The sequence below is a fragment of the Triturus cristatus genome, chromosome 10 (genome assembly GCF_964204655.1).
Source record: "Triturus cristatus chromosome 10, aTriCri1.1, whole genome shotgun sequence".
NCBI lineage: Eukaryota > Metazoa > Chordata > Amphibia > Caudata > Salamandridae > Triturus > Triturus cristatus.
Window position 1 is genome coordinate 736,499,618 of NC_140593.1, and position 72,089 is coordinate 736,571,706.

Below are 72,089 nucleotides of genomic sequence, written 5' to 3' on the forward strand. Positions count from 1 at the left end.
GGGAAATCAGGACGACACACGCAAGGAGCAGCTGGACGCGACGAACAGACATGGACCCGAACCTACGTGCCATCCCTGCCCTCCTAGCAGTCCACCTGGCGTACAGGAACCGACGCAGACGCCGCAGAAGGTCAGCACAACAACCAGGGGCAAAGGGGGGGCAGGGGCAGGACACACAACACCAACACATGGTCCCAAATCATACATGGGCTGGACATACCTGACCATCAGGGCCTGGTCACCTCCAGGGGGTGGGGGCGTGGCCAGCAACGCATGCGTCCGCCACAGCGGAAGTGGATGGCACGCGAACCGGTACGTACCCTACCCAGGCCGCAAGAGCGTGGGTACGGAACGTACCACGCGTCCCCCAACGTCACTACAACAATGGCGGTACGACCCGTACACACGTCAGAAATGCCTGGGTACGGCTCGTACCAGCATTGCTGGGGTCATGTAGGGGTACGCGTGGTACGACCCGTAGCCACGCCCCCAAGGACTGTGTACGGTGCGGACCCCACGGCACCGAAACAATGGGGGGACGCACCGTACCCACCCACCAAAGGCATGGGTACGGGCCGTACCCAGGCATGCAGAGCGTGGGTACAGGTATGTACGGACCGTACCCCCACCACAGCAGTGTATGTACGCCCCGAACCCCCACCCGTGTATGTACGCCCAGAACCCCCACCCCAGCATTGTATGTACGCCCCGAACCCCCACCCGTGTATGTATGCCCCGAACCCCCACCCCAGCATTGGATGTACGCCCCGAACCCCCACCCGTGTATGTACGCCCCGAACCCTCACCCGTGTATGTACGCCCCGAACCCCCACCCCAGCATTGTATGTACGCCCCGAACCCCCACCCGTGTATGTACGCACCCAACCCCCACCCCAGCATTGTATGTATGCCCCGAACCCCCACCCGTGTACGTACGCACCCAACCACCACCCCAGCATTGTATGTACGCCCGAACCCCCACCCGTGTATGTACGCACCCAACCACCACCCCAGCAGTGTATGTACGCCCCAAACCCCCACCCGTGTATGTACGCCTCGAACCCCCACCCCAGCATTGTATGTACGCCCCGAACCCCCACCCGTGTATGTACGCACCCAACCACCACCCGTGTATGTACGCCCCGAACCCCCACCCGTGTATGTACGCCCCGAACCCCCACCCCAGCATTGTATGTATGCCCCGAACCCCCACCCGTGTATGTACGCACCCAACCACCACCCGTGTATGTACGCCCCGAACCCCCACCCGTGTATGTACGCCCCGAACCCCCACTCCAGCATTGTATGTACGCCCCGAATCCCCACCCGTGTATGTACGCACCGAACCCCCACCCGTGTATGTACGGACCGTACCCACACCCGTGTATGTACGCCCCGAACCCCCACCCCAGCATTGTATGTACGCCCCGAACCCCCACCCGTGTATGTACGCCCCGAACCCCCACCCGTGTATATACGCCCCGAACCCCCACCCCAGCATTGTATGTACGCCCCGAACCCCCACCCGTGTATGTACGCACCGAACCCCCACCCGTGTATGTACGCCCCGAACCCCCACCCCAGCATTGTATGTATGCCCCGAACCCCCACCCGTGTATGTACGCACCCAACCACCACCCGTGTATGTACGGACCGTACCCACACCCGTGGAAGTACGGCCCGTACCCCCACCCCAGCAGTGTATGTACGCCCCGAACCCCCACCCGTGTATGTACGCACCCAACCACCACCCCAGCAGTGTATGTACGACACGTACCCCCACCCGCGTATGCAAGGAGCGAACCCACACCCGTGTATGTCATGAGCGTACATATTGTGAAATAGGAGAGGTGGGTGCAGAGTCCCCCCAGCAGTGCCCAGACACAGGAGGGGTGGGTGCATATCACTCCCAGCAGTGCCCAGACACAGGAGGGGTGGGTGCAGAGTCCCCCAGCAGTGCCCAGAGACAGGAGGGGTGGGTGCCTAACACTCCCAGCAGTGCCCTGAGACAGGAGGGGTGGGTGCCTAACACTCCCAGCAGTGCCCAGACACAGGAGGGGTGGGTGCCTATCACTCCCCGCAGTGCCCTGAGACAGGAGGGGTGGGTGCAGAGTCCCCCAGCAGTGCCCAGAGACAGGAGGGGTGGGTGCCTAACACTCCCAGCAGTGCCCAGAGACAGTAGGGGTGGGTGCCTATCACTCCCAGCAGTGCCCAGACACAGGAGGGGTGGGTGCAGAGTCCCCCAGCAGTGCCCAGAGACAGGAGGGGTGGGTGCCTAACACTCCCAGCAGTGCCCTGAGACAGGAGGGGTGGGTGCCTAACACTCCCAGCAGTGCCCAGACACAGGAGGGGTGGGTGCCTATCACTCCCAGCAGTGCCCAGACACAGGAGGGGTGGGTGTCTATCACTCCCAGCAGTGCCCTGAGACAGGAGGGGTGGGTGCAGAGTCCTCCCAGCAGTGCCCAGAGACAGGAGGGGTGGGTGCCTATCACTCCCAGCAGTGCCCAGACACAGGAGGGGTGGGTGCAGAGTCCCCCAGCAGTGCCCAGACACAGGAGGGGTGGGTGCCTAACACTCCCAGCAGTGCCCTGAGACAGGAGGGGTGGGTGCAGAGTCCTCCCAGCAGTGCCCTGAGACAGGAGGGGTGGGTGCCTATCACTCCCAGCAGTGCCCAGTCACAGGAGGTGTGGGTGCAGAGTCATTCCAGCAGTGCCCAGAGACAGGAGGGGTGGGTGCAGAGTCCCCCAGCAGTGCCCAGCCATATGACAATATACCCCATCAACAAGTTCAGTGACCAACAAGGGTGATACCCCAGATGCAGGTGGAGCCATCGCTGAGCCTGCATGGCCATAGTGAAAGGCAACCCTCACACATCCAGGAAATGTAGACACAGCACAGCACAGCATATGGGAGACACCCTGCAGGGAAAATGGTCGGCTCCACAGAGGATGGAACACACCTTGGGACAATGTTACCATACAGTGAGAGCAAACATGACCAAATACCATTGGCAGATACCTCTGTGATGGCACGCAGATGGCAGGGTACACCCTATGAGCAGCACACTCCAACATTTCACAGACCCCTAACACATTATCACCACCCCAACTCAGGGAGCACCAGCACCAACAGCAAGTCCAGGAAAGCATCAGTGTGCAAAACCAAAAGAAAATGCTTTATTCAGCAGGAAAATATCTCTGAGAAAATGTCCACTATGTACAAGGGCCATGGGCCAGGCCAGCAGCAAAGTCCAGGGGGGGTACACATCGGGACGTGTGTCCCCTAGCTTGCCTGCACAGTTCACATGTCCATTTCATCCACAGAAGAGGGGGCATCAGGGGGAGGGTGGAAACAGGCACCGCAGGGACAGGATGGGCAAGGGTAGGTGTTGTGGGTGCAGGGAGGGATGATTCCGCCACAGGGGGGGTGCCAGCGCCAAAGGTGGAGGACAGAATGGCGCTGCACACGTTGGCAAGGTCCCCCAGCGACTCCCCCGCACCCAATCGAACCACAGGCCCCAAGGAGGGGGGGGGGAGAGGGATGGGTCGCAGCGCCACTGGGGGAGGGTGTGGACAGGGTGGGGGACTCAACTCCCCTGACCGTGTCCTGCCTCCACCGCTTGCGGGGTGGTGTCCTCCTGGGGTGGGGGGGCACACTTGCAGTGGATGATGCTGTCACCGACTGTTGGCCAGGAGAGCTAAGGGGAGTGGATTTGGAGGGAGTGGGTTGTGTGGACTGCGGACTCCCACTGTGGCTGCGTGTTGTACGTTTCCCCCCCGACCCAGTGGGTGTGCCTTCCTCACCCTGTGTGTGCGTGACAGGAGGTGTGCGCTTCGACTTTCCTGGTAGTGTGGTGCCTGTGTCTGGTGGGGTGCGTGCACGCTGACGTCTGGATGTGCGTGGGACAGGCACGGGAGTGGGAATTGTGGATGGGGCAGGGGTAGGGGGGGTAGGCAGCGCTGCAGGAGATCCAGTCCTGCAGTCAGTGTGGAGTCTATGGACCTCAGCAACTGCCGTTGGTCAGACTGCGCAGCCGACATGCCCTCCATGTATGCCTCCATCTGGGTCAGCACCTGGGTGTGGGCATGGAGGACATTTAGCATCGCAGTCTGACCAACCTGCAACTGCCTCAGGATGTCCACAGACTCCGCACTCACCGCAGCAGTGGTGACAGGGGCAGGGGGTGCGGTGCCTGGCAGGAAGGAGACATGTGGGGACCGAGCACGGAGGGAAGGGCCACGAGCAGGTGGGAGGCCGGTGATGGAAACTGAGGTGGCGGGGGGATGTGGAGGGCTGCCATCAGCTGGGGGGGCAGACTCCGCCACCTCTGGGAGCTCAGCCTCGGACCCGTCTGCGTCATAGTCTGTGTTGGCAGTCGACAGGTCCTCTGCCTCACTCCCTTCGGCCTCCGTGCCACTCCATGTGCCAGACAGGACAGCACTGCTGGCACTGGTGCTCAATCCCTCCTCCCGGTCCGTGCTAGTGTCTCCTTCCGTGTCCCCCGGCGATGCTGTGGGCAAGGTGAAGAGACAGGAGATAATCAGACACCTGTACACATATGTCACATGACTCAAATATACATAGGTCACATTGCATAGCCTGAAAAGCAACAGGAGTAACACCTACAAAACAATGTACACATGTAGGCCATGGAACACACAGTTTGTCGACCCACCATGCCACTGGGACACAATGGAGAGCATGACACAACAGCAAATCACTGCACTTAAATTTTTACAGAGGAGCCAGCCTCTGGGGACAAATGAGCATCTGCACCACACTGCGTCGTCAAAAAGGGATGAGCAGGAATCAAATCCATTGACTCTTGCCACATGCTGCAAAGGCAATACATGAAACCATGCCAAACATGACTGGGTCAATGCACCTTGAGCGTATGTCCAGTCAAACATCACACACAGGCCACACCCAGCAAGGAGGATGAAGCTTCTGACATGTAGGCCTTGTACGCACAAACCACCCACACCTGAGACAATCTCATTGAGATGGAGAAAGTATGTATACCTCTTACTCTGGGATGAAAACACATGGCCTCCACTAATTCATGACTGTACACACACTGCTCCTGGTGCGCCTGTCCACACATCATTGACAGGCAAACATCATCAGATTGTCTTAACAACACACACAGGTAATGCCCACTGTGAGTATGCACAAGCAAAATGGGTCCCACTGTACAGTGGACACATGTAGCAACCTGTAGGTCCTAACAGTTGAGCCCAGGGTACAATGCTACCCTACCCAACCCATGGCGAAGACACATTGAATGGCCATATTGTTGGATGACGCACATGATACCTAGGAAGAGGTGCCCCAGGGCACAGTAGTGCCCACACTCCTCCATGGTCCTGGATGGACATGACTGCAAATTAAGCAACCGTCCCTGCACTTAGCAGGCCTCCCACTCAGGCACATCATGTCAGAGGGCACACAATTGGACATGCATGCTGGAAGGCTGTACATTTTGGAGACACACCCCTATGTCGTGATTCACAATCAGTGCCAAGTGACATGGACACCACAATGACTGAAATTGGCCAGGGCACACGCAAGGTCCCCAGACCTGTGACACATCACCCCCACACATGATGCTGCTAGCATTGGGCACCTGCATAAACTGTCTGCCTAAATAACCTTGTGCAAGAGTGGCTACAGACAGACCAGGGAACACATGGCAAGGAGGGGAAGGGAGGGAGTGAGAACAGCACTGGGCTACTTTGGGGAGAAGTTGACGCACTGCACAATCAAACCCTGGCAGTGTATCCATGCAACTGCGCACTTACATTGGCTGGGGACACACAACTGACACACATGTACCTACCCCCTTCCTGCTGCTGCTTCTCCTGTAGGCGCCTGTCCATATCGGGGAAGACCACCGCCAGCACACGCTTCTGGATGTGGGTCAGACGACGGCGCCCACGGTTCTTACGGCTCTCAGGTGAGTCCCCCAGCAGGACCCGTGCAATCCTCCTCGTCCAGCACCAGATGTCCTGCCAGCGTTTCATCACCTGAGACAGGCCCCGCATCCGACCCTCTGTAGCCCTCACGGCACTGACGGCTGTCCTCCAGATCTCCCCCTCGGCAATGGTGCCTACCTGTGAGGATGCAAAAGTGAGAATACATTAATCCACATGAGCAAAGACACAGAGACACACATATAGAACAATCCACTTCATGAACAGGCCATGGTATGCATGCAACTCATTGCACCTTTGTCATAGGGACATAATCCACTGTGGAAGGCCAAATGCACTACGTGCCATTGAAAGTACACGGGTGGCATGAGGGGTACCACACACTCACTGACCAGGGATCACACTGTGCCTCACAGGCTACACCAGGATTATGTACAGCACCTCAAAGCAGTCACCTGCCCCAGCACACTGATGCTACCTCAGCAGAGTACACAGACACACACAGGCACAGGACAATCACATGGCATTGCCAACTGCGGGTACACACCTCACTCTGCCCATGTGCCAGTAGACGGGGGGTGTCACAGGTGTGGGGCTGGCTCAGCACGGCATGCACACAGCACTGCTCCCTGCTCACATCGGATGGGCAGCCTATATCCATCCCTCATGCAGCTTGTGTGCAACACTCCCCAAATGCACTCACCCACATGACAGGGGACTTACACACACACCAATGTGCAGGGGACGAACACGGCCTTTGGACACTCACAGCACAGGTACACTGAACAAACACTGGGTACTGTCACCTGTCACACTGGGGGGAACACAGGATCACATCAGGACTGTGGAAACAACATCCCCAGGAGGAGTAGCCCGGCAGTATGTGGCATGCACCATGCAATCATTGTCACAGTAGGCACTATGCAAGTGAGGAGTGCACACAGGAAACACAGCATGCACTGCATGGGTGACATGAGGCCTTCCACACCCTTGGACCCACTCTAAACACCAGTGCATGTCTGTCACACATGGACACAATGCCAGAAGTCACTGTCACACAAAAGGGGCACAGTCTAAGCTAGTGGAGTCTGCACTCACCTGAACCCCTGGTCGACCATACAGGCTCTGGTACTGTGGGAGGATCACATCTATCAGGGCAAGGTTCTCCTCCTGGGTGAATGGCTGTGACCTCTCCACAGTCCTGGACATGGTGCCAGAGGAATCACTATCAGCAGCAGTGGTCATGGATGAATGGATGTGCAGGCAAGTGCTCTCTCATGGGACCTGGCTGGCTTATATCTGCCTGGCTGGCCTGTTCATGTACAGGAGTACAGATTGATTGGTCAGTCACATTTGCATCCTACGTTTCATCCAATCCCTTCAAACCTACCCCAGTGTGTGGCTTTGCATGGTTTCAGTTTTGATGATGATGTCAAGTCGACATCCACTTTGCAACAATGTAGATTCTTGCAAACTGACTTCTGCTGGGCACCTGGTGCTCAAATTCAAAAATCAAACTCGGTCTCCATGGCAACCATCATGCATTTAGGCCCTTATACTTGTCCCTCATGTGTCCCCTACATGTTTTCATACATGTACACACAGGTACGGTGCGTTCCACACCCTAGGGCACCCCAAAAGCAGTGATACGGTCTGGACAAGCGCTTGTACGGTCCGGATCACAACATGGGCGCTGGCGTATGCGTACGCCACAGTAGTACGGACCGGACAAGCGCTTGTACGGTCCGGATCACAACATGGGCGCTGGCGTCTGCGTACGCCACAGTAGTACGGACCGGACAAGCGCTTGTACGGTCCGGATCACAACATGGGCGCTGGCGTATGCGTACGCCACAGTAGTACGGACCGGACAAGCGCTTGTACGGTCCGGATCACAACATGGGCGCTGGCGTACGCGTACGCCACAGTAGTACGGACCGGACAAGCGCTTGTACGGTCCGGATCACAACATGGGTGCTGGCGTCTGCGTACGCCACAGTAGTACGGACCGGACAAGCGCTTGTACGGTCCGGATCACAACATGGGCGCTGGCGTATGCATACGCCACAGTAGTACGGACCGGACAAGCGCTTGTACGGTCCGTACTACTGTGGCGTACGCAGACGCCAGCGGCCATGTTGTGATCCGGACCGTACAAGCGCTTGTCCGGTCCGTACTACTGTGGCGTACGCAGACGCCAGCGCCCATGTTGTGATCCGGACCGTACAAGCGCTTGTCCGGTCCAACCTACTGTGGCGTACGCAGACGCCAGCGCCCATGTTGTGATCCGGACCGTACAAGCGCTTGTCCGGTCCGTACTACTGTGGCGTACGCATACGCCAGCGCCCATGTTGTGATCCGGACCGTACAAGCGCTTGTCCGGTCCGTACTACTGTGGCGTACGCATACGCCAGCGCACATGTTGGCCCAGGGACCCTATACACGCCCTCAGAGCGTATGTACGGTGCGTTCCACACCTGTCAGTGGTGACAGGCGGCACACAGACAGGAATGGAGCGTCAGATTTTGCCAAGGGTGGACACCAATGCATTGTCTGTGCAATACCACATGTGTGTGACACAGGTGTGTCAGGATGTGATGTGGCACATTACCCCTGAGGTGTGGGCAAAGCATATGTACGATGAGCTGTGTACACATGTTGTGTGTGATGGTGCGCATTGTGCCACACATACCCTCCACTCCTTTGACATGTGTGCATGTCGTACACACTAGTAGAGCCATGAGTCACTTGCATGTCCCAGTCACGGACACCCGCACCTGTCCCCTGATGCCAGGTACACGGAATATTACACATGACATGTGAATGGCTGCGTTGCACACTGCAACCATGTCATGTGTGTGGCATGTGTTTCCATGATTTTGCTGTAGGTGTGTGGTCCAATGCATCAGCAGTTGCTGCTACCAACATGTGTGTGTGTGTAGATGGCCATGGCACACTGTTCCGCACACCAGCCCACATATGCGATCTGCCATGAGGTGTGTATGTATGCAACTACACGGAGTTACAAAACAAGTACATATCCACATGCTCTCAATGCATGTATGTTCTGTCTCGACATGTACTCCTCCAAGGCAATGTGTGTGGCCTGTCCTTTTCCTATAACATGTGACCAGTGCATATCGCATACACCAACCTGTCTGTACCATACGCATCCTACTTCTGCACATGTGTGGATGTCCGTGAATCCTGTGATGCGTGTGCATGTTCACTTACACTGGCCCACAGCTAGTCTCATGCCATGTCATCGTGAGCTTGCCCCACTCCGTTAGTGGCTGTCCCTTGGTAGGAGTGTCACCTGCCTGGCGTACGTGTCCAGGAAATGTGGCACAGACCTGACTCTGAATGTGGCATTTGTGTATTGGCTGTTTAACATGTGCTCAGTGCATTGACAATGTCGTCGTACAGTGCTCACTCATCGGTGTTCCTTCCATTTCACTGCAGGGCTCCCCCTCGCCCTCGACGTATGCCAGACCTGGCTGCCCTGCATGAACGGGACTGTATACGCCGCTACAGATTCAGCCAACGGTTGATTGATGAGTTGACTGGCCGGCTGGAAGCACACCTCCTCCCGCGCCACAGGTATCCCAGTGCACTGACACCCAAGTTGAAGGTGATGGCAGCCCTACATTTCCTTGCCACGGGTACGTTCCAACATACCATTGCTGACATCGGGGGCATGTCCCAGACGATGTTCAGCCGTGTTCTGCATGATTTCTTAGAGGCTATGTTGGTTCACCTGGATGAGTACATTAAATTCCCAATTCGTGAGCAGTTGACAGGTGTCAAGCGTGAGTTCTATGCCCTGGGAGGGATGCCCCATGTCATTGGGTCCATAGATGGGACACATGTTGCGTTGGTACCACCACAGGCACAGGAGGTGGTGTATAGGAATCGCAAACATTATCACTCCATTAATGCCCTTGTGGTGTGTCTGTCCAACATGGTGATTTCACATGTCTGTGTTCGCTTTCCAGGATCAGCACACGATGCCTTCATCATGAGGCGTAGCAGGCTGCCTGAAATGATGCAGCAGCTGCGGAACGAGCGAGCATGTATTGTTGGTGGGTAGACTCTGGCAGTTCAGTGTTTGGCGTCATCTTCCAATCTCACTGCCTGTGCTGACACACTTCTGTCCATGATGTTTCCTTGTAGGGGACGCTGGCTATCCCAACATGCCATGGCTGATGACGCCTGTCCGCAACCCCAGCACGGCTGCCGAGCACCGCTACAACAACGCCCATGGGCGGACCAGGAGAGTCATTGAGAGGACGTTTGGACTTCTGAAGAGCCGATTCCGGTGCCTCCACAAGACCAGCGGAGCACTCCCATATGCCCCGGTGAAGGTGTGCAAGATCATCATCGTCTGCTGCATGCTGCACAACATGGCAGTGGAGGAAGCTGTTCCACTCATACTGGATCAAGATGACCAGGACCATCCACCCGTGGAGGATGAAGGGCTTGGTGACGGGGCAAGTGATGTGGAGGAGGAGGAGGCTGTGGAGGACATGCGGAGTCGGCTCATACGTGACTTCTTTGCTTAGTGGTGAGTTCCAGTGTCTGAGTGTGCACGCATTGGGCCGTGTGTGGCATGTGTTGCAATGTGTGTGTCCATCTGCATGTCTGCCAAGTGAGTCAGTGGTGTGTATTGAAGTGTCACTCGAGTGATGGCGCAATGGAAGGATGTTGTCCGAGAGTCATCATTGTCACCTGTCATGTTGACAAGATGATACGTGTTGAGTACATGCTTGCGGATGTGCTCCTTTGGGCTGACTCCTTGTGTGTCTCTCTTCCACAGGTCCATGGGCATGCTGTCTGCTGGTGGCATTGTTGTGCTCCTGCTACTCCTCATGAACACAGCAACATGTGCTGATTCTGCGTCACATGCACGGGCAAGTTTTGAAATCTACTTAGGGTAAGGGATGCCTCACGGCGTTTTTGGTGTGTAAATTGTTTGTAGTCTGTGTGCACTTCTCCGGTTCATGTGTGGTCAATTTGCATACATGTGGATCCTACATGGGGAACATGACATGGGGCAGGACTCACCTGGAGCCATGGTCAGACTTGGTGACTGTCATGTGTCAGGGGATTGGGGATTGTGATGAGGCCATCAATGTGTGTAACACTGGCCTCGGAAACATACAGGTTGCACCGGGTTGACATGGTGTGTGATTGCCCCATCAGGGCCTCAATGGTGTATAGCAGCCTCTCCGTGGCAGCAGGGGGTGTTTAGCTGTTATCCGTCACTTGTGTGCCAGTTCAATGGAATACCAGCATCTGTGTTGCAATGGGGGGTGCCAGTGTTGCTCCCACATGTCCATCCACATGACCTGTGTATGTGTTGACAAAGTATCATTGTCATTCCAACACACATGACTAATAAATTTGCCCCTCTGTCTCCAAGGTGCCTCTTCTCTGTCAATGGTGGCCTGTTGCCACTGTGCATGCGGCATGTCTGGCATAGTTTTCAGAGGTGGTGCATATGTGTCTATGTGTAGAGTAGCAAGATGCTAGCGGTTTGTCAGGGATTGGAATCTGTATTATGCACAAGATGCACAGTTCCATCCACCTCAAGGCAAGAGAGACCATCCCCCAGGGCAACTACAACATCCGTGTCTAATCCTACCTTGCAGTCTACGGACATGTGCCTTACAACTCCCATGATACTTGTCCATATCCGGAGAGCATCTGCACAGCTCTGCTACTGCATCGGGCAACCAGGCCACATCAACGTCCAAACGGGATGGGGGGAATGATTCACAGCCAGCTGCAGGATGACCTTCGCGATCCACGCCCACACTCATGATGCAGCCCACAACCCCAACACAACCATGTGGCACTGTGATCCAAAACTGCATTCTGGCATCTCCATGCATCCAACCTTGGCCTAGCCACCATTCTCAACATCTGCCTGACGCAAGCATGCAGGACATGGTAGGGACACATGTCTAGACATACCTGGGAGCGGCAAGCCAGGTCACTCCACATGATCCCTGACCTCTGCGCATGACTGTTGCTCCCCTAAATGTGTCTGTAGCCACAGTTGTGCGGGAAGCACTCAGCTGGTTGGGCCCAGCACAGGTGAGTATGGTACTCCATGTCTGTATCAGATGATACATTGGGACCCATGTGTGTCCTGGGCAAGACTGAGACCCCACGGTTTGGATGGTTGGAGTTAATTCTGAGATCAGGAATGCTTTGACTTTACGAGACACACATGTATTGTAATAATGCAGAATCACGGCATCATCTTGTAATTGTGATTATTTTATTTGTGGTGGGGTACGGGTTTGTGGGGATGACAAGAGGTGCACTGTGGGAGTGTAGAATCCAAAGTTCACTGGGGGAGTTGGTATCCTTGCCGTAGCAAATTATCAGAGTCCATGCCACAGTCTTCGTCAACATAGGTCAGACAGTGACCAGCAAGTCCATGTGGCAGAGAATGTCATGTGCTGCTATTGGGCCAGAGGGCCAGGTGCCAGGCCAGGTGACCTGGGAGATGGTGATGTTCTGCTGACTCTCACAGTCTTTTTCGTGGACGACCATATTCCTGCGGGGACCCTCGGAAGCAGGCCGTGACGATGTCTGTGACGCTCCGTCGGATGAATCCTCCTCCTCCTGATCCCTCCCTGTGTCTGGTAATGGCCTTCGCCTGGTGCCACAGGGAGGGTTGCCCATGTTGTCGGCAATCCGACGGAGTACACCGGTTATTTGGGTTTGCACCGCCACAAGCTCAGCCTGTCTATCCTCCATCCTTCCTTGGTGTTGCAGTTGACAGGCATGTTGCTGGGCCTGCAGGGTCTTCATCTCCTCGAGGGTCCCCTTGATGTCATTGAGGGTGGACGCAATCTGGTCCATGCCCCTGGTGTCACGCCGGTATGTATCCAGGATGTTGCTGACCTGGGACACTACCGGGTCCTGAGCTCCCTGGTCAGGTTCGCACCTCCGCCGTCCTCCACTCCCGCCACCCCTGCCCACGTGCACCTGGCCTGCCGTTGTGGGCGCATCGGGTCTCCGGGACCCCTGAGGGATGGCATCTGCGTTGCCGCCTGCCTCCTCCTGGGTGCCCGGAGGACCGTGTCCCTCCTGGGCAGACTGGCTGGGTGGTCGTGTGCGGGCAGGGCTCCTGGACGTCTCCTGGGATGTGGCAGCAATGGGGGTGGTGGTTGGCACAGTTGTACCTGACGCAGGTGCTGCAGGTGGTTGGACACCAGAGGGGCCAGGTTGGTCTGGGTCATCCACGGAGTGGTGAGAGTCGTCGCTGGCGGTGGGGTCCTCATCCCGCAGAGCCTGGTCCTGTGAGACATCCCCCCCAGTGTTGGGGGGTGATCGACGACGTTGACCTGTGTGTGAGAGAGACAATGTTAACAGTGTTACATGTGGCATCCATGTTTCATGCATTTCTGATTTGGCACTCTTCCTCTGGGTAGTTGGATGTGTCTTGCATTCCTCTCACAGTGCACTTGTGCATGGGTATGTCCCTTGGCCACAGCTGTCAGGGCTTTACGCATGTGTGACACAATCTTAGTTGATGCATCTATTTGGGTACACAGTCAGCAGTGTGGTGTGCGGGCGTAGCGAGCCATGCAGATGCGCCTTACGTGTTGCACTGTACGTGGCCAAATGGTGTTTTGCCACGGCAATTTGATGATGCAGGTAGGGGACTGAAGCATTTGTGACAGGGTTCTTACCGACACAGTGGGTGGGTATACTGGGTGTGTGGTTAGGTCTGTGCCTGCAGCACGGATGGACTCGTGCACAGATTGACACATGGACCGGTCTTCATCTACGGTAGGGGGGGTTGAGGCACTGCCAGACCTTGTCTGCATGCACACAGTCCACCGGCTGACGAGTGGACATGGCCACACCACCCAAGGGTGATTTAGTCTCCCTGTGTCTCCCTTCCTCCCTCCCTCTGTCACCCTCCTCCCTCTGTCGGTCTCCCTCTGTCACCCTACTCCCTCCCTCTGTCTGTCTGTCTCCCTGTGTCCCCCTCTGTCTCCTTCCCTCTCATTCCCCCTCTCCCTCCCTCTATTTGTCACCCTCTGTCACCTCAGGCCAGCTTCCTGGGCACACACAGTTAGCCGGTCTTTGAATGGCCATTGGCTTGTTCATGTGAGTTAGTTCCTGTTCTCCGGGCACCCATTGGGCTTTGTGTCTGAGTGTAGGCTGCTGCTGTGGCGGTGTGTGCTGAGACTCTATCAGAGCGATGCATCTTCATTGTCTGCTGTTATGTGCAAATTGTGCCTTCAGACCCATGCCATCCTGCAAGGCGGCCACCATTTGCAGGCAAGACAGTACTGTGTGGGTACACACAGTTTGTATGGCTGTGCCCTGGGCCATATGGGCTGAGGGCATTGTTGTGTGCTTGTGAGTTGCTCAATGTTAGTTTTGATGCCCACACTCCCAGCATCGGCCACATCCTGTGTTGTGTTGGTGTTTTGTGTGGCCTGTGACTTGGCATGGCCCTGATTGGTGCATGGGGCATGGAGGCGCTAGTGGCATGTGTGCGTTTGTGGAGTGTGGTTGTGTCGGGTGGTGGCTTGGGGGGGGTGGCGTGCATGATTGATTGTGTATGGCATCCCCCCCATGTGAGGTGAGTTGTTTGTGTACTCACCAGGGTCTGGGAGTCCTGGTAGTCCGTGTAGTCCCTCCACCGCCAGCGTGGACATCACCTTCTCCTCCCAGGGATGGTATTGTACCGGTCTGGGGGGCGGCCCTCCTCCATTGATGTTCCCCTGGTTGTGATTGTCAGTCATCTTCCTCTTGACCGTCCTCCGCAGATCGTACCACCTGGATTGGCACTCGTGCCTGGTCCTTCTGGTGGACCCAACAGCATTCACAGAATCGACAATCCTCTGCCACATGGCCGATTTTTCGGATATGCTGGTCTGTCTGACCAATGTTCCAAAGAGCTGTGGCTCGACTCTGAGGATTTCGTCGACAAGGATCTCCAGCTCCTCCTTTGTGAACTTTGGATTCTTGGTTGTGGACATGGCGTGGGGTGTGGGTGTGGATGGTTGTGGGGGTGTGGGTGTGGATGGTTGTGGGTGTGTGAGTGTGGTAGTGGAGGTGTGTGTGTGAATGTGATGAGGGGGTGTTTGTGTAGGTGGTTGTGTGAAGGTATGCAAGTGTGAGGTTCAAGTATGCTGGTGTGGGTCGTCTGTGGGCTCTGGCAGCAGTGGGTCTGTTGCAAAGGCTCATGGTTTGTGTGTGTGGTCCATTTTTATTGGTCCATTTGTGGGTGTGGCTGTGTTTGAATTTTGTGTGGGTGTGTTATGAGGAGTGGTCGTGTTTTGGGCCTCTGTTTGGCAGTTTGGCAGTTGCAGGTCAGTGTAGGTGATGTTTGTGGGGTTGTTGGGCATGTTTGGTGGTGTGGGGAAACTCTAATTGACTCTCCTTGTGTAAATGTGGTTTGTCCGTGTTCAGTACGTGTGTTTTTGGCGTCAGTACGGTCCGTACATGCACTGGTGGGGGTACGGTCCGTACATTCCCTGGTGGGGTGTGGGTACGGGCCGTACTTCCACGGGTGTGGGTACGGTCCGTACATACACGGGTGGGGGTTCGGTGCGTACATACACGGGTGGTGGTTCGGGGCGTACATACACGGGTGGGGGTTCGGGGCGTACCTACACTGCTGGGGTGGGGGTACGGGCCGTACTTCCACGGGTGTGGGTACGGTCCGTACATACACGGGTGGGGGTTCGGTGCGTACATACACGGGTGGGGGTTCGGGGCGTACATACACGGGTGGGGGTTCGGGGCGTACATACACTGCTGGGGTGGGGGTTGGGTGCGTACATACACGGGTGGTGGTTCGGTGCGTACATACACGGGTGGAGGTTCGGGGCGTACCTACACTGCTGGGGTGGGGGTACGGGCCGTACTTCCACGGGTGTGGGTACGGTCCGTACATACACGGGTGGTGGTTCGGTGCGTACATACACGGGTGGGGGTTCGGTGTGTACATACACGGGTGGGGGTTTGGTGCGTACATACACGGGTGGGGGTTCGGGGCGTACATACACGGGTGGGGGTTCAGGGCATACATACACGGGTGGGGGTTCGGGGCGTACATACACGGGTGGGGGTTCGGTGCGCACATACACGGGTGGGGGTTCGGGGCGTACATACACGGGTGGGGGTTCGTGGCGTACATACACGGGTGGGGGTTCGGGGCGTACATACACTGCTGGGGCGGGGGTTGGGTGCGTACATACACGGGTGGGGGTTCGGTGCGTACATACACGGGTGGGGGTTCGGGGCGTACCTACACTGCTGGGGTGGGGGTACGGGCCGTACTTCCACGGGTGTGGGTACGGTCCGTACATACACGGGTGGTGGTTCGGTGCGTACATACACAGGTGGGGGTTCGGGGCGTACATACACGGGTGGGGGTTCGGGGCGTACATACACTGCTGGGGTGGGGGTACGGGCCGTACTTCCACGGGTGTGGGTACGGTCCGTACATACACGGGTGGTGGTTCGGTGCGTACATACACGGGTGGGGGTTCGGGGCGTACATACACGGGTGGGGGTTCGGGGCGTACATACGCGGGCGGGGGGGTGGTGGGGTGTTCGGCGCGTATGCGGGCACATGTCTCCATGGTTGCTATGGGAGTTCGGTTCAGACGGTGTTTTTTGCGTACGGTTGTGAAATGGGGAGGACGGGAGGGATCGTACTTGCGCAGTCGGACTTTATTTTTCCGCACGGTGGTTTTTTCGACCGGGGACGTGTCGGTGACTTTTCCCGACCCGAGGACGTGTGGGGAAATCTTCCCAATGCGATTCGTATGGACTTTTTTCCGTTCGAATCGTACTTGGCAGTTTGTACGCTACTTTGACGATTCGGACGGAAAAAAAAACAGATACGAGTCGGACGGGGAATTTTTTACCAGGATCGGAATTGGCACCTCAGTTGTTCTTCCAAAATTGCTAAGTCCATAATATCTTCTTGAACTTGATGCATTGCTGTTTCCACCTCATTCATGGCGATTGCTGCTTCGTTTTCAACAATTGGTTGTCCTAGTGGATCTTGACTCAGTGGAGCAGAGCTTTGACTGTCTTGAGAACTGTCCCTAGCAATCTCAGCTGCAATAGTAGCTTCTTGATCAATTTCATCGTTCAACATTTTCACATAGTTTGCAAAAACAGAACATTCTATGGTATCTTTACAAGCATTGACGGAATCTTCATAGCTGTGAAAATCTCCAAGTAATTCCAATTCTGAACACCATGGTTTGAACAATTGCAAAAGTGCTAAATAGTAAAATTCCCTTTTATCAGGAGTATCACAACTCAGTTTCCTGTGATTAATTAAATTTCCTTTGTTTCACCAAACATCCTTCGGAACCAATAACTGCATATTTTCCATCATTGATGTTTTCTGTAGTATTCTGTTTAAAGGTGTAGTTTTGCAGCACTTCATAGAGACATATGTTCGCAAGATGATGACTTCTATTTGGATAATATGTGTCCAACATATTTGTTTTCAGAATATCTGTACTTTCTGGTTCATTTAATGCTAAATATTCAATTTCTTGTATAGATTTAGGAACTCGATTTTGTGTTGCAGCAAGACCTAGACTCACCCAAATGTTTCTTCTAGATTTGGAGTATAAACTTGCAGATGATAACCGATCTGAGCATTCATACGCTCCAATCTCTCGATGGGATAACATCTTCAAACTGAAACTGTATAATTTCTTACTTAGACTCTTCTCGTGAGAAATCTCTTCCCACATTTCTTTTAATTCCGTCTTTTCTGATTTTGTAATGTAGGATGTTACATACCGAGCGGCAGCAATGGAATTATCTGCTACGTACTGAATATCCATGTTAGAATTCCACATAGAGAGAATAACCGGATTGTAATCATTTATGTATTTTGATTCTTCACATCTTCTCAAATTGTAGGAACTTTTTTGAGCCTTTCTAGTGATAGTATGTCTCACTGCTGACATAAAACTGTTTACTCTTCCTTTTGATATTACAGGACGTGGAAATCCAAAACGACATTTGGTATAAAACTTTTCCTTAGACTTGTACTGTCACCGACAGTATTTTCCACATCGATGACTTTGGAATCGTAAGACTTGTTGTCTTAAATTGTTTTCTTCTGTGCTTTTGGGTATGGCACATGTGGCATATTCTTCAATGAATGACAAAACAGTATCATCAGAATCAGTTCCAAATTTGGGGGCATCTTTGATCCATATGAGCATATGTATGTGAGGAGTACCTCGAGCTTGATACTCCTTTCTCCAAAAGAAATCCACAACTTCTCCAAGAGGAGGATTCTTTTTATTACAGATAAAAGACATCATAGCTTCAAATCTATGATTGAAATACCTGCATACATTAACAGGATCCAAAGAGCACAATTCTCCAGGTGTCTTGTATTTAATATGTTTTATATTCGAATTTGCCTCTCGAAGAAATTCAAGTAAATCATCCCAAGAGTATTCAGCACAGCTTAGGGTAAGGAACCACGTAGGAGTTCCTAAGTTTCTTAGCATACATTTAAGTTCTCCATGACGACGGTACCACTACTCATTAGTGCCACGCTGACATGCCATCAGATTAATCAGCTGAGATTCTAAATGATCATCTCTCTTATGTACTTGATCAATAAATTCCTTTGCAGAAACATTTTGAAAATGCACTCCTGTTTTCAATATGTGATTCACTGCATATGAAAGTCCAGACAAGTCACTCTCAAACAAAAGAACGAACCGACCGACACGGATCCGGACCGAACACCGACCAACATGCACCAGCGCCGTACGACCTGTGCAGTACGATGCAACACGTGTGAATTACAACTGACACGTACGGAATACAAGCCGTATGACCGAGCCGTAGGGAAAATAGTGATCCGGCCGGAAAACCGTCGCGAATATCACGGACCGACACGAACCCGGAATGAAGCCGACCGACCCGTACCCGCGATGTACGATTTGCGCAGTACGATGCAATGCGTGCAAAACCAGACCAACTCACACGGAGAACAAGCCGCACGACCGACACGCAGACAACCCGGCACACAAGCAATAGAGACTGCCGCGAACGACGCGTTTCAAACACAGAAGACAGGCAGCGTGAACGAGGCGGAGAAGCCCGCACGAGACAACAGCAGTGTCCGTTTCCGTCACATGAACGTCTACTTCATGCCTACAAAACACAAAGGAAAAAAGACAAAAAAAGGACCGAACAAGCAATGACAAAGCCAATAAATACCAAAAAAAAAACATGAGACAAAGACACACCCACCACTCCAACTATATAAAGGACTACAATGACTACCATCATCCCTTGCAAACAGGAGACACAGCCAGCAGCAAACACCAGTACACAGCAACCACAGACACACTCACAACTCACCCATCACACAACTCACACACCATCAACACCTCATACAAAAGCACACACACATACACCCAGCAAAACCAACACCAACCCACCATCACATGCACCCTCACACACACATCCCTCACCACCACCACCCATCACCATGCCTCCAAAGAAGAATCCAAAGTTCACAGATAGTGAGTTAGAAGTGCTGGTAGACGAGATCATCAGAGTAGAGCCACATTTGTTTGGTACATTGGTCCAAAGGACCCCCATCTCACAGAAGACCAAGATGTGGGCGAGGATTGTGGACAAGGTGAACGCCCAAGCACCAGCAAGGCGCACAAAGGACGACATCCAGAATAGGTGGTATGACGTGCGCAGGAGGGTCAAGAAACTCATCGAAAAAGATCACGCCCTGAGTCAGTGCACCGGCGGTGGCCCTCCTGCCAAATCAGTCTACTTCAGGACATAGGATGAGAAGGTGCGGGTCATCCTACCACCAGAGAGCGTCCATGGCCTAACAGACATCCCAGAGCCTGGTGAGTACACAAACAACATACCCAAGATTGTGTGGCAAGGGGACAGTGAAACCATGCACCGCAAGCAAAGCTACTCTAACCAATAGATAATCAGTCCAAGATGTTTATGCCAGTCAGACAAACACAATACCTGCCATCTCATAGTGACTGGGAACTGTGTCATGACATGCACCAACCTACAAACAAATAGAGCAAGCCAGTGGCAATAAGCCAAATACACCCTGCCAGACAGTTTGACACCACAAACACACCACCTCAGTGCAGCTGACTGTCAGGAAGGAATAGTGGGGATGCAGGTGAAGTGAGTGTAGCCAAAAGCATGATGGGGCATGTAGTCACAGATAATGCTCCCCCTCCTGATTGGCCCATCAAGACCTCTCAGAAACATGCCTACATCACAGGGAGTGGAAAATGACTGACAAGATGGCTGGCACTGGGTCCTGCTGTTGGGAGCACAAGGCCCTGCTAGGGCTTGTGTGTAAATCAGAAGCAGGACACCACTGACTGACATCCTGAAAGACAATTTGCATGCCCTACAATGGAAGCACGTTTCATGATGGGAAGGAGGACTGACAGCCCTGACCATACTTATCAGCATGGGGAGACCCCCCCCACAAACTCCACACAACTCACCGGGTACAATGCATTGACACACATCTCATTGAAATATCAGCAAAAGATACCCCGTACTGGGTGCTGCTGTGTGAAGCCCAGGGGCTCATCAGGGGTTGATGCATATACCACATGGATGTGGAAACTGTCACCCATTGGGAAAATTTGATCAGACACATCTGAGACACAACATGCACACAGACTGTGGCTACAGGTCTCACTGTGACGTACATGCCATTACCCCCAGGACTCAGGGTGTATGTGACCCGTCCTAAACATATCCAACCTGACACTGTGGCCGTGACTCATGCCCATTACTGTCCAAATGCACATCACAGTGGTAATGTGCACAACACACAAAGGATTCTGCCCCCATGTACACGTGCACAGCCTGGGAGTGGCTGCACAAAGTGCCAGCCAAAAAACCAGATGTGGTCCCCCCAAACACCCAGGGAATGCAGCTGTACATGCCATTGGACACTGTGTTGCCAATGCTGTAGTGTGGTAGGTGTGCACAGGTGTCCCTGGCCAGTATATGTGTGTTGCATCCGTATAATAGTCACACTAATGAGGTCCGATGCAGGTGACACTGTGTACGCATTGCACGGGTCATGTCCGAGCCGTGCGTACGCTTTGTCATTGAATGCAATGAGGTCCGACGCGGGTGACAATGCGTACGCATTGCACGGGTTTTGTCCGAGCCGTGCGTACGCTTTGTCATTGAATGCAATGAGGTCCGACGCGGGTGACAATGCATACGCATTGCACGGGTCATGTCCGAGCCGTGCGTATGCTTTGTCATTGAATGCAATGAGGTCTGACGTGGGTGACAATGCGTACGCATTGCACGGGTCATGTCCGAGCCGTGCGTACGCTTTGTCATTGAATGCAATGAGGTCCGACATGGGTGACTATCATGCATACGCGTCGAACAGGCATGGTCCGAGACAGGCGTACACCTTGGCCATTGAATCGTATGGAGACGGGTGCATGTGTATATTCAAAATACGCATTGTACAGTCAGTTGAACTAGCCGGGCGCACCCATTGGCTCAGGACTGTCATGGAGACGGATGCGGATTCAAAACTTGTATGAGTTGTGCACTGGAAATTCAGTTGGATACCTACAACAATGTTGCAATTTCAAGTGTTCCATGAAGGTGAATATTTGAACGATGCAGAAGGCATGTACGAGTCGTACTTTTAAATGGATTGGCCAGATTCATAAAATGCAACCGTGTTGGACCTATCACTTGGGACACATGGCACAGTGGCTGCCTCTGCAGCACAGATATAAGGCTGGCTGGCCCCCCGGGAGCTCACTTGCCTGCACTGCATGCTACTGGACCACATCCCTGCTACCACTGCTGCTGTCTCTGCATCCTCTGGATCCTGCTAAGGCACGTACTCTGGAGAGGGCCCCAGCCTTCACTGAGGAGTAGAATCAGGCTCTGCTGGACGGGCTCTTTCCAGAGTACAGAAAGCTCTATAGGAAACCAGGGGAGCAGGTGAGTGTGCAGTTCGCTGCATTCCTAATTGTGCATGTTGTCTGACTAGCAGTACTAGCAGTGTGCACACCAGTGGCAAGCATTCACACTGACTACTTTCATCCCCCAAAGTGTGTAGGTACATGTAATGAATAGTTTTCTTTCCTGCTGCTAAAGTGCATTATTGCAAGCTTAAACTATCCAGGCATTGTTAACATGTCAGACATGCAGGTGATTTTTCCTTCCCCATGGTTGCACTACCTGTGTAATTTATTTCCCTTTGTGATGATGACATGTATATCCAAATGTGTGCTGCACAAATCTGGGGCAAGTGTGTTAATGTACTTTTCACTTTGTCCTCCTCACAGGATGATGCCCACCAGAAGCAGGAGATCTGGCTGACCATCGCCTGGGCTGTTCGTTCTGTGGGGGTCTACAAGCGCCGGATCCGCAACTGCCAGAAGAGGTGGCAGGACCTTCGGGGCTGGACCCGGAGGATAGCTAGAGTCCAGCTGAAGCTGTCACCTCCACGCAGGAGGGGTGGACACCGGACCCTGACTCCCCACATGCTCCGCATCCTGGCGGTGGTATTCCCGGACCTGGATAGGTAGCTGAAGGCCAGACAGCAGCAGGAAGGGGGTGAGTCCATGTCTGATCTGTGTACTATGTCTGACATGCAAATAGCAGTCTTTTGTCCTGGTCACACTTCCACATTACGTAGGTCTTGTAGTCCAAAACTCAGGTCCCTCAATTGTGTGATGCACCCTCCTCATCTGTTCCACAGGTGTGGCCCCTCCAGTCTGTTGCTTGTATCACTAGGGCACTGTGTCCCTGCAGTCAGCTATGCTTCAGCTACCGGTCAGCATCAGTTTCCGTGACTCTGTTGTGTGTTTCATGGGTGGGTCAATTGTTTACACAATGCCTGAGATCTGACATGTGATCTGTGTGTGCCCTTGAGATGTGTACCAATTGCTGGTCTAGCTCGCAACATGTGTCTGGGGTATTCCAAACAAACCCATTCACAGGGGACTCCAATTTCTGGGCCTCAGGAGTATGTATATCAAGTATGTCACACTTGCTTAGCCACCTGACTACTGCCCAGGGCCAAACACTGTTTCACGTAGTCCTGGCCAGTCATGCCCCCTCAAGGGCATTTAGAAACACTCTGTAATCCCACTCCTGTGTATGAAATTGCAGGTTGTGCTTAGTGACATGTGCCCTCAGGTGTCTGCCTCTGTGTCATTAGGGTGTGGCTTGTTGTTACGTACAACTGAGGTGTCCATGACTCAGAGGGTCAGCATGACATCTGCGATGTGACTGTGAGAGACAAGACCTGTGTGACATATAGGTGTGGAATCATCTGACAGCGCACAATGGTGTATGCAACTGTGTCCTTCATGCAGCTGGGTTACATGCATGGCAGACTGTGATGTGTTAATGTACAGGGATTTGTGTTTGCTGAGACTCATATGTATGATTTGCATGATGTGGGGTCTTCTGGGTCCTGGATATGTTGTTTGCATGGGATGGGCAAGTGCGCCGGTCATCTGCAGAGTTAGCTTTCCCCTGAGCTAGGATTGTGAGTCAGTGTATATTGTTGTTGTCTGGATGCCCTGCCCCTGTGACAGGAGACAGTGTTGACTGACCTTCAGGGCATCCCAGTGTCATGGCATTTAACTTGCTATGAGTGAGCCTGCATTGTGTTCAAGTGTGTACCATGCACCCCATTGTGGCATTGCCCATCAGGACATGAGTACATCATAGTGTGTGTTGCTGGCATGCATCCCAAGCATGTGAAATGAGTCTCTGCCCATCCCTTCATCCAGACACCTGTACTGAGTCAGTAGCAAGAGATGTGCTGTGTGTATAGTGACATACTCCTACATGTTCACTTGCATGTACAACTAATGTGTGGGTGGTGCATGTTGGCACATTGGGGTGTTAGCATCCAACATGCAATGGACATATGTGTGAAAGTCAAGGAGGGATATGTGTGCCATGGTTGATGTTGAGAATGACAATTGTCTTATCCTAAACAGCGTTGGCACTTTGAGCTGTGTTCAGCTGATGATGCCAGGGCTTGCCCTGTGATGTGATGTACTCACTGTGGTGTGTGCAGTCGGTGCAGGTGACTGATGTTGTTCTCTTACTTCCTATTCCTATCCAGATACATCCACGGCCACAGGAGGGGACAGCTCCACGGACCAGGTGGAGCCACAGAGCCTTACAGGTACAGAAGGAGAGGAGTCGGGTGGACCCAGTGGCACGGAGGGCGAGTGGAGCCACACAGAGGCGTTGTCAGCACCATCACCCCCAGCTGAGGGCCACAGCAGCTCTGAGGATGACTCCCTTGTGGAGGCGGGTGTCAGCAGCCTCCAAACCCCAGCTAGTGAGGCTTTCCCCGCCATCACCACCGCCACCACCACCACCACCACCCCCTCCCATCGGCTTCCATCCCAGAGGTCCCTGTGGGCTCCCGTGTTCGTGAGCATGTCTCCTTTGTGCCAGGCACCGCACCCCCTGCCCCTGTGTCCCCTGCTGCCCTGAGTGAGGAGTCTGTGGACTTGCTTCGACAGATCCATGTAGGGCAGACGTCGATGCTAAAGGTCCTCCATGCACACACAGGTCTGTTGACACAACTGGTGTCATTCATGGAGGGCAATTCCTCGGGCATGTCTGCCCTACAGAGGACCAATCAGTCTGTGGGCTCCTCGCTGACGGCAGCAGTGCCCCTCCTCCAACAGTCCTGCACCCCTCCTACACCTGCCCACCCACGATTCCTATCACCCTACCTTTCCCAAGCACAGAAACCCCCAAACCAAGGTCTAGACGTGCACACAAGCAAGCGCAGGGGACTGATTCCACACTCACAGGGGCTGGTTTGCAGACACACACACAGTCATCCACAACCACTCCGCAGTCCTCCGAGACCTCTCCCTCCCAGCCCCCTTTCCTTGCCTCACCTGTAACCCCATCCCCCCAAAAGCTCTTCCTCTGTGACCTTGGCCTCTTCCCCACCAACCCTGCAGATTCTGATTACAAGGGATAGAGGAAGTCCCCACACACAGAAGGGAGTGCCCCTCATACCCGGACACCCTCCCCCAGGTGCAGTCAGACAGAGACTCCCACCCGCAAGTCCCCCCGGCGCCAGAAGAGCAAGACCCCCCCGCCACCATGCAGCTCCAGGTAAAGTCTCCGTCCTCCATCCCCCAGGCCACCACACCAGAGGTACCCCGCCACTCCCTGCCCGGAGTTCCCCCACCCACAGATACACCATACCCAAAATGCTAAGGCCATCCCCCCTAGCACTTGCTCCTCCACACCTGGTCAGACAATTAGTGCCACTGATGTGGGGACCGTGTCCCCCCCTGCCCTGCTGACCTCACCTGTCCCCCATTCCGCTCCCATGGATGTAGGCACTGCTTTGGAGTCCACGACCACCCCGTCTGACTTGGGCACTGCAGTGGTGAGCCAATCCACTCCATCTGACCTGCCCACTGGAGTTGTGCCGTTACAACAAATAAATGATGGATGGAATGCTGACAATGCAGACATTCTCCCCCAGTCAAGAGATCTGGGTTAAATCCATCGTTCTTTTGCCCACTACACCACCCCAGTTTAGACATGGCCATATGCAAATCAGTCTTGACCCTGTGCCTCATGGGAACAGTCCAGCCCGAACTGCCAAGCCATGTCTTCCCTGGACCGGAATCAAGCATCCTAGGACCGGTTTCTGGCTATCAGCCGTCATCAGCCAGGATAGCTTGACTCCAGTGGCGTAGTGAGCACGGGTCTCACGTCTGGGAATACCCATCCCACTTAGGGCGAAAAGTGTTACAACAAACAAATGATGGACGGAATGCTGACAATGCAGACATTCTCCCCCAGTCAAGAGATCTGGGTTAAATCCATTGTTCTTTTGCCCACTACACCACCCCAGTTTAGACATGGCCATATGCAAATCAGTCTTGACCCTGTGCCTCATGGGAACAGTCCAGCCCGAACTGCCAAGCCATGTCTTCCCTGGACCGGAATCAAGCATCCTAGGACCGGTTTCTGGCTATCAGCCGTCATCAGCCAGGATAGCTTGACTCCAGTGGCGTAGTGAGCACGGGTCCCACGTCTGGGAATACCCATCCCACTTAGGGCGAAAAGCGTTACAACAAACAAATGATGGACGGAATGCTGACAATACAGACATTCTCCCCCAGTCAAGAGATCTGGGTTAAATCCATCGTTCTTTTGCCCACTACACCACCCCAGTTTAGACATGGCCATATGCAAATCAGTCTTGACCCTGTGCCTCATGGGAACAGTCCAGCCCGAACTGCCAAGCCATGTCTTCCCTGGACCGGAATCAAGCATCCTAGGACCGGTTTCTGGCTATCAGCCGTCATCAGCCAGGATAGCTTGACTCCAGTGGCGTAGTGAGCACGGGTCCCACGTCTGGGAATACCCATCCCACTTAGGGCGAAAAGCGTTACAACAAACAAATGATGGACGGAATGCTGACTATGCAGACATTCTCCCCCAGTCAAGAGATCTGGGTTAAATCCATCGTTCTTTTGCCCACTACACCACCCCAGTTTAGACATGGCCATATGCAAATCAGTCTTGACCCTGTGCCTCATGGGAACAGTCCAGCCCGAACTGCCAAGCCATGTCTTCCCTGGACCGGAATCAAGCATCCTAGGACCGGTTTCTGGCTATCTGCCGTCATCAGCCAGGATAGCTTGACTCAAGTGGCGTAGTGAGCACGGGTCCCACGTCTGGGAATACCCATCCCACTTAGGGCGAAAAGCGTTACAACAAACAAATGATGGACGGAATGCTGACAATGCAGACATTCTCCCCCAGTCAAGAAATCTGGGTTAAATCCATCGTTCTTTTGCCCACTACACCACCCCAGTTTAGACATGGCCATATGCAAATCAGTCTTGACCCTGTGCCTCATGGGAACAGTCCAGCCCGAACTGCCAAGCCATGTCTTCCCTGGACCGGAATCAAGCATCCTAGGACCGGTTTCTGGCTATCAGCCGTCATCAGCCAGGATAGCTTGACTCCAGTGGCGTAGTGAGCACGGGTCCCACGTCTGGGAATACCCATCCCACTTAGGGCGAAAAGCGTTACAACAAACAAATGATGGACGGAATGCTGACAATGCAGACATTCTCCCCCAGTCAAGAGATCTGGGTTAAATCCATCGTTCTTTTGCCCACTACACCACCCCAGTTTAGACATGGCCATATGCAAATCAGTCTTGACCCTGTGCCTCATGGGAACAGTCCAGCCCGAACTGCCAAGCCATGTCTTCCCTGGACCGGAATCAAGCATCCTAGGACCGGTTTCTGGCTATCAGCCGTCATCAGCCAGGATAGCTTGACTCAAGTGGCGTAGTGAGCACGGGTCCCACGTCTGGGAATACCCATCCCACTTAGGGCGAAAAGCGTTACAACAAACAAATGATGGACGGAATGCTGACAATGCAGACATTCTCCCCCAGTCAAGAGATCTGGGTTAAATCCATCGTTCTTTTGCCCACTACACCACCCCAGTTTAGACATGGCCATATGCAAATCAGTCTTGACCCTGTGCCTCATGGGAACAGTCCAGCCCGAACTGCCAAGCCATGTCTTCCCTGGACCGGAATCAAGCATCCTAGGACCGGTTTCTGGCTATCAGCCGTCATCAGCCAGGATAGCTTGACTCCAGTGGCGTAGTGAGCACGGGTCCCACGTCTGGGAATACCCATCCCACTTAGGGCGAAAAGCGTTACAACAAACAAATGATGGACGGAATGCTGACAATGCAGACATTCTCCCCCAGTCAAGAGATCTGGGTTAAATCCATTGTTCTTTTGCCCACTACACCACCCCAGTTTAGACATGGGCATAAGCAAATCAGTCTTGACCCTCTGCCTCATGGGAACAGTCCAGCCCGAACTGCCAAGCCATGTCTTCCCTGGACCGGAATCAAGCATCCTAGGACCGGTTTCTGGCTATCAGCCGTCATCAGCCAGGATAGCTTGACTCCAGTGGCGTAGTGAGCACGGGTCCCACATCTGGGAATACCCATCCCACTTAGGGCGAAAAGCGTTACAACAAACAAATGATGGACGGAATGCTGACAATGCAGACATTCTCCCCCAGTCAAGAGATCTGGGTTAAATCCATCGTTCTTTTGCCCACTACACCACCCCAGTTTAGACATGGCCATATGCAAATCAGTCTTGACCCTGTGCCTCATGGGAACAGTCCAGCCCGAACTGCCAAGCCATGTCTTCCCTGGACCGGAATCAAGCATCCTAGGACCGGTTTCTGGCTATCAGCCGTCATCAGCCAGGATATCTTGACTCCAGTGGCGTAGTGAGCACGGGTCCCACGTCTGGGAATACCCATCCCATTTAGGGCGAAAAGCGTTACAACAAACAAATGATGGACGGAATGCTGACAATGCAGACATTCTCCCCCAGTCAAGAGATCTGGGTTAAATCCATCGTTCTTTTGCCCACTACACCACCCCAGTTTAGACATGGCCATATGCAAATCAGTCTTGACCCTGTGCCTCATGGGAACAGTCCAGCCCGAACTGCCAAGCCATGTCTTCCCTGGACCGGAATCAAGCATCCTAGGACCGGTTTCTGGCTATCAGCCGTCATCAGCCAGGATAGCTTGACTCCAGTGGCGTAGTGAGCACGGGTCCCACGTCTGGGAATACCCATCCCACTTAGGGCGAAAAGCGTTACAACAAACAAATGATGGACGGAATGCTGACAATGCAGACATTCTCCCCCAGTCAAGAGATCTGGGTTAAATCCATCGTTCTTTTGCCCACTGGAGTTGTGCCGGCACCCCCACCATCTGACTTGTGCCCCACAGTTGTGACAGCACCCACCACTTCAGTCAGCTCCACTGCAGTTGCAAGTGTCTCGCCTGCATCCCCCACCTCTTCACTGCCTCCTTCTGCTGCGCCCTGATCCTGTCCCTGCGGTGCCTGGCCTGCCCCCATGTATGCCCCTCCGAGGGGATGACCCCGGTCCTTAGCAGTGCAGGCAAGCAACGTGTGACAGTTGTCACTCTACTTCACTCCTTAGCATTTGACATGGACTGGTCATTGGCCTTTTGTTTGCACAGACGTTTAACTTTTAAAATGCTGAATAAAGCTTTTTTCTTTCTCCCTGGGAACTAGATTTTGCTGTACATTATGTTGATGATGTTTAACATGCCCTTGCACCTGTGATGCTTTGTTTACAATGTTGAATTCTGATGTGTTGCTATGAGGTACTCCCTGTGGTTCATGAGATATGTATCCTATTCTGGTGGGTATCCATGTCATCCTTTGCAGCTACCTGGGTGTGTCAGGATCAACTATTTGTGGACATCTCTCTGTGAGCATTTCATTTGCATGATCACATCTATGGCTTGCACCCCTGCACATATGATGTGCTTCACATTGTCCAATTTGTCACTTTCACATACTTTGTGCTCATCAACACTGGACCTACATGTGTGGGCATCATTGTAATATGAGCAACTGGGGCCTCTGTGCTACTTGCTAGACATATGTTTTGGGTATGTGCAGATGACTTAGGGGAGACTCACGTACCCAGGCTGTTGTGACCAGAGCCTTCATTGTGTGGTAACTGATGGCTGACTGACCAAGTGTTCTGCAGACATGAGTGGGACTTGCGGTGAATATGTTTGGCACAGCTGGGCTCCCACAGGAGTTGGGTCCCCTCAAGTAAGTGTGTTGTCCAGTGACATGGCCTGGGCCCATGGTGTGTGTTGTATGAGCATGTGTGTGTGTCCACATCCCTGTTCATGCACAGACAGTGTTCCCTTGATATGTTCCTGTTGTTGATGCTTGCTGAGTGGTACTGGGTTCATCCCACTACTTTTCCATTGGGCTACCAGATGTGCGGGTGCATGACACACTACTGTTAATTGGTGTATCATCATTGGGATTTGTCAGTTCTGAGTGGTGATGATGTTGTCAGACACAAATGGGATACAGTCAGGGTTCCTCAAGGCACCTGTTTATTTGCTAAATCATGTAGTTGTCCCTAGGTGGTAGTTTTCAGTGATTGAAACATTTGTATGTGTGTGTGACTGCTCCCACTTGTCGGGTTCATGGCTGCAATGCTGGCAGGTGTCAGCATGTGTGCCTTGTGGTTCTCCTTGGCATCTGCATTGTCCTGGGACTGTGGCAGGGATTCTGAAGGTTACGTGAGCTTTGAGGTCATGGCCATGTACCGCATACTGTGCTGTATGTCTGTCATTACCCAGGGTTGTGAACTGTCCTTGTGTGATGTGTCTGTGCACCTTAGTTCCTCCCAACATTCCTGTGTTTGTCATGGGTGCATGTGCAATGTCACCTGTCCATGTGGGCTTCACAGATACACATTGTTGCAGTTCAGGGTGTGTGGTGTTGAGGGTGGACTGATGTGAATGTTTGCATGGGAGGTCCCCTAGCTCCCGTTTGTCCATGGATGAGGGGCCATGCTGAGTGATTTGTGTTCGTGTATGTGTGATGTACGTTTGTGGCACAGGACACATGTCTGGGTTTCCCAGTTTGTACGACATCTGCCTTTAGCATCACAGTGGAGGTGTCATGCATGCTTGTGTCCTCCCAATGTCTGTTCCCTGGGGGTAGTGGTGTTGTGTGTCAGTCTCTTGCTGTGTTAGTTGGTGTTCATTCCAGCTTGTGTCACATGTGTCTGTTGTGCTCCCTCTCATCTCCCAATGCCTGATTGCCCACTGAGGGTGTCCCAATGATGGTTTACTTTTGTATGGCACTGTGTCCACATCTGTGTCACTGTGGTTCAGCCCCCCTCATGTGTTGTGTAGTTGCCTGTGGATACTGTGACACACACACACATGCTGTGTCAGATGTGCAGTGTGAGTTTGCCTGTTGGTGTTTGTGCATCTGCGCATTGGTATTGCTGTTGTGGGCCTTTGTCTGGATGCTGTTTCTGTGATTTTGCATGCTATCCCTGTGAGTCATATCACATCATTGTGCACATTCATCCTGGTTGTTAGGTGCCATTGCTGGCATGGGATGTGAGTTTGGGATCTGACACCTACAATCTACTACACATGTTGTTATGATTGGTGTGTCTATTTTCGAGATGTGTGCATGCTTGGTGATGGTCACTTCTGCTGTTGTGTCATTGTACGCTGTATGCATTGTCAGCCCCCATGTGTGGTGCTTGTCTGCACGTGGCCGAGAGTGTGTTATGTTTTCACAGCACTGTTAGTCTCACCACATCTCTTTGTGTATGGGACACAACCACTAGTTTGCCCCAGAAGTGTTTGATATGTTGGGAGCAGGGATCATACATGCTGTTTGTTATTTGCAGCTTTGACCATGATGACACTTACCTTTTGGTCACTGTGATGAGGGGGGTTTAGTCCCCATCACCACAATGCTCAACATCTGCTGCATTTTGGAAGCCCCCACTTAACTTCTGTTCTACACAGTGAGGGGGTGTTCTTTTTACATTGCCACAGTGCTATGGTGATGCTTGCCTTGTGTATGTCACACTCATGCGTTGGTCACACATGTGCTGTTACTTACATTGTATGCTCGTAGCCATAATCACTGTTGTGGGCATTTGTCACAGACTACACACTGTTGACATGATGTTAGGGGGAATGTATTTTGCGGACATACCTGATGTTGGAGTATGCTGGATGTGTTTTGCATCACCCATCCTATGGGTGGGGGTGGCAGGGGTGATGGGCAACATTAGCCCTATGGGTGGGGGTGGCAGGGGGGCAACATCAGCCATATGGGTGGGGGTGGCAGGGGTGATGGGCAACATCAGCCCCTATGGGTGGGGGTGGCAGTAGTGATGGGCAACATAAGCCCTATGGGTGGGGGTGGCAGGGGTGATGGGCAACAGGTCCCCTGTGAGTGGGGGTGGCAGGGGTAATGGGCATCATCAGCCATATGGGTGGGGGTGGCAGGGGTGATGGGCAACATCATCCCTATGGGTGGGGGTGGCAGGGGTGATGGGCAACATAAGCCCTATGGGTGGGGGTGGTAGGGGTGATGGGCAACATCAGCCATATGGCTGGGGGTGGCAGTAGTGATGGGCAACATAAGCCCTATGGGTGGGGGTGGCAGGGGGGATGGTCAACAGGTCCCCTGTGAGTGGGGGTGGCTGTAGTGATGGGCAACATAAGCCCTATGGCTGGGGCTGGCAGTAGTGATGGGCAACATCTGCCATATGGGTGGGAGTGGCAGGGGTGATGGGCAACAGGTCCCCTATGGGTGGAGGTGGGGGTGGCTGTAGTGATGGGCAACATAAGCCCTATGGCTGGGGGTGGCAGTAGTGATGGGCAACATAGGCCCTATGGCTGGGGGTGGAAGGGGTGATGGGCAACATAAGGCCTATGGGTGGGGGTGTCAGTAGTGATGGGCAACATAAGCCCTATGGGTGTGGGTGGCAGGGATGATGGGCAACAGGTCCCCTATGGGTGGGGGTGGCTGTAGTGATGGGCAACATAAGCCCTATGGTTGGGGGTGGCAGTAGTGATGGGCAACATGAGCCCTATGGGTGGGGGTGTTAGTGGAACTGGCCATGCAACCCCTATGGTGGGCTGTTGTTAGTGGCCAGGATGTGGATCCCCTGTGTGTGTGTGCCATTTTGCGGGTACGTGTCGTTTGTTTATGTGGTAGGTGTCTGACTTACCGCCTGCGCCGTCGGTTCCTGCTCTGGTCATAGATGTAGAGTACTGGTATGACCTGCACGATGGGATTCATGATGTATTCGTGTCGTACACGCTGCTTGTTGCTCTGTCTCGTACCCGCTGCAAGCTGGTCCTTCTCGTAGCCGTGTATTGAGTTGTGGCGCGAATCGTAGCTGATATGCTTGTTTTCCGGATGCTGTGACATGCCATACGTGACGACCCGTCGGACGCGTAGGAAGTACGCATCGTATTTGTCATGCCGGAAACTGCTATGGATACTGCTTCTGGGCAACTCGGTTCATCGTTAGGAGTTACGGCTCGGACGGAGAATGGAGCTTGATTCACAGTCTACGTGTCGGTCGTGTTTTTGGCAGTTATGCGCATTGTACTTACTCTACAGGACGGACCGGCTCCGGGTACGTGTCGGTCGCACGGTAAGGCTACGGACAGATGTCCGACCGGCTATCGGAATCGGCCCCTTAGTAGGAGCACCATTAACTAGAATAACTAGTGGTTCATTTTCTACATTCTCTACACCAATAGTTTCAATATTTTTCTTTAAATCTAGAGGTAAATATACAACTCTTCCTTTTAATCCTCTCTGTAAATCTGAAGAAGGCAATTTACCTGTTTTAGGCTCCATACGAACGATAGCCTGAAACGGGTGCACACATTGAATGAGAATAGTCTCATACGTATTTAAATCTATCAGTTCTGGAGGAATATCAACCAACTCTAGATTATTATGAACAGCTCTAGCGGGCATTTTATTCTCATCTAATTTGTTTTAACAATATTTGCAAACACGCTGGTCAGAACCCAAATCAAAATAGTTCTCTACCAACAAATAAGTTGCAAATTCCTTCCACTTATCATAATTTTCTGTTTCACTTTTTAAATACAGATCAACAGTCCTAGTCTGATTTTTATAGTGAGTTCGCCGGCAACAAATACAAGAATAATTTGGCCTTTCACCTGAAACCACCTTAAACTTTGTAATTTGATCTTCAACATTTTTTGTACTACTATGTTCAACATTCTCTTCAACATTTTCTTCTATTAATGTATCAGTTTCTACACTCTCTTGTTCAGGACCAAAGTAACAAAACTCAATTTAATCACAAACCTTCTTCACATCTGATACTGATCCACGCAAAAGAGCACTGTTCAACTCATTTAACATTAGTGCTGGACTTTTTGCATAATACAATCTTCTGATTAATTTTCACATTTGAGTATGGTGTACTGCTAACATCCTGAAATGGTGAAAAACACTTTGACATACTTTCCCAGAAAGACAAGCAAGAGAATGACCTTGCAAACCAGTACTTTTTCTCACTCTGCAAGGGTCTAGTCCTTGCAATATCTTAATCCTTTGTTTAACAGATTTTTTACTATATGCTCGTAAGAAATTGCGTAAAATATCAATAGATTCTTGTCGTACACTACAAATACTATTTCAATCCCAAGTGTACACTGGGGCTTTAGAACGTCTGCCTAGAACTTCATCAGCTATCACTTCTTCTGCTTTTCTGGGAACCATTTTCTCTTTCTCAATTGGACAACCATTTCTAACCTCATAAGCTCGACCACTGGTATCAACTGCATGCAACAAATCATTGGTCTGTAAATAACTCTCTTCATAAAAGAAAGGCTCAGAACTTGAACTGTGTTTCCATTCACCAAAACAAATCACAAAAATTAGTTCTCTTACTTTTGGTCTTCATTAAATGGATTGGTTTATCTAGTGATCGAATTCTGTTTAAAACTAAAATAAATGGTTTCCTTTTTACTGCAAAAGCCTTTTCAACAATGGATTCAATATGCTTCTTCTTTTTATACAATTGTGCTCGTTTTCTATATATTATCACGTCTTTCAGCAAATTAAGAACCACTCTTTTGTAAATATTTTTTTTACGTATTTCTTTGTACTGATTTTGCCTTCTTTTACCATACTTTGAATGTTTTGCATGTACATTATCTTTTTTTCTTTTCCTGTTATTGATTTTCTTTTGTCTAGTCGAATCATTGTCAATAGTTTGCACATTCTGCACACTGTTTGGCTTTGAAAGTTTTTTTAATGAATTCCTTGGTTGTCTTACCAGAAGACTTCTTCTTTTTAGCCACATGATGTTGGTTATCCACTACTTTTTGTTTAATTTTCTTCGAATATTTTTCCTTTTTCTGTCCTTTTCTCTTTCTTGATTTTTCAGGCATGATAACTTTATTTTAATGATGGTACACAATATCTGTAATAAATAAACATAAATAAATGTAATTTAATACATTTATAAATTATACTTTTCAATTATTATACAAACACTTTCTATATAAAAACCATTTAACCACTTTGTTTTCTATTCACTAATTGAAATTATAATTCAAGGTGTATACATAACTAAATAGGTGATTACAGGTCAGCATGTGTAATGGACGAAGGTTTCTACCAGTGTTTGTGTTATGCCCTGGGACATCATATGAGTACTTACTCACTAACTGAATGATTACAGTCCTGCAAGGAGAATGCCTGGGAGAATGTATAAGTGTTTGGGTGTTGGAAGAGTGAATGGATTAGTACATGGTGCTGAATGGGTCACTGGAGGTGTGCAAGGGGAGTGACAGGGTGTTTATTGGTGTATATAGATACTGAATGGGAAATTAAAAATGTGAAAGACAAGTGTGTAGGTGGTTAGAGGGCTGCATGCATAGTGGATAGGCATTTGAAGCAGTCCATGTGCAAAGGCCTGGCTCATTGCATGAGAACTTGGGTACTGACTGATTGATTAGAGTAGTGCAAGGAAAGTGCTTGAGTGAATTTATAAGTGGTTGGGTTTTGACACAGTGAATGGATTAGTACATGGTGCTGAATGAGTCACTCGAGGAGTGCAAAGAGAGTGACAGGGTGTTTATTGGAGTGTATAGATACTGACTGGGGAATTGAAGGTGTGAAAGAGAAGTGTGTAGGTGGTTAGAGGCCTGCATGCATAGTGGATAGGTGTTTGAAGCAGTCCATGTGCACAGGCCTGGCTCACTCCATGACTACTTGGGTACTGAGTGAATGATAAGAGTAGTGCAAGCAGAGTGCCTCGGTGAATTTATAAGTGGTTGGGTTTTGGTGCAGTGAATGGATTAGTACATGGTGCTGAAAGGGTCACTGGAGGAGTGTAAGGAGAGTGACAGGGTGTTTATTGGAGTGTATAGATACTGACTGGAGAATTAAATGTGTGAAAGACAAGTGTGTAGGTGGTTATAGGACTGCATGCATAGTGGATAGACGTTTGAAGTAGTCCATGTGCTAAGGCCTGGGTCACTGCATGAGTACTAGGGTACTGACTGAATGATTAGAGTATTGCAAGGAGAGTGCCTGGGTGAATTTATAAGTGTTTGGGTTTTGGCGCAGTGAATGGATTACTAATGGTGCTGAATGGGTCACTGGGAGAGTGTAAGGGGAGTGACAAGGTGTTTGCTGGAACTGTATGAGTACTGACTGTGGTATTGAAGGTGTGAAAGACAAGTGTGTAGATGGTTGGAGCCCTGCATGCATAGTGGATAGGCATTTGAAGCAGTCCATGTGCAAAGGCCTGGCTCACTGCATGAGTACTTGGGTACTAACTGATTGATTAGAGTAGTGCAAGGAGAGTGCCTCGGTGAATGGATTAGTACATGGTCTTGAATGGGTCACTGGAGAAGTGTAAGGGGAGTGACAGGGTGTTTTTTGGAGTGTATAGATACTGACTGGGGAATTGAAGGTGTGAAAGACAAGTGTGTAGGTGGTTACAGGACAGCATGCATAGTGGATAGACGTTTGAAGCAGTCCATGTGCTAAGGCCTGGCTCACTGCATGAGTACCTGAGTACTGACTAAATCATTAGAGTACTGCAAGGAGAGTGCCTGGATGAATCTTTTAAGGGTTTGGGTTTTGGCGCAGTGAATAGATTAGTACATGGTGCTGGATGAGTCACTGGAGGTGTGCAAGGGGAGTGACAGGGTGTTTATTGGAGTTTATAGATACTGACTGAGCAATTGAAGGTGTGAAAAACAATTTTGTAGGTGGTTAGAGGCCTGCATGCATAGTGGATATGCGTTTTAATCAACCCATGTGCTAAGGCCTGGCTCACTGCATGAGTACTTGGGTACTGACTGAATGATTAGAGTATTGCAAGAAGAGTATCTGGGTGACTTTATAAGTGTTTGGGTTTTGGCGCAGTGAATGGATTACTACATGGTGCTGAATGGGTCACTGGAGGAGGGTAAGGGGAGTGACAGGGTGTTTGCTGGAAGTGTATGGATACTGACTGGGGGATTGAAGGTGTGAAAGACAAGTGTGTAGGTGGTTAGAGGACTGCATGCATAGTGGATAGTCATTTGAATCAATCCATGTGCTAAGGTCTGGCTCACTGCATGAATACTTGGGTACTGACTGAATTATTAGAGTACTGCAAGGAGAGTGCCTGTGTGAATGTATAAGTGGTTGTGTTTTAACGCAGTGAATGAATTAGTACATGGTGCTGAATGAGTCACTTGAGGTGTGTAAGGGGAGTGACAGGGTGTTTGCTGGAAGTGTATGGATACTGACTGGGGAATTGAAGGTGTGAAAGACAAGTGTGTAGGTGGTTAGAGGCTGAATGCATAGTGGATAGGCGTTTGAAGCAGCCCATGTGCTAAGGCCTATCTCACTGCATGAGTACCTGGGTACTGACTAAATCATTACAGTACTGCAAGGAGAGTGCCTGGGTGCATCTTTTAAGTGTTTGGTTTTTGGCACAGTGAATGAATTAGTACATGGTGCTGAATGGGTCAGTGAAGGAGTGCAAGTGGAGTAACAGGGAGTTTGCTGGAGTGTATAGATACTGACTTGGAAATTGAAGGTATGAAAGACAAGTGTGTAGGTGGTTAGAGAACTGCATGCATAGTGGATAGTCGTTTGAATCAATCCATGTGCTAAGGCCTGGCTCACTGCATGAGTACTTGGGTACTGACTGAATGATTAGAGTTTTTTAACCAGGTATGTGTATGCAAAGAAATGAAGTACCCAAAACCTTCTCTCAGAATGGTCCCGAAATATATACAGACTCTCAGTGTGATTCTAGACAACAAACACTACCCCTTGCATATTACGAAAACACATTTTCTTGACTGGAATGGGTAAACGGAGTACACACAATCCACATATTTTACTACTGCACAATATTGTAGAACCCTGACTCATTTTACAAATACATAAGCAATGACTGGTTTCTAATTCTACCAAAGTGTGAGAATAGGATAGGTTTTTAAGCAGTTAGGTGTCTGCAAACACATAAAATACCCAAATCCTTCTTTCAGAACAGTTCCTAAATGCACACAGACTCACAGTGTAATTCTAGAAAACAAACAGTATCCCTTGGATTTTACAAAAACACATTTACTATTCTTAAAGAGGTAATGTGACTGCACACATTCCACATATTTTTCTACTACAAATTAGTGTATAAGCCTGACTCATTTTGCAAACACATAAACAATAAATGGTTTCTTTTTCTTTTTCTTTGTGTGCGTTTGTTACCCTCCCGCATGCTTGGTGGTGATTGACCTTATATACAAGTACCCTATATCGTATTATTCACAGCGATTCCTTATTTACGGATCGCTTTGTTCGTGCTCCTTTTATTTATTATATGCTGGTATCCGTACGCTATATGCTCGTTGTCGACCATATTAATAGGTCAGATACCTTGGAAAAGAAATATTTTGGACTCTAAACTAGATTATGGCGCTATCCACAGCGGCTTCAACTTAGATGTTTGTCCGCCCCTGTTCATTGTACTACCCTGTCGTTTACCAGCAATGGGAGCATTATTTTACTTATGATGTGTGGTCTTTTTTCCAACATGCTGTCGATGTGGTACAATTAGTACCCGTTCGTTGTTGCACTACAATATATATAGCCGTGCACTTCCCCATGGCCATTTCTCATAATTAAATCGCCGTGATTGTTTATAGATACGCTTTTAATAATAATAGAGATCTAGCCATGTCTTTTTTACGTCTTAATTTCGTACGTACTATACAATTGATTTATCCATGTCACTTGCTATGTACCACTTGAGGTCACTTCCATACCTAGTGGGTTATATGTTCATTTAATATTCCTTAGATCATTGGAACCCATTTACCCTGGTTCTTTGTGTGGAAGCGCAAGTTAAATTTATGCTTATAGCGCTGGCAACCCAAGATCACCTTATTATATGTTATACGTCATCTACTTTGGAGGGTAAGTTTATGTTCTCATTAATTACCATGCATTTTTTCAAGAGGAACATGCCTTTGCACATCTATTATATTAAGAGGATTACTGGTTTGCATACTTTTATATTTTCATATTTACCATGTGGGTTTACTGACACAGGTTTTACATAGGACCTTTACTATCTTCGGAACAGTGATTAGATATCGGTTCGGAGCTCTTTTCCTTTCAAGTATTGATATATAGCAATTTTTATGGTTGCTTTTAACTTTAAATATACTTATATATTTATATTCATCTTTTTACCAGATTACTTGCTTTGAATTCTATTGATGAATGTGGAACTAAGACACATTACATTGCCTTATTCGTTGGGTCCCAAGACTTGCATTTGGTGAGTTTTGGATTCCCTTTTTCTTTTCTTGCCTCTTTCGGTACTCATACCCCATTTCCCTTGTTGTTTTTATCAATTTGTATCTTGTTTTAATACCACAAGACACAATGGACCTTTCTTGCCGTAGGTCCGTATATTTTTCATGCGCTTGCTAAACAGATTATTTAGGACTAGAAAATCAATGTCTACAGTCATACTGTTACACTGTTGTTTATAAATCCGCTCGGATGTATTACTTAATATCTATCAATTTGTATCTTGTTTTAATACCACAAGACACAATGGACCTTTCTTGCCGTAGGTCCGTATATTTTTCATGCGCTTGCTAAACAGATTATTTAGGACTAGACAATCAATGTCTACAGTCATACTGTTACACTGTTGTTTATAAATCTGCTCGGATGTATTACTTAATATCTATGTTTTGTCATTTATGTTCCATTTGCTCATTGTCTCAGATTGTACATATACATGTTTATTATTCTTTATGACTGGTTTTTATGTCTTTTATGTCTTTTTTGCTTTCTGTAGCTGTGAAAGTTTTTTAATATTTGTAAAATTGTTTGTATCATATGACTGTGTTGTCTAAAGTTATATATGTTTGTTGTCCATAGATTATAAATGTTTTTCTATGTTGTATGTCAATCACTTGCAGCCTTGAAGAAGTTCCAGTGTGGAACGAAACGCGTTGGCTGAGTATCTGTAAGAAAATAAAGGATATAACTAAAGATACCGATTTGCTTTGGACTTCTCCTGACTGGTGCACCTTCCATTTTTGTTTGTTTAACAGATAAATGATTTGTTGCATGCAGTTGATACCAGTGGTCGAGCTTATGAGGTTAGAAATGGTTGTCCAATTGAGAAAGAGAAAATGGTTCCCAGAAATGCAGAAGAAGTCATAGCTGATGAAGTTCTAGGCAGACGTCCTAAAGCCCCAGTGTACACTTGGGATTGCAGTAGTATTTGTAGTGTACGACAAGAATCTATTGATATTTTACGCAATTTCTTACGAGCATATAGTAAAAAATCTGTTAAACAAAAGATTAAGATATTGCAAGGACTAGACCCTTGCAGAGTGAGAAAAGTACTGGTTTGCAAGGTCATTCTCTGGCTTGTCTTTCTAGGAAAGTATGTCAAAGAGTTTTTCACCATTTCAGGATGTTAGCAGTACACCATACTCAAATGCGAAAATGAATCAGAAGATTGCATTATGCAAAAAGTCCAGCACTAATGTTAAATGAGTTGAACAGTCCTCTTTTGCGTGGATCAGTATCAGATGTGAAGAAGGTTTGTGATGAAATTGAGTTTTGTTACTTTGGTCGTGAACAAGAGAGTGTAGAAACTGATACATTAATAGAAGAAAATGTTGAAGAGAATGTTGAACATAGTAGTACAAAAAATGTAGAAGTTGAAATTACAAAGTTTAAGGTGATTTCAGGTGAAAGGCCAAATTATTCTTGTATTTGTTGCCGGCGAACTCACTGTAAAAATCAGACTAGGACTGTTGATCTGTATTTAAAAAGTGAAACAGAAAATAATGATAAGTGGAAGGAATTTGCAAATTATTTGTTGGTAGAGAATTGTTTTGATTTGGGTTCTGACCAGCGTATTTGCAAATATTGTTATAACAAATTAGATGAGAATAAAATGCCCGCTAGAGCTGTTCATAATAATCTAGAGTTGGTTGCTATTCCTCCAGAACTGATAGATTTAAATACTTATGAGTCTATTCTCATTCAATGTGTGCACCCGTTTCAGGCTATCGTTCGTATGGAGCCTAAAACAGGTAAATTGCCTCCTTCAGATTTACAGAGAGGATTAAAAGGAAGAGTTGTATATTTACCTCTAGATTTAAAGAAAAATATTGAAACTATTGGTGTAGAGAATGTAGAAAATGAACCACTAGTTATTCTAGTTAATGGTGTTCCTAGTAAGAATAAGAAAATCTGGCAAGAGTTAGTGGATGTTAGGAAAGTGCAAAAGGCAACATTGTATCTGATAAAAAATAATGAGTACTATAAAAATGTGTATGTAGGAGAAGAAGAAATAGATTTAGCAGAATATACTGAAACGTCAAGTGGACAAATGGAAAGAGTGGACATGTCCAGATGTGAAGAAACCTATGAACATTACTGTGTAAATCCACTTCATTGCAAATAAGTGATAGGGAATACTATTAAGTTATTCCAAATGAAAAAAGCAAAGGGAAGTCCCATGAGTGTATGGGAATAAAGTTTGGAAGCTCGTTGTTTTCCGCAGTTGTTCCCAACAGGAAAAGGTGGACGATATGATGAACGACCTGTGTAGATTCCTGCATCTGAATATCGCACAACAAGATTGTATGCAGAAGATCCAAGATTTCGACAATATATCCCATATATATTTCATCTTTTGTTTGCGAGTGACTTGTCTGGACTTTCATAAGCAGTGAATCACATATTGAAAACAGGAGTACATTTTCAAAATGTTTCTGCGAAGGAATGTATTGATAAAGTATATCAGATAGATGATCATTTAGAATCTCAGCTGATTAATCTGATGGCACGTCAGCGTGGCACTAATGAGTATTGGTACCGTCGTCATGGAGAACTTAAATGTATGCTAAGAACCTTAGGAACTCCTACGTGGTTCCTTACCCTAAGCTGTGCTGAATACGCTTGGGATGATTTACTTGAATTTCTTCGAGAGGTAAATTTGAAAATAAAAAATATTGAATACAAGACACATGGAGAATTGTGCTCTTTGAATCCTGTTAATGTATGCAGGTATTTCAATCATAGATTTGAAGCTATGATGTCTTTTATATGTAATAAAAAGAATCCTCCTCTTGGAGAAGTTGTGGATTTCTTTTGGAGAAAGGAGTATCAAGCTCGAGGTGCTCCTCACATACATATGCTCATATGGATCAAAGATGCCCCCAAATTCGGAACTGATTCTGATGATATTGTTTTGTGATTCATTGAAGAATATGCCACATGTGCCATACCCAAAAGCACAGAAGAAAACAATTTAAGACAACAAGTCTTACGATTCCAAAGTCATCGATGTGGAAAATACTGTCGACGAAAGTACAAGACTAAGGAAACGTTTTATACCAAATATCATTTTGGATTTCCACATCCTGTAATATCAATAGGAAGAGTAAACAGTTTTGTATCAGCAGTGAGATACTATCACTAGAAAGTCTCCCAAAAATTCCTACAATTTGAGAAGATATGAAGAATCAAAATACATAAATGATTACAATCCGGTTATTCTCTCTATGTGGAATGCTAGCATGGATATTCAGTACGTAGCAGATAATTCCATTGCAGTCACTCGGTATGTAACATCCTACATTACAAAATCAGAAAAGACGGAATTAAAAGAAATGCGGGAAGAGATTTCTCACGAGAAGAGTCTAAGTAAGAAATTATACAGTTTCAATTTGAAGATGTTATCCCATCGAGAGATTGGAGCGTATGAATGCTCAGATCGGTTATCAACTGCAAGTTTATACTCCAAATCTAGAAGAATCATTTGGGTGAGTCTAGATCTTGCGGCAACACGAAATCGAGTTCTTAAATCTGTACAAGAAATTGAATATTTAGCTTTAAATGAACCAGAAAGTACAGATATTCTGAAAACAAATATGTTGGACACATATTATCCAAATAGAAGTCATCATCTTGAGATCATATGTCTCTATGAAGTGCTGCAAAACTACACTTTTAAACAGAATACTACAGAAAACATCAATGACGGAAAATATGCAGTTATTGGTTCCGATTGGTTCCGAAGGATGTTTGGTGAAACAAAGGAAGGAAATTTAATTAATCACAGGAAACTGAGTTGTGATACTCCTGATAAAAGGTAATTTTACGATTTAGCACTTTTGCAACTGTTCAAACCGTGGCGATCAGAATTGGAATTACTTGAAGATTTTCACAGCTATGAAGATTCCTTCAATGCTTGTAAAGATACCTTAGAATGTTCTGTTTTTGCAAATTATGTGAAAATGTTGAACGATGAAATTGATCAAGAAACTACTATTGCAGCTGAGATTGCTAGGGACAGTTTTCAAGATAGTCAAAGCTCTGCTCCACTGAGTCAAGATCCACTGGGACAACCAATTGTTGAAAATGAAGCAGCAATCACCATGAATGAGGTGGAAACAGCAATGCATCAAGTTCAAGAAGATATTATGGACTTAGCAATTTTGGAAGAACAACTAAGGGGCCGATTCCGATCCTGGAAACATATTCCCCGTACAAATCGTATCTGGAGTTTTTTCCGACCGAATCGTACAAGTCCCGTACAAACTGGCAAGTACGATTCATATGGGAAAAAGTCCATACGAATCGCATTGGGAAAATTCCCCCACACGTCCTCGGGTCGGGAAAAGTCTCCGACACATCCCCGGACATTTTTACGTACAAATGGGAAAACTGAAGTCCGAATGCGCAAGTACGATCTGTCACATCCGTCCGATTGTACAACTGTATGGGAAAAAGACAGTCCCGAGCGAACTCCCATAGCAACCATGGAGATGTCCAAACAGGTGCCGGGTACGTGCCGAACACCCCCCCAGCCCCCCTGTATGTACGGAGCGCACCCCCACCCCCGTATGTACGGAGTGGACCCCCATCCCCGTATGTACGGTGCGGACCCCCAGCGCGTAGCGCTGGGGGTCCGCACCGTACATACGGGGGTGGGGGTACGCTCCATACATACGGGGGGCTGGGGGTCTGCACCGTACATACGGGGGGCTTGGGGTATGCTCCGTACATACGGGGGCTGGGGGTCCGCTCCGTATATACGGGGGTGGGGGTACGCTCCGTACATACGGGGGTGGGGGTACGGCACGTCCATCCGCCGGGGGGCTGGGGGGCCGGCGCGTACTTACGGGGGGGCTAGGGGGGTGTCCGGCGCGTACTAGGCCCCTTTTCCTCATGCTTCGCGGCGTACTTCGCTTTTCCGGCACTTTTTGGGTGCCGTAAAAATATTGCCGTCCGAAGTGCTGTCGGTACGAATCGTACTTGCTGGTACGTAAAAAGCTGCCAAACTCCGTCCGGACGTCACGTCCGCGGTGTCCCGGATCACATTTGTATGTATTTTTCTGTCGGTCGGTCTTTTTTCCCATTCGTACGGAAATGGTGTTTCCATACGAATCGTACTTGCAAGTTTGTAGGGTTTTTTTCCCGGGTACGAGTCGGACGGAGAAAACGCTCCGACCGACAGTTTGTACCCGGTTTTTCCAGGATCGGAATCGGCCCCTAAATGTTGAACAGAATGAAATATATCAGCAAGTGGGACAACAGATTGACCATGGACTTCTTCATGAAAAGAAAGAATGCACATGCACCTCATTTCAACCTATACGGATGTATGTGAGTGGAGAAGCTAGAACAGGAAAACGTTTCTTAATTAAAGTAATCACCAGTTATCTACAGAAAACAACAGACTCACATTTGTCTTGTGTTGTAACTGCTCCAACTGGGTTGGCAGCACACAACATTAAAGGAATTACATTGCATCGTTTACTCATGCTACCTGTGGAGCATGAAAACAAATTGGAATATCACAAGCTATCTGGAGAAGCTTGTTTAGAAGTTTCAAGAGTACTAAAGAAAATGAAACTTCTGATTATTGATGAGGGAAGCATGGTCTCAAACTTAATGCTTGCTTTTGTACATTTAAGAATGCAACAAATTCTTAAAACAGAGTATGATGTGTTATTTGGAGGAAAACATGTCATAGTTTTTGGAGATCTACTGCAACTTACTCCAGTAAAAGGACAACCGGTATTTAAAACACTTGCACATGAAGACACCAAAAAGTCCTTGGGAAGTGTTGGAAATGTTAACATTTGGTCATATTTTGAGTACAAAGAACTCACGAAAAATATGCCACAGGCAAATGATGTTGAATATGGAAGTATTCTTCAAGATATAAGAATTGGAGTACTGACAGAACATGGCAAACAAGCTTTGCAAAGTCAACTACTTACAAAGTTGTTTCCAAATGAAAATATACTTCCAGAAAAAATATATAAAAAAGTTTCAGAAAATAATTCTATAATCTGCTTAATGCCAACAGTGCGCGAGTGCTCTATTTTCAATGATGAACTTTTGAAGCTAGAAAATGAAGTAATAAGAAAAATGGAAGCCATTGATAAAATAGAGCATGAAGGAATCACTATTATTTTGACGGACAAATTAAAAACAAAGTTGGATTCTTTAGAGAAATCTATTTCTAAAACTGCAGGTTTAGAAAATAATTTTTATGTATGTGTAAACTGTCGGGTTATTTTGTGGCGTAATTTGGATATTGAAAAAGGTTTAGTGAATGGAGCAATGGGAAAAGTTGTGGATTTTGTTAATTATATGAATAAAGATGGAATTGAATGTTTAAAAATTAAATTTGATCAGATTGAAGAGGTGAAACAAATTGCTCACTGTTCTGCTCGTTTTTTACTTGTTATAGATTTGTATGTACATAGAAAACAGTTTCCTCTTTCTTTGGCATATGCAGTGACTGTTCATAAATCTCAAGGATTAAGTGTAGACAGTGCTTTGGTGAACATTGGAAGCACCGTGTTTAAAGAGGGTATGGCATATGTTGCTTTGTCGCGAGTCAGACGTTTATCTGGTTTGTTTTTGATTGATTTTGATGAGTCAAAGATTACTGCAGATGCAAACTGTGTAAAAGAGTATAATAGGTTAAGAAGAGTGTATGCTCCCCGTTTAGGGCAATATTCTGTGTTTGAAAAGCATGTGGTAGGTCGAAAAAAAGAAGATATGAGAATATCTGTAGTGAAGTTATAGAGAAGGAAAAAAATCATAATAATGTTGAGATTGCAAGCAAAAAGAGAAAGGATACTGTAGAAGAGATTGTTGATTATCAGCTTGAAAATACTTCTGGTATCAACTGCTATGCTAATGTAGTGGTCAATGTTGTTTTTTTTCTTGAAAGATTGCAACAGCAAATTGAGGAGAATCGGGAAAACAGATTTTGTTCTTTGTTGCATTTGGTTTATGAAAAATTGAGAACAGATAAAACTAAAATGCAAAGCATTTCTGATATTCGTAAGCCTTTGGAAATATGTTCTGGTTCTACACAATTTACGCAGAATATCCAACAAGATGCTCAGGAATTTCTAATGTTTATGCTTACCGTTTTAGAAACTGAAGGCATAGACATTGAAAATCTTTTTGGCCTTCGTTATAAATGGGAACATCAATGTGAAAATTGTATGTTCACATGTAGCACTGACATAGACACTGAAAGATTCATATATTTGACAGTACCAGACTGTAAATCAGTGTCTTTCAATAAACTAGTTAAAGCAGCAAATCAGAACATGGACTGTAGCCAATGCAACTCAGAAATGTTATCAACATTATTTATACAAAGATATGGACAATATATAATTTTAATGATGCAACGTTGTACAGCTGATGGAAGAAAATTGGAAACTTTGATACAAAAATTATTTGTAGCAAGTCAACTAACAATTTCAGGAAGAACTTTTGTAGCAGTAGCAATAATTTTCCATGATGGTCCTTCTACAACATCTGGACATTAAACTGCCTATTTAAAATGCCAGAAAAGATAGACATATTGTAATGATGCTCACCTGGTTTTTAAACAACGTTTGCCAAGTGAAGTACCAAATTCCTACCTAATATTTTTGAAGCCAAAGTTTTAGGAACGTAATTCGGGCTTTGATGAATTTAGTGATATGTATTAATGCGATTACTATTGGACAAATTTAAATATAAAGGATTTCAAAAATACTATTTGGCCTAGAGGAAAAGTATTTATTTCAATTAAGGACTATTTCTTGCACATTCAGTCACCATATATTTTTAAAGGACATTATTTATAGTGTATGAAAATTAAAAATAATTGTTCATCGTATTATTATTTGATTTTTTCAAATTCAAATAAGAAATTTCTCTTAGAAGAAAGCATTCTACATATTGGTAATTTGTATTATATGGTTTGTTATTGAAGATGTAGTTTCTATTGAATATTCAGAAATGTTTGTGTATATAATAAATATGTTAGATGTAGTTGTGTTTTTTTTTTAAACAATCTAATTGATTGGGTTTTTTTGTGCCCGCTGGTATGTGATGAGTACGATTGAAATCACTGTTTCTAGTGAAATTCAATATATTCTGAGAACAACAAAAAAGGCAAAGAAAATAATTTATAAAATGTTAAAATTAAGTTGAGTTGTAAAAAATATAATGATATATATTATAACTGTATATTTTCTTCTCTTTCACAGATGCTAATTCTAAAATTTCAAATTTTCAGGAATTTAAATTATAAGAAACAACTGAAAAAAATGTGTACTATTTTTTATTTCTATTACTGTGAAGGTAAGTTTAACTAAGTATTAATATGCACAATGGGCTGTGTTTGCACACTGGTGAAGAAGGGGGGATGGACGGAGTAGATATGTTTGGAAAGATGTTCTGTGGGTGTTTTACATTACAGGATAAAGTTAACATGAATACTGTGTGTCCCTGGGGCCAACTAACCCACCAGATATGTGCAGAAAATGCCAAAGACTTGCATTGCAGAGAGGTATAAAATGGGACATGGTTTCAGAGCACCTCTGTGCAATGCAGCTGTATGGTGTTCAATACAGAGACATGGTGGGTTAGTAGGGCCCAGGGACTTTCATGATTAAAAGAAACTAAATTCCTCAACTTAAAACACGTCACAGAGTGTGTTTGCACAAGTCTCATCAGGCCCCATCCCTTCCCTTTACCACTCTATAAACATGTCCTAACACTTTGCCAAAACCTAAGTACTTATAAATGTATCTTCTTCTCTCTTTGCAGTATTGAAATTACTCTATTTGTAAGTCATATAGGTAAGAATTGGCCTAGTCATTAACCCTAGTACAAGTTAATTTCTTTATATACTATGCAAGCAGATCTGCAAGAAGCTACAAAGTTTGAATACACTCTTCAAAGCACCCTGTATAAACCTATGTAGTTTTGGAATCTCCCTGTCATAGGGTATCATGTGACCTGCAAAAAAACAGATTTGATTGGTTCATAATATTTCCCATTGTACCTATTGAAGGACCACAATCATTTCAATCATTCTTCTTTGAGCATCTTTGGAGACAAAACTCTGTGCTTACCTCCTATCATTTGCAAGCAATTTTCCAAACAGAAATATGTCACTGTTTGTAACATAGCTATAGCGCAAGACAGTCTTTCATATTTACAAGGAGAGGAAAAGGCACTCTGTCTACCTTTACTTCTCCATGTAAATACGACCTCATCATGCACACCAGTTTGCATTGAAAGGGCGTTCTATACGTGTTGCTGTGCGTCTTTGCACAGAACACTCATAGAAAAAGACACATCTCCAGATTTATCAGAAATCATAAATCTGGACATGTGTGTGAATGCTGCACCATCCTCAAATTGGTGTAGCAAGGCACAACAAGGAGAATTGTTTTCATTTCTCCTCATTTTTTCTCTTTCAATATATGCTACAATGCACAGCATACATTGAAGGAGAAAAATGCCTTCTGTCATTGTTTTTGTGCAGGAAGTTGTGCCTTCCTGCAGAAAAACAAACTCAACACGACACAGATATCCTTGCACCATGGTGCAAGGGTGCCTGTGTCACCACATGGCTGCAGTTTAAGCAGTAGTGCAGAGGGAAGCATAGACTTGCTGTTTACCACAAAAGAGCTGCTCCTAGTGCGATAACCCAAACTAGTTACAAGAACGTCGTGAGTGTGGGCATCTCACAAAAAGTTACGGACTGGTCTCACACACCACCTGGTGTCATGCTTCATCATTGACCAGTCCTCGCCCTCTAAAACCTTCGTTTGATAGAGGGCGGGCATACACTTGATGACAAGGATGCACTTCTAAACGACTAAGTGGGGGCCCGTGAAGTTGTGAGTGGGGTTAAAAATCATTATAGTAATCAGAAGTGTTTTTAATGTGACTGAAAACTATATGATATTAAAATGTATGTGACGGTGATTGGGGTGATTAGTGTCCCCTAACCGTCTTGTGAACGGTCAACATGTTTCTGCCAAAGCGGCCCAGTTGGGTCCATGGCATTCATCAGGACCTAGTAATATATGGGGGCTCCGTTCTTACCAAACGTTGGTAAGATGTTACCACTGTGTGGGTGTGGCGAAGGCCACAGTTCACTTCCTAAAATGCTTCCAAAGGTGAAGCCTAAAATGAAAGAAAAACATTTGAGAGATGATGGTTAGTTGGAACTCGTTGGATCAAATATACCTGTGAAGGAAAAGGAAAAACAATGCATGCATTGATTTCTAAGAGTGAGAAAGGTGTGCGTGACTTTGTGACACTCTAATTGTGTACACATGTGTGAAAGTTCGAGGGTGGATCCAATCATGATCAAAATAAAAAACATAGTGGAGGAAGCACTCAGCAATGATTGGATCACGAGACAAGAAGCCGACTTTCTGATCAACGAAGAGCCAAGGATGCCGCGTTTCTACGTTCTCCCAAAGATCCACAAAGATCGGATGCCACCACGGGAAGGCCTATCGTGTCTGGCATTAGGTCTGTGTTAGAACCTTTGTCGCAATTTTGCGACTGGTTCTTACGGCCCATTGTAAAAGAAACACAATCTTACCTAAAGGACACAAAAGACGTCCTCTGCCTCCTAAGAGATCTGGAGGTGGATTCTACTAGTGACTGGCTTATTACGATGGACATCAAAGCCCTATACACGAGCAAACCCCAACGACGAACACTGGAAGTCGTAGAAAACATCATTCTACGAAGAGAATGGGACTTCATCACTCCCCAACATTTCGTAATGGAATGTGCTGAATTGGCCCTTACAGAAAATTTCTTTCAATACGAACAAGTCATTTACCATCAGATAACAGGTACTTCGTGGGGAGTACCTTTGCCCCCAGTATGGCATGTCTATACGTTCAGCAATTTGAGGAGGACTTCATTAACAATCCGGTGAACCCGTTTCTGAGTCATCTAAAAATCTGGAAACGGTACATAGACGACGTACTCATCGTATGGAATGGAACAGAAGAGAACGCAATGGCCTTTGTCCACTGGGTTAATTTACAAGACAGACACCTCAAATTTACACATACCATCAATAAGAATCATGCAATCTTCTTGGACTTGGATATCACACTTACCAGTGAGGGGATAACAACTAAGGTCCACAACAAACCCACGGACAGGAACAGCCTACTCTTGTACGAAAGTTACCATCCGAAAGCCCTCAAACAGAATCTACCGGTTGGGCAGTTCTTCCGAATAAGGAGAAATTGCTCTGAGAAGGATACTTACAAAGAACAGGCAGAGCACCTTGAGAAGAAACTCATCGAACGCCATTATCCCATAAAAATGGTGAGAAAGGCAAACAAAAGAGCAAAAAACAACCCAAGAGAGCACTTTTGGAGGATGTAGAGAAAGTAAACACAAGAAGACCAGTATGTGTTACCACATTTACACCAGCATCCAATTCCATCCAAAAAATCATCAGAAAAAGATGGCATATACTAAACAGCGCCGGCAAACAATGGGAAACTCCCTTGTTTGCCTTCAAACGCAATAAAAACCTCCGGGATGAACTGGTACATGCCCAGATGACCACGAAGGAGAACACAGAACAACTTAGAATCTGGGACTAACCACGCGTAGTGGGTCATTTCTCCTGCGGCGGGTCCCAGTCATGTAATCTCACAAAAAACACCAAAGAAGTGGACATAGGCACAGGGAAACCGTGGCAGCTCCGAACATTCAGCAATTGCAATACAGAAAATGTGGTATATCTAATAACATGTCCCTGCAACCTCCAATATGTGGGGATGACAACAAGAAAGATCAAAACCCGCATTAATGAGCACCGGAGCACGATCAGGTGTAAAAAAACCAACACAAAGCTCACACGACATTTTTGCGAAAAAAATCATAAGGATACAGACCTGAGCTGGACTATCCTTGAGGTCATGAAAAAAAGCAAATTTGACCTCACTAGAGCCCTTCATGTTAGAGAACAGCGTTGGGTGTACCGCCTACACTCTCATGAGAAAGGCCTTAATGATGACATTCCATGGCTGCAGCTAACACGTTAACCTTTTAAAAAAAAGGGGACTAAGATTATGGCACATGCCACCTTTTGATCATGATCTACTCACCCCCTACATTTACATGCAAAGCATAGCCGAGATACATCGAGATAGTGTAATCGACATCACACACTTGTGAACACCTGCTCCAGTTGACACGCCTTCAATGTACTCAATATAATGTTCAGTTGGAGGTTCACTAACATACCCCTACATTCTAGTTGCCCATCCCACATAGTCTCCCAAGGAATTTTCCGTAGCATACCTTACCACAAACAAAACACACAGCATACCTCCTCGCCAATTGGTGGGCGCTTCCTTTTGAAACTGTTCACTTTTCCCTTTCCAACCAGCCCACCGGCACATGACCATAATCACACAATATAAGTCTCATTTGATAAGTAACATAAGTCCCGACTGGGAGTGTTTGATGATGGGACTTAATACATCCCCTTTTATCCTCATGCCTTTCATGCCTTCCGTTTTGATACCTTACCACACAGACGATATGCACGCGTTGTGCGCAGTGCGAGCTACATGGGCTACATCTGTGACATCTCTTTAACATCTGGGCAATTGCTTTTTATAAACACGCACACTGGCGCATGGCCCCAGTAAGCAACACAAACCATTGTTGGGAGGAATATTTCCCTCGATTGGGAGTGATGTGGCTAAATTAATGAATTACAACTTCATTTTGCCCTTTGCTTTTTATGCATACTCTCCTCACACGCGTACCTGTCCCGGCTTTTGCAGTGTTATTATACCAACGCATAAAATACAGACGCTTCGGCGCGTAGTGATAGCCTCTTTGTTTACAATTGCGGTGTCTGTCTAAATACGTGGGTCTCCACCCCCTAATACCTCAACCAACGACGTCCCATGTTAGAACGCCCTCAGCCTCTCATCCTATAGGGCACCTGGTCTCACGTATTCCTGACATCAGGCATGGATTGCATGAGACACCGGGTTATATGCCCTCTATAGTGCTGGGTTATGTTACGGGCCTCCGCCCCCCCCAGCACCTCTACCAACCACATTATCGCACAGCACGCTTCTGGCTCCACTACGAATAGGGCTCCCATTCTAACGCAGTCCTGGCATATACACGCCCACATCTGACATTTTGAATCCAGGCAAAGTGCTCTTGGGACACCGGGAACCGCGCACCTGCAAGCATTTAACGCTGATTACACGGATTAAACAATCTCACTGCACTTTAAAAGACGGCGGCCGCTCCCTCCCTTTCCTACATTCGGGAGGATCGAGAGCGGACACATAGGACTCAGGAGCAATCCAACACGTGTCACAGTAAGAGTATGGGTGAACAGAGAGACCTATGTGTGTGTGTGTGTAAGTCCCAGTCCTTATGATTTTTCATTCTTTACATTCCCTTTCTCCTTTACCCAACAAGGTATTTGGAATGACTACTGCTTATTTTGTGTGGGAGAATCCTCTCCTTCTGTACGTTTGATGAAGACTATGGTTCTATGTTTTTCTTCTGCAGAGGTGACAACATTTTGGATTCCCTCCGCCCCCTTCCCCCATGGGACAAGTTGTCTATTTAATTAGGGTAAGATTGGTGGCAGCATTGTCTGCCTCCACCCTCGAACTTTCACACATGTGTACACAATTAGAGTGTCATGAAGTCACGCACACCTTTCTCACTCTTACAAATCAATGCATGCATTGTTTTTCCTTTTCCTTTACAGGTATGTTTGATCCAACGAGTTCCAACTAACCATCATCTCTCAAATGTTTTTCTTTCATTTTAGGCTTCACCTTTGGAAGCATTTTAGGAACGCCACACCCACACAGTGGTAACATCTTACCAACGTTTGGTAAGAATGGAGCCCCCATATATTACTAGGTCCTGATGAATGCCATGGACCCAACTGGGCCGCTTTGGCAAAAAACATGTTGACCATTCACAAGACGGTTAGGGGACACTAATCACCCCAATCACCGTCACATACATTTTAATATCATATAGTTTTCAGTCACATTAAAAACACTTCTGATTACTATAATGATTTTTAACCCCACTCACAACTTCACGGGCCCCCACTTAGTCATTTAGAAGTGCATCCTTGTCATCAAGTGTATGCCCGCCCTCTATCAAACGAAGGTTTTAGAAGGCGAGGACTGGTCAATGATGAAGCATGACACCAGGTGGTGTGCGAGACCAGTCCGTAACTTTTTGTGAGATGCCCACACTCACGACGTTCTTGTAACTCGTTTGGGTTAGCACTCTAGGAGCAGCTCATTTGTGGTAAACATTAAATATTGGAGGCTGCTAGCTCCTAGAACCCCATGTCTCTTGTTCCCCCCTCCACATATATAGTGGAGTCCTTTTGTGATTTAAACATAGACTTGCAACATATTTGTGGACATATGTTGCATTCCTGTGCTTCGGTAGTACCACAGCACACTGCAGCTAAAGAGGTTATAGTGTCATGCTGCAGCACTTCCTTATAGTTCTGCACTTATACATTCACCATACACTACTAATACATTCTTTCAGTCAATTATACACTACGCATACATCCAAACAAACTTTCACACACAATCATACAAATATAGTTCTTTTTTTAAACAGAGAAGTTAGTTCTGAAAATAACTTTTTTTTCCTTCTTTTTTTTTCTTTTTTTTTACTTTTTGGAACAATTTCGTTATTTCTTTTGGAAAAGAAAAAAAGACAACAGTCACCTTCGGCAAAAAAAAATAAACACGAGTTTAGCACTTGTAGTTTTGCTGCGCTCGGCAGATAAGTTCAATTGACTGCTCTGCATAACAGAGCAGTTTATTGCATTTAATGCAACTACTTTTCAGATTTCCAAATTCTGGACGTATGTCCGGGTGAGTGGTCGATGGTGATGCCGCAGAAGTGCTTGCCACTGCTGGCGGAGGCTGCTCCCGGAGACTTCTGCATTCCTCCTTGGCCAGGTTCACGGAATGCAGAGTCTTCAGATGTTTTTTCATACTCGCAGTCCCACAAGAGTATTTTTTCGATGGATCACCTCTGGAAAGCACTCTGACATATTTTACAAGTCACTTTAGTGGAATTTGTTTTATTTTGTCCTTCTGGGAAGGAAAAAAAATTCCACACCACAGAGGTGGATCTTTCTGGGTCTGCAGGTTCCACAACAAATCCCTCATCGGACGAATGGTCTGAATCTGATGGTGGCTGCTGTCCAGAAGCCATTGTCTTCAGATACTGAAAAATTGCAGCTGTGGAAATCTCCCCCAAAAAGTTCTTCCAGTTCGAAGGTGTAAGATGTTCCTCCAAAGAAGCTCAAAGAAGAATGATGGAAATGGGTGGGGTCCTTTAATAGTTACAATGGGAAATGGTATGAACCAAGCAAATCCTTTTTTTTCAGGTCACATGGGGTCCGCGCACCGTGCGCACAGGCAGCACGCACCCAACGGGACTTCGCGAAATCGCATTAAATAGTAATATAAGTTTATTAAAACCAAAAGTATATTATTTTTATGATTAGCTTAGATAATGTCTTGCCCTAATATGTGTATTAAATACATGTATATATAATTTAAAACATAAAGAAATTTAGCGGAATTCGCACACCCACCGTGTCGAACACGTATATGAAATAACGCCGAAGCGAAGCTGAAGTAATACATATATCTCGCGTATGCAGATGGAGTCGCGTACCGGTCGCATAGTAATCGTGCATGAAAATACGTACCCATCGCATATCCCACGTGGATCCTACGCAACAGTCCTAACATGGCGGCTAGGTTCTGCGCAGAGTTTGAGGAAGGTACGGATTGGGTGCGCGGTTCTCAAAAAAAAATTTGAAAAAAAAGACAATAAAATAAATTTATTTTGCAAAAAATTCTTAAACAAAAAAACTTAGTTTCAATATTTGAAAAAAAAATCAAATTAGATTAAAAATATTTAATATAATTTTTTTTAAAATATGTATAAATACATAATTAAAAAAATATAGAAAATGAATATCAAAAAAATAAATAGAGCTATTATTACATTTAAGATATTGTCATTTCAGAAATATTCAAAAATCACCCAAAAAAAAAGTTTTCAGACATGTTAAATTTAGGAATTAGCATTTAAAAAGCCTTTGAAATTCACTGAAAAAAACATAGGTTTCAGGGGTGTCATAATTAGGAATTAGCATTTAAAAAACCTTTGAAATTCACTGAAAAAACCATAGGTTTCAGGGGTGTTATAGTTAGGAATTAGCATTTAAAAAACCTTCGAAATTCACTGAAAAAACCATAGGTTTCAGGGACGTTATAGTTAGTTGGACATTTCACTCATAAAAAACCATAGAAATTTGCCCGTTATAGTTAGTTCAGCTAATTATAACTTGCGCACCCGCAATGCACTGCTGATGACATCACATATTACATCACTAATGACATGGTCAGTGACATCACTCATGACATCACTCATGACATCTCAAATGACATCACTGATGACATCACTGATGACATCATCCATGTGATAATTTGATGCATCTTCTCACACCCTAATATAACCTTTGATACACCCACTCTAAATTACAGACTGCCATTCTCAAAACCATAGACAATCCAACACCAATAACTGCATACCCACTCACTGATTCTTAGGTTTACACACACATCCACTCACTCACCCGTACAGTCACTCATACTTATGGTCACTCAGTGCAGGACTATGATATGCACTCATACACCTATATAGAAAGTCACACACTGCCACTCATCCATAGAGGTACTCAAACACCTATTCAGTCATGCAAATAATTAATCACACTGCCATTTACTCACCTATACAGTTATGCACACACCAGCTCACTTACTCATACAAATACTAGCACATACTTACGCTCTTACACAATCACTGATACAAGCACAGACTCTCACTTATAGCCATTTATATCCTCCATCACACATATATACTGCCTCTCACATATGTTGTTACTCACACATACACAACTGAGATATACATTCACTCACTATCACACCCATACACACACTCACCCACCCATACACTCCATCACAGATTCACTCTTGAAACCATGCACCCAGTGAATCACCCACTCACACATCTATGTACAGAGTCACACACACCCCACCCACACAAACACTCAGTCACCCATACAGATACTCAGACAACCAATCAATAACCCATATAGACACTCATGTAGCTATTCGCAAACCCATGCAGCTGCTTACACACCAACAGACAGACGGATACAGACATTCACACGGTTTACTCACTAACCCATGCATTCAGTAAAGATAAGTTTAATCACTCACTTATAGAGTCAGTCATGCACCTACTAAATCATCTATTCGGACACTTATACACCCACTCATTCTTCAATATGCCTTTTCCCTATATATATTAAACATATTTAAACTTTACAGAAAGACACAGTCACTGGATGATGTCATCAGTGATGTTATTTGAGATGTCATCAGTGATAGCATCAGGGATGCCACTGACCATGTGATGAGTGATGTAATATGTGATGTCATCAGCAGTGCATTGCGGGCACGCGAGTTATAGTTAGCTGAACTAACTATAACGGGCACATTTCTATGGTTTTGTACGAGTGAAATGTCCAACTAACTATAATGCCCCTGAAACCTATGTTTTTTTCAGTGTATATATATATATATATATATATTACCTACTGGCGGTCGCCAGTAGGTAGTTATAGTTAGGACCTATTTTCCATAGGAAATCTGCAACATTCTATTCCCAATAACTTTAGCGCCGGTTGACGAAACTTCGTGAAATTTTCAAAATTATTGGCCAGCTTCGGTCCGCTTCTATCATGGAAGTCTCGGGGTGATTCGTCAAGCGGGGGCCGAGAAAACAGGGGGGTCCCAAAACGTGTTTTCCCCATGCAATTTTCCATAGGAACCTTTAGTCGCAGCTACAGCCCGAACTGTTGAACGGAATTACACCAAATTTGGCAAAAAGGTAGTCCTTGGTTCAGAGTCATGCCTTTTGGTTAAATGATGTAAATTCATTCAGTAGTTCCTGAGAAAATCAAAAGTAAAATCACATATATATCTGGGCGGAGCCTAACCACACATCTCATCGTGAGATCTGATTGGCTGTCAGCACTTCATCCAAGAAGTTTTGGCAGCCATCTTGGTACCAATAGACATGATTAAAAAGCATTGCAGTTAATAGAAGGTTTTAAGACTTTAGTTACATTATAAATCATTTGTTGATGGTACCATACTCATTTTAGGAATTGTGGTGTGTTCTAAGGTGATTTTACTATGTGAAAAAGCCTTCTGCTGGGATATCACGAATCATGTTTGAGAGAAAACTATTTTCTCATGCTTTTCCCACAGATGTTTGGAAGGTGATCTATATGCTAAACTGAGAGCATATTTTCTGTAAATTCACATTATCTTTCTCAGTCATGTGAGAATGAAGTCTGACATTCTCAGTAAAACATGTACATCCAACAAGGGCAGAGAATGTCAGTTGATTCCTTTGTGTTCTACTGCAGCTTCCCAGAGTGTTCTAAAGAACAACTAGAGCGCTAACAGTCCTACTTATGACAAACGTATTGCACACCTGAAGCCATCTTGATTGGAATAAAGTGGACTTCAGCAGACTTCCCTGGTGAGCAGTATTCAATTCAATTCAATCAGCTTTATTCGATTAAAAGAAATAATCATAAAAGCACAATACAATTATGGGCACAATAAATACTAGTATTAGCTGTATATTCATAAAATAGCAATGCGAATCAATTCCAGAAATGATCAGAAAAGGAATGAATTACATCATGATTGAATATCTACAATTTAAAACTAATTTTAAAAACATTAAAATTGCAGGACGACATTGTCTTAGTCCCTTATTTTTTAAAAATTGGCAAAATCCACCTGTGCCTATTATAGGAGTAAAATTTACAAAAGAATAGAACATGAATAGTTGATTGAAAAGACACATTGTCACATGGACATTTACATAACTCTTCCAACCAGTTGTTTTCAGTGGGAAAAGAGACAAGCCTGTGAAAAATGTTCAATCTCAAACGGGTCAACAAAAATCTGTCATGCTCTCTTGTAAACTTGCTTAGGTAGGGCTGGAGTTTATCGGTGACCATTATTAACTGATGCGCCTGTACAGAGACTTTTTGGAATTCTATATCTCTTCTCTTATTAGCCAAGTAGGATAGACAGCTAATTTTTAATTCTTTCCTGTTTACAGCTAAAAGAGTAAGGGGGTCCGAAAAATATTCAGGGTGGCCAAGGTAACCAACAACATTTTTAATGTACTCTAGCCAACTAATCTTCCATGCCCCATCCAGTTTACCACAGTCTGTAAGTAGCTGTCTATTAAGCTCCAGTGAATCGGAGGTCCACATTCTATGCCACTGGAGTACAGGTTGAATTTTACAAATGTCCATAATGTATGGCAAGCCCAATTCAGTATGACAAACATAGGTAGAAGTGCTGTCCGGGACAATCAATACAAATCTTAAAAACCTATTCTCAATACATTGGAGTGAATTAACATTCTCATAACCCCAGATGCCTGCCCCATAGGTAGCTATTGTGATGCATTTCACCTTGTATATCTCTAATAGGACCTCTGGAGCCATTTTCCCCAGCTTCTTACTGAAATTAAAGAGTGCGGCTACCGCCTTAGAAAACAGTAGCCTCCTAGTCCTAATGGCCTGGGTCCATGTCGCCCTCTTATCAAATTGTATACCCAGATAAGAGAAGGTTTTGCAGCACTCAATCGGTTTCTTACCTATTAAAATGCGTCTGAAATGTGTATTCCCTGCCCCACATTTCATCACAAAGGTTTTAGAAATATTCACTTCTAATCCCAGTTTAGCCATATAATCAGCGAAACAATCAACTAACCTCTGCATCCCTACAGGGGTGCGTGACATCAAAACCGCATCATCGGCATACATTAATATGGGAATAGATCTCTTCCCCACTTGCGGGAGGTCCTGGCACTCTTTCCCCAGTTTATTTCCCCAAGTCATTAATATGTAATATAAATAGGAAGGGTGCCGGGACGCATCCCTGTCTCAAACCCCTTCTTACCCTAAAGTGCTTAGTGCATTCCCCTTCCATCCCATAACGAATCCTAGCATTTGCTCCCGCATATAATTGTCTTAAAAATAAAACTATCAAACTTTCCACCCCCATATTAGTGAAGATTCTCCAGAGTTCCTCATGGATTACGAAATCAAATGCAGCAGTCAAGTCTACGAACGTTAAATACAACCTACCCCTTTTGGCTTTAGTGTATTTACCGATTATCATATTCAAATTTAACCCCTAGTCAATTGTACCCATGCCTTTGCAGAAACCATACTGAAGGTCACTAAGTATCGAATGGTCTTCCGCCCAATCTTGTAACCTTAATAACAAAACTCTGCCGATAATCTTAATTGTTGAATCGAGTAGTGATATCGGCCTATAGCAGGCAGGGTCCGACCTGTTACCTTTTTTGAAAATGGGGACCACGGTCGATTCATACCAGGAAGAAAGAGGATCGATTGTGCTACAAGCGTTTAAAACTTGAGTTAAAAGAGGACCCCACAATAAAATATTATGGTTAAAAAGATCTACCGGGATGCCATCTGGTCCCGATATCTTACCTCCCAGGATCGATTCAATGGCTAAGTTAACCTCACTCAGCTCAAATTTCAGATTCATGTCCTCTGTACCTTGACTAAGAACCAAGTTGGCTACAGGCTCCATCTCTACCCTTATAGTATGAGCTGTATTGCTATATAATTTTTCAAAATGCTTCAGCCACTCAACCTCGCTGTCCTTCTCCAACAAATAGGGGGCATTGATCTCCTTCCAAAATGCAGAGTGGTCTTTTAGCTTTGAAGCTATCTGCAAGTCCCGCCACGCTTCATTTTTAATAGTGGTTTTCCTTAACTTTAAGGCCGCATTATATTCCCTGCGTGCCAGCCTGACATTGACCACAACTCTAGGCTCTGAATGTAGTGCTCTCTTTAACTTGGCATGGGCCTTAGAACATGTTGCATCAAACCAACCATACTTAGGTTTATTAGATTTATTGAGTTTGATGTATTTTGAAATTGTCTGGAACCCACTTATAATGTCTTTGGTCATAGTATTTACATCTAAACAGGCCTTGACCTCCTCTTTGCAATTGGTAATAACCTTCCTTATGAAAGTATCAGGGTTCAGCTTATCCCATTTTAGGGCATATCCATTTTGCCAAGCTATATTGAGATTTCCCATAAATGTAGATGTATGATCTATTATAGTTCTCTTAGACCTAATGGAGATGCGCAAAGGGAAATGGTCACTCACCGATATGTCATGTGTGACAAAATATTTGATTCTAGTAGCGTACCTGCTTAACATCAAAATAAAATCTATTGTTGATGAGTTCCGCTGCCCATTATAGGTGGGATTAAAAGGCACGGGGTTGGGACATAACATATTGGTAAAGCCCAAATCTGTATCAAACATAATTTCGTTTAGAATGTCCCCGGATTTATTATGTGCAAAGTGATGAAAGGTATGGTCCTTATCCCATGATAAACCACAGCACCCGTTATGTACATAACCACAAATATTTCAATTAAAATCACCCCCCCCCCCCCCAAGGATGCACACTTCTCTGGTTCATGCAGCCTGAATGTTCTGTACAATGGTGTTAATAGATCTCACTACCTCCTCAAATCTACTGGTAGGAATATTGTTGTAAAAGTTAACCACCAGCAGACAAAATATCCTGTCTATGTGAAGCAACATGACCTGATAGTAAACGTCGCTACCAATTAGAACAGATTTTTCCAAATTCAGGAGATTCGACACATGAAGACATAATCCCACCTTAGCTCTCCCATAAACTGATGGAGTAGCAAGGGTATGAAAAGTTCTAAAACCATTTAAATGTATAGGTTCGCAAATCCAGGTCTCTTGGACAGCTAATACATCGAACTCCTTAAGTTCTAAAACCATTTAAATGTATAGGTTCGCAAATCCAGGTCTCTTGGACAGCTAATACATCGAACTCCTTAACAAAATCAATCCAGGTATGATCTAAGCCCAGCCACATTCCAAAAACATAGCTTATGACAATTACTCCTGTCATCTCTCTCTGAGATCATAGGCACTCCAGCAATGGGATGTGGGGACTGTTCATGCGATGGATTAACAAATATTTCTTTGTTGGTGGGGCTAAAAGTTCCCACTCCCTCCACCGCATCCTCCTTATTACCATGAATCAGTCCAGTGCTCGCCCTATTTAAGTGTTCTCTGTTGTTAACGAACTGGGGTTCAAAACACCTTTCAGGGATAAAACTGATGGAAATAGGCAGAGAGGCGTGGTTCCTAGGTATATGAGTGGTTAGTCAATCTACCTCTTCTAAATTATGAAGAGGCTCAAATCTATTATGAACCTGAACATTAAACTGTTGCTTGTGGTTTGCTGGTTAGGGGGCTGAATATACCATTGGGTGGAGATCACATGTTGGTTGATAAAAATAGCCCAAGGGGAGGATGTTTATGCTGGCTTGGCTCGCTACCTCTAGACAGAATCATTTGCACAAACTGAGGATTGGCAAATGTAAGAACCACACAGTCACCACTTAACCTTTTTTATCCACGTCCTACCCAGCTTATCCTTCTCACCATCTTAAATTCTGTGAATAATTTCTCGGAGTGGCCTAGCTTTGTGCCTAGCCAACCTAAACTTTTATGGAAGTGTCGGTACATTAGCTAAAATCACAGTATAGGGGGTAGCTGCCGGTGGGAGGTCCAATATGCTAGCTTTATGGGGAATTGCCTGGTTAGCCCGTTTAAGATGCACTCCAGAGTTGCCCTTGTCCGCAGCTACCAGAGGTTGTGGGCCATGACCAAATCTTTTTAATGGTGAATACCTTTGATAGGGATTTGGCACGCCACAGCTCTGACAATTAAAACGGGGTGGTGATGCAAGCGTATGGGGTGTTGGCAAGGGATCGGACTGTGCGGGGCTATCGCTTGTCATGCCATTACCTACAGAGGCCCTCTTAGCCACAGTCCCCCCTGGTACGGCAGAGCTCTTTAAGGGGCCCGCATCATTAGGGGACTCCGTTCGCTTAGACATTGAAGATACTAAAACGTCTAGCTTAGTGGCAATGGTAGACATGAATTCTCTAATAAACTTATCCAGAGACTCCAGTGTGAGTTTCACAGGTTCTAATTCCCGGTTCAAGGAATTTCCACTTTCCACTTCCTAAATACCCCTGGTCTTAAGATTGAATTGAATCTCTACTTTCTTAGCTGATTTTTTAGAAGATTTACGACTAGGATTTGATGCCCCAGGGACAGAATTCTTAGAGGGGACAAGAGTAGCTTTTGCATTCCTTCGACGTTTATCTGGGGGCTGAGTCGCACTATCCTGCTCACAACCCAAGATATGATCAGAAATATCCAGAATGCACCCATTTACTTTACCTTAATTTCTTATTGGGCTTGTAGGAGGGGATGGTACAGTGGGTAGACATAATAGCGGGCCTACTACTGTGGCTTCCGCCTCATTCTCACCCTCTGTACTTAGTTTTTCTATATTAATAACTTCCTCCACTGTGCTGATTTGCTTTTCTATAGCCCCCATCGCTCCAGTCAAATAATTTAACAGGGTCTGCCTGGGGCCTTCCACCTACTAGTTTTAGATATACCCTGAGCGTTCCTTTTCCCCATATCAAGTAAATTAAATGGGGCACAGCACAAATAAAAATCGAGGTGCAAAAGTCAATAAAACGCAAATATACACGTCACGCCTCCCTCCCAGACAAAGCAGCTCAGTGCTTACAACTTCCAAACTTTGCTACTGCTGGGATTCACAGGGCTAATGTCCATGAAAACAGTCTTGGCCACCCCACATGCATAAACCAAATATATTTAAGGTTTTGGTAGTTTCTTACTGCACCGAAAGGCCAAGAAATGTGGCCCGGCCCGCCCTCATCCGGTCTATGACGGGCGTAGACGGGCCCGTCTTGGCCCGGTCTTCACCCGGTCGCCATCCGTGCACGTCCCGCGTCGTGTGACTGGGTTCGTCTAAAATAGAGTACTGCAGGGATCAGGCAGAAAGTGCGGTGTGCCGGTAGGCCAGGCAGGGGCTCTCAGTAAAGTGCAGGGAGCAAAGCAGCAAAATAGGTCCGTTATGGAGCAGTCTCCCACCTTCCTTGACCGGCTCCGCCTCAAGTAGAATACTGCAGGGACCGGGCAGAAAGTGCGGTGTGCCGGTAGGCCAGGCAGGGGCTCTCAGTAAAGTACAGGGTGCAAAGCAGCAAAATAGGTCCGTTATGGAGCAGCCTCCCACCTTCCTTGACCGGCTCCGCCTCAAGTAGAATACTGCAGGGACCGGGCAGAAAGTGCAGCGTGCCGGTAGCCCAGGCAGGGGCTCTCAGTATAGTGCAGGGTGCAAAGCAGCAAAATAGGTCCGTTATGGAGCAGTCTCCCACCTTCCTTGACCGGCTCTGCTTCAAGTAGAATACTGCAGGGACCGGGCAGAAAGTGCGGCGTGCCGGGAGCCCAGGCAGGGGCTCTCAGTAAAGTGTAGGGTGCAAAGTAGCAAAATAGGTCCATTATGGAGCAGTCTCCCACCTTCCTTGACCGGCTCCGCCTCAAGTACAATACTGCAGGGACCGGGCAGAAAGTGCGGCGTGCCGGTAGCCCAGGCAATGGCTCTCAGTAAAGTGGGGGGTGCAAAGCAGCAAAATAGGTCCGTTATGGAGCAGTCTCCCCTGGTGAGCAGTAGCTTTACTACAGTGATCTAATGAGCAACTAGAGTGCTAACATTCTGAATTTATGGCAAATGTGTGATACATGGAATCAAAGTAAAAAACTGAAAGTATTTCCTACTGAGGAGACTGTAGTAAATGAGGAAATTAGGAAACTGTATAACAAATAAGTCTCCCAAGATGGCCATCAGAGACAAAAGAGCCCAAATGTAGCACAAATATCACCCAGATGTAGCCCAAGTATAACCCAATGACAGAATGTCCCAGAGTGTTCTAAAGAACAACTAGAGCGCTAACAGTCTTACTTATGACAAAAGTATGGCACACCTGAAGCCATCTTGATTGGAATAAAGTGGTAACACTTAAAACATTTAATTTGCAAAGGAACAAAAGGAGGGGGTTCATTTTGCCATAGAAATTATGATTAGTGCTGCAGAAAGAAAAATTAGGGCACATTTTGACTTCTCAAATCCTCTTCTATTTCATTAAACCATTCTGACATGCAGACTGAAACATGCACTTTCAATACCAGCAGCAGACTTCCCTGGTGAGCAGTAGCTTTACTACAGTGATCTAATGAGCAACTAGAGTGCTAACATTCAGAATTCATGGCAAATGTGTGACACTTCTGAATGCCTTCTTGGTGGAACCAAAGTAAAAAACGGAAAGTATTTCCTAATGAGGAGACTGCAGTAAATGAGGAAATTAGGAAACTTCATAACAAATAAGTCTCCCAAGATGGCCACCAGAGACAAAAGAGCCCAAATGTCGCACAAATATCACCCAGATGTAGCCCAAGTATAGCCTAATGACAGAATGTACCAGAGTGTTCTTAAGAACAACTAGAGCGCTTACTGTCTTACTTATGAAAAAAGTATGGCACACCTGAAGCCATCTTGATTGGAACGAACTGGTAACACTTAAAACATTTAATTTAAAAAGAAACACAATGAGGGGGTTCATTTTGCCATAGAAATTATGATTAGTGCTGAAGAAAGAAAAATCAGGGCACATTTTGAGTGACTTCTCAAATCCTCTTCTATATCATACAAAAATTCTGACATGCAGACTGAAACATACACTTTTAATACCAGCAGCAGACTTCCATGGTGAGCAGTAGCTTTACTACAGTGATCTAATGAGCACCTAGAGTGCTAACATTCAGAATTTATGGCAAATGCGTGACATATCTGAATACCTTCTTGATGGAATCAAAATAAAAAACTGAAAGCATTTCCTACTGAGGAGACTGCAGTAAATGAGGAAATTAGGAAACTTCATAACAAATAAATCTCCCAAGATGGCCACCAGAGACAAAATAGCCCAAATGCAGCACAAATATCACCCAGATGTAGCCCACATGTAGCCCAATGACAGAAGTGTGCAAACACTTTTTATTTTTTGTTTTTCCAGTTTTATATAGTGCAGACTTGTCAGGTATTGGAGTGCTTTACATGAGCATTGGTTACATCACACAAGAACAAATTCATTTTGGTTGTAGACATGGGGAGATTAAGTGATTTGACCAGAATCACAGAATGTCGAGCTGAAGCAGAAACTCCAACCTGGTTCCCCAGTTGCAAAGTCTGCAGCTCTGGAAGTAACACCACATCCTCTCCCCTAAGTGCAACATTTAATCAAGTGGTCAACTGGATAAAAAACTTAAAGATAACAAATAGTTTAAAAGTGCTTTGTCGCTATTTGAAAACTCAGAAAATATGTCCTCATTTTAATTTTTTAGAGCACTAACCATAATTTTGATGCATATAAGACCCTCTCATATATGTAATTTCTAAAGGAAATGTTCTAGGTATTACAGTTTTGATTACATCAAGATGACGTCAGGCGTTCCACACTTTTGTAATAAATATAGAATGTTAGCAATCTAGTTGTTCATTAGGATACTGTTGAGAGGCAGAGGCCAGGGGCACGGACTCTGAAAATTGAAGGCAGGTAGGAGGGTGCAGAGGCAACAATTTGACCATACTGGGCAGGCAGGAAGGGCAGTAGCAGCACAACAGACTATGGAGGGCAGTGGAAAGGGGGGCAGTCGCAACAAACCAACAATACAAGATTGGGAAGAGAGGCTGTGGCAATATAAAAGACCATTGTGGGCAGAAGGAAGAGGCAGTGGTAGTACAGCCATGCATGCCAACAGACCCGATTTAGCCAGGAAACGTCCAATGTTTTTAAGCTCAAATGGGCTTTATTTGGTCTGTCTCCTGTCTACAATCTCCTCTTTTTCAATGTAACTCAAAGGGGAAAATCAATACCCCAGTTTTTTTTTTTTAAATCTTCCTCTTACCAAGTTTAAAATGTTCGCAAGTATGGTACATTGGATCATGGAAGGCAGGTGGAATTGGGGTATGGACATGGACTCTGATAACAGAGGACAGGAGGGACATGGAGAGGTGCACCAAACTGACCCCACAGGGCAGGCATCAGGGTTTGCAGCAGCACAATACACCACGCAGGGCATGCGGAATGGGAGTGCAGCACAACAATCCATAGAAAGCAATAGGGAGGGGACAGAACCATGCACATGGACAACAGAGAACAGAGGGGAAAGAGGCAATGGTAGCTAGCTTACCATAATGGACAGACAGGGGAGAAAGCTGCAGCATAACAGACCATAAAGGGCAGGAGGGATGGATCAGGAGCATTACAATGGAACAGACAAGCCAGGAGGGAGGGAATAAGGGTCTGCACATGGAAACAGAGGGCTGGGGGCAAGGGGACAGGGCAGGAGCAGCAAGATGACCATGGGGGTCAGGCAGGATGGGCACTAGAAGCACGACACACCATGGAGAGCAACAGTGAGACTATGATGGCATACACACAGACCATGGAGGGAAGGTGGGAGGGGGTCAGGGGCAGCTAGCTAAAACGTTGTAAAAAGGGGCGTGGCCTCTGAACACCTCTCTGCAACGCAGCTCTCTGGCGCATATTGGAGGTACCTGGTGGGCTAGTTGGCCCCCAGGGACCCTCAGGATTGAGGAGGAATTAATTCTCCAACTTAAAACGCACCACAGGGCGTGTTTGCAGACATGACACCTCAGGCCACGCCCCCTTCCTTCACCATTGTGCAAACACACCCAGTGGCGAGTTTTAAGTTGGGGAATTAATTCTCTTTCAATACTGAGGGTCCCTGAGGGCCAACTAGACCAACAGGTATCTCCAGTATGCGCCAGGGAGCTGCGTTGCAGACAGGTGTTCAGAGGCCATGCCCCTTTTTACACCTCTTTGCAACGCAGCTCTGTTGTGATTTGTGGAGGTACCTAGTGGGCTAGTTTGACCCTAGGGACCCTTAGGATTAACAGGGACTTAATCTCTCAACTTAGAAGGGCCACAGGGCGCGTTTACACAGTGGTGAAGGGAGGGGACGGGGCCTGAGGTGACGTGTGCAAACACGCCCTGTGGCGCGTTTTAAGTTGCGGAATTAATTCCCCTTCAATCCTGGGGGCCCCTGGGGGCCAACTAGACCACCAGGTGCTTCCAGTAAGTGACACTGCGCTGCGTTGCAGCTAGGTGGTGCAGGCCGTGCCCCTTTTTACACCTCTCTGCAACGGCGCTTACTGGAGGTACCTAGTGGGCTACTTTGACCGTAGGGACCCTCAGGATTCAAGGGGACTTAATCTCCCAACTTAAAATGGCCACACGGCGCGTTTACACAGTGGTGAAGGGAGGGGATGGGGCCTGAGGTGACGTGTGCAAACACGCCCTGTGGCGGGTTTTAAGATGGGGAAATAATTCCCCTTCAATCCTGAGGGACCCTGGGGGCCAACTAGTCCACCAGGTGCTTCCAGTAAGCGCCACTGCGCTGTGTTTCAGAGAGGTGGCTCAGTACGTGCCCCTTTTTACACCTCTCTGCAACGCAGTTCTGTGGCGCTAACTGGAGATACTTGGTGAGCTAGTTGGACCCAAGGGACATTCAGGATTCAAGGGGACTTTATCCCCCAAATTAAAACGGCCACAGGGCGTGTTTGCACATGTCAGCTTAGCCCCCCCTTCACCAGTGTGCAAACGCACCCTGTGGCGCATTTTAAGAGGTAGTTTTAATCCCCCTGCCCTATTATGTACTAGGGGCTTACAGAGGAGGTCATTCTAATCACAGGGGTACCCCAACGCATAGTGTTCCCTAGTGTATGTAGGTGTTTTAACTGTTTTCTAAGTGTCTTTTAGCATAGCACTGGCTCTAGGACTGGTTAGTCAGAGTCAGTTACCACCAGTACCCATCTGAAAAGTTGAGGGTACTGGATGATTTTGCAGCAAGGCTTCTTTCTGCTCCTCTGTTTGTTCTTTCTGCATGTCTTCCTTCTTCCTGCACTTTTCTTCGTCTTTGTGGACTTCTTTTGCTTATTTCTGCATTTCTTTTTCTTCTTTCTGTGTGTTTTTTCTTCTTTCTTCACATGTCCTACCTCTGTAGGCATAGTTAGAAACTAGCATTTAAAACACCTTAGAAATTAACTGAAAAAAACATAGGTTTCAGGCACTTTATAGTTACCAATTAGCATTTAAAAAAACATTGAAATTCACTGAAAAAACCATAGGTTTCAGGCACGTTATAGTTAGGAATTAGCATTTAAAAAACCTTAGAAATTCACTGAAAAAAACAATAGGTTCAGGGCTGTTATAGTTAGCTGGACATTTCACTCGTACAAAACCATTGAAATTCCTCCGTTATAGTTAGTTATGCTAATTAGTTCTGCTAACTATAACTTGCGCGCCCGCAATACACTGCTGATGATGTCACATTTTACATCATTCATGACATGGCCAGTGACATCACTGATGACATCACTGATGACATCTCAAATGACATAACTGATGACATCACTGATGACATCATCCACGTGACAATCAGATACACCTCATCATACACTAGTATAACTTTCATCACTCACTGTAAAATACAGAGTACCATATTTGAATCCATTGACACACCAATACAAGTTTCTAAAAACCCACTCAGTGATTCCTAGATCTACACACACACATCTAATCACTTACCTACAGATTCACTCATACATGCTGTCAATAATCAATAGAACACTATCGAATATACTTATACACCTATATCGACATTACACACCAGCACACATTCTATTTACTTATGCAGTCATCCTACTCACTTATCCAAACAATGGATCATACTTACATTTAGTCAGCTACACACTTACACAAACACCACTTCATTTATTCATATAGATAGTAACTCATACTTAGTGTGTTATAAAATCACTATTACAAGTATACAGTTATCCATACAGTCACTCATACAATCAAAGATGTGTGAATAGTTGATTCAGTAGGTATATGAGGTTAAGACTACATGTTATAACAGTTGTTTGGGTGAGTGAATATCTTTATGGGCAAGGTGATGAGCAAATATATCTCTCAATGGTACATGTCCAACAAAGTAGAAAAATAAAAGGCAGTGTATGTGACAGTTGTTGTATATAAATAAGTATACATAAGACTCAGTGATTGTATGAGTGACTATATGGATAACTGTATACTTGTAATAGTGATTTTATAACACACTAAGTATGAGTTACTATCTATATGAATAAATGAAGTTTTCATTCACTGTATTTTACAGTGAATGATGAAAGGTTATACTACTGCATGATGTAGGTGTATCTGATTGTCACGTGGATGATGTCGTCAGTGATGTCATCAGTGATGTCATTTGAGATGTCATCAGTGATGTTATCAGTGATGTCAGTGACCATGTCATGAATGATGTAATATGTGACATCATCAGCAGTGGATTGCGGGTGCGCGAGTTATAGTTAGCAGAACAAACTATAACAGAGGAATTTCACTGGTTTTGTACGAGTGACATGTTCAGCTAACTATAACAGCCCTGAAACCTATCGTTTTTTCAGTGAATTTCTAAGGTTTTGTAAATGCTAATTCCTAACTATAACATGTCTGAAACCTATGGTTTTTTCAGTGAATTTCGAAGGTTTTTTAAATGATAATTTTTAAATGTAATAATAGTTATATGTATTTTTTTTATACTGATTTTCTACAGTTTTTTTAACTGTTTATTTTTACATATTTTATTTTTTACATTACATTATATATTTTTAATATAATTGGAAATAAAAATGTTTTTTAAAATATTGAAACTGAAATATTGTTTTTTTTGTTGAATGTATAAGTGCTGAACTATAAGTGTGTTGGTTAGTTAGGGGACTGCATGCATAGTGGATAGGGGTTTAAAGCAGTCCATGTACTAAGGCCTGGCTCAGTGCATGAGTACTTGGGTACTGACTGATTGAGTACTGCAAGGAGAGTGCCTGGGTGAATTTATAAGTGGTTGGGTTTTGGCGCAGTGAATGGATTAGTACATTGTGCTGAATGGGTCACTAGAGGAGTGCAAGGAGAGTGACAGGGTGTTTGCTGGAAGTGTATGAATACTGACTGGGGAATTGAAGGTGTAAAAGACAAGTGTGTAGGTGGTTAGAGGACTGCATGCATAGTGGATAGGCATTTGAGGCAGTCCATGTGCTAATTCCTGGCTCGCTGCATGAGTACTTGGATACTGACTGAATGATTAGAGTACTGCAAGGAGAGTGCCTGGGTGAATCTATAAGTGTTAGAATTACTTTTCAGGATCAGTACTGGGCTCAAAGATGCAACACTGAGGTGTCTCCTGATAACAGGTGAGTAAATCGGAATTCATAGTACAGCTGATTTTAGAGGAATATTTTAAAGTTCCAAAACTCCACACTTAAAAGAATTTCCAAGTGAAACCAGTCACAGTTAGCCTATGGAAGGAAATTCAAGTTACTGGTAAGTACGGTTAGAATTACTTTTCAGGATCAGTACAGGGCTCAAAGATGCAGCACTGAGGTCTCTCCTGATAACAGGGGAGGAAATCGGAATTCGTAGTTTGGCTGATTTTAGAGGAATATTTGTAAGTTCCAAAAATCGACACTTAGAAACTTTTTCAGCAAAAAGCAGGCAATGATATCCTATGGAAGAAAATTCAAGTTACTGGTAAGTACGGTTAGAATTACTTTTCAGGATCAGTACTGGGCTCAAAGATGCAGCACTGAGGTCTCTCCTGATAACAGGTGAGTAAATCGGCATTCGTAGTTTGGCTGATTTTAGAGGAATATTTTAAAGTTCCAAAACTCCACACTTCGAAGAATTTTTCAAGTGAAACCAGTCAATGTTAGCCTATGGAAGGAAATTCAAGTTACTGGTAAGTACGGTTAGAATTACTTTTCAGGATCAGTACTGGGCTCAAAGATGCAGCACTGAGTTCTCTCCTGATAACAAGTGAGTAAATTGGAATTCGTAGTTCGGCTGATTTTACTTTGGTCCAGTATATATATAGCCACTTTCCTTTACCATCCCCTCCCTTCACCACTGTGCAAACGCGCCCTGTGTCCGTTTTAATTTGGGAGATTAAGTCCCCTTGAATTCTCAGTGTCCCTAGGGTCCAAGTAACCCACTAGGTACCTCCAGTAAGTGCCACAGAGCTGCGTTGCAGAGAGGTGTAAAAAGGGGCACGGCCTGGGCCACCTCTCGGAAACACAGCGCAGTGGTGCTTACTGGAAGCACCTGGTGGGCTAGTTAGACCCCAGGGGCCCTCAGGATTGAAGGGGAATTATTTCCCCAACTTAAAACACGCCACAGGGAGTGTTTTCACACATCACCTCGGGCCCCATCCCCTCCCTTCACCACTGTGTAAACGCGTCCTGTGGCCGTTTTAATTTGGGAGATTAAGTCCCCTTGAATCCTGAGTGTCCCTTGGGTCTAACTAGCAAACTAGGTACCTCCAGTAAGCGCCACAGAGCTGCGTTGCAGAGAGGTGTAAAAAGGGGCACGGCCTGGGCCACCTTTCTGAAACACAGCACAGTGGTGCTTACTGGAAGCACCTGTTGGGCTAGTTGGCCCCCTGGGGCTCTCAGGATTGAAGGGGAATTATCTCCCCAACTTAAAACAAGCCACATGGCGTGTTTGCACAT